The sequence below is a fragment of the Dipodomys spectabilis genome, unplaced genomic scaffold, assembly GCF_019054845.1.
Source record: "Dipodomys spectabilis isolate Male_0828 unplaced genomic scaffold, ASM1905484v1 ptg000174l, whole genome shotgun sequence".
Classification (NCBI taxonomy): domain Eukaryota; kingdom Metazoa; phylum Chordata; class Mammalia; order Rodentia; family Heteromyidae; genus Dipodomys; species Dipodomys spectabilis.
Genome location: NW_024870851.1, coordinates 4,378,489 through 4,450,577, shown reverse-complemented (window position 1 = coordinate 4,450,577; position 72,089 = coordinate 4,378,489). Strand labels below are relative to the sequence as shown.

At 36.5% G+C, this 72,089-nt stretch overlaps 1 protein-coding gene across 5 annotated transcripts; it reads left to right on the top strand.

The window, feature by feature from the left end:
- Positions 1–16,514: 16,514 nt before the first annotated feature.
- On the top strand, positions 16,515–70,988 carry Dync1i2 (dynein cytoplasmic 1 intermediate chain 2). Of its 5 annotated transcripts, none has more exons than XM_042694059.1 (17): positions 16,515–16,617; positions 19,065–19,181; positions 23,747–23,864; positions 36,514–36,604; positions 41,600–41,659; positions 43,715–43,830; positions 53,741–53,836; positions 54,048–54,210; positions 54,326–54,425; positions 54,887–55,012; positions 55,824–55,970; positions 56,349–56,462; positions 56,763–56,896; positions 57,674–57,818; positions 65,285–65,425; positions 67,883–68,008; positions 70,348–70,988. In XM_042694059.1, exons 2-17 carry the CDS (start codon positions 19,074–19,076, stop codon positions 70,459–70,461), a joined length of 1,899 nt encoding a protein of 632 aa, XP_042549993.1. In that variant the 5' UTR covers positions 16,515–16,617; positions 19,065–19,073; the 3' UTR covers positions 70,462–70,988. The 5 variants fall into 5 exon arrangements, with proteins under 5 accessions (XP_042549993.1, XP_042549994.1, XP_042549997.1 ...); XM_042694060.1 differs by lacking the exon at positions 16,515–16,617 and adding an exon at positions 16,652–16,873 and having other exon boundaries at positions 70,351–70,988; XM_042694058.1 differs by lacking the exon at positions 16,515–16,617 and adding an exon at positions 16,656–16,873.
- The last annotated feature ends 1,101 nt before the right edge of the window (positions 70,989–72,089 follow it).

Genomic DNA, 72,089 nt, shown 5'->3' with positions numbered 1-72,089 from the left:
CTCCAAGTTAATTGCTTTTTTTTTTTTTTTAATTTTATTTTATTTTATTTGAGAACATACTGTACAGAGGGGTTACAATTACATGGGCAGGATAATGCATACATTTCTTACCAAGCATTGCAGCCTCCTCCTTTGTTTATCCTTCACCTCCCTTCCCAGCCTCTCCCCTCCCCCCCACCCAATCCTTCCCCCCCTCCCCCCCCCCCCACACCGACATTGTAAAGCTCGTTTTTGACATGACAATTTGTACTTCTCATTGTTGCAACAGGTCCACCTGAATCCTTAAACGACTTGTTTGTCCCCATCTCCTCCACAAGTTATACTGACATCAAATATAGTGAAAGCGGGGGTTACACTGTGGGGGAGGGACATACAAAGCAACAAAGAAATAATCTTATAAATGCGTTAGAAACACATGCATGAAAGAAAAAAAACATTAAAATACATATTTAAGGGTTCGTTTTCCTAACATCACATTATCTGACCTTTTCCGCTTGACTCATACATATACTAGATATTGCAAATAAGGGAAACCATGGGACCTATGTTTCTTTGGGCCTGGCTTACTTCACTTAATATAATTTTTTCCAAGCCTTTCCATTTCCTAACAAATGGGGAAATGTCATTCTTTCTGATGGAGGCATAGAATTCCATTGTGTATATATACCACATTTTCTTGATCCATTCATCTACTGAGGGGCATCTGGGTTGGTTCCATATCTTAGCTATGGTAAATAATGCTGCTATAAACATAGTTGTGCTGGTAGCTTTAGTGTGGTCTTGTTTGTAAACATTTGGGTAAATGCCCAAAAGTGGGATTGCTGGGTCAAGTCTTTTGAGGAACCTCCATACTGCTTTCCAAAGTGGTTGAACAAGTTTACATTCCCACCAACAGTGAAGTAAGGTTCCTTTCTGTCAACATCCCCTCCAGCATCTGTTGTTGTTAGAGTTCTTGATTTTTGCCGTTCTAACTGGAGTGAGGTGATATCTCAATGTTGTTTTGATTTGCATTTCTTTTATGGCTAGGGATGTTGAACATTTCTTCATGTGCGCAAAAACGCTCCTCAACGGAAAGAACACTGCTGGAGGAATATCAATACCAAATTTCAAACTCTACTATAAAGCCATAGTAATCAAAACAGCTTGGTATTGGCATAAGAACAGACCTCAGGACCAATGGAATAGAATTGAAAACCCAGAAATGAACCTACAGACCTATAGCCATCTAATCTTCCATAAGGGAGCTAAAAACAATAGAATGGAAGACAGACAGCCTCTTCAGTAAATGGTGCTGGCAAAACTGGTTAACTACATGTAGAAAACTAAAGCTAGATCCTTATATATCACCCTGCACCAGAATCAACTCCAAATGGATCAAAGACCTTGAACTCAAAGCAGACACTCTGAAAACATTACAGGATGGAATAGGAGAAACCCTGGGTCTCCTTGGCTCAGGCCGAAATTTTCTGAATAGAGACCGGGAAACACAACAAATCAAAGAAAGGTTGGACAAATGGGATTGCATAAGGTTGCAGAGCTTCTGCAGGGCAAATGACATAGCTAGCAAGATCAATAGAAAGCCCATGGATTGGGAGAAGATCTTTACTAGCCATACAACGGACAGGGGTCTCATATCTAAAATATACTTGGAACTCAAGTTAATTGCTTCAGCAACATTCCTATGGCATTCTCAGTCTCCCATCTGGCATGGCTTTTCTAAGATTCTTAGATGCTACAAAATGGCTTGTGTTGTCCTCCCAGACTCCATGCCTTCTTTCTTAGCTACGCTTGTGTTTTCGCAAAGCAAAAAAAAAAAAAAAGGTATCTTTTTCTTTGTCTTTGTCTTCTATTTTCTTGTGTGTATGTGTGTGTGTGGGTGGGGGGCGGTGTTTAAATTCAGGGCCTCTTGCTCTTGATATTCCTTGACAGTTAGAGCTCTGCCAGTTGAGGCACACTTCTAGTTCAGGCTTTTTGCTGGTGAATTGGAGATGATTCACTCAGATTTGTCTGCCTGGGCTGATTTCAAACCTCAATCCTCAGATCTTAGCCTCCTAGTGGATAGGATTATAGATATGAACCACTGATGCCCAGCTCTTTTCTTTTTTAATATTATAAACTTGAACAAGCAATGTACTACTTGTTTTTTTAGTGATGTATTTTGTTGATGTGAATTTAAATGTAGCTTGCATGCCATCCAAAAGTCAAAGATGATCAGTATACCTCAGACCCTTGAGAACTTCCATTCTATTAGCTCAAGAATAAACCAAAGGAGGGGCTGGGAAGATGGCTCACTGGTAGAACGCTTGCCTTGCATGCATGAGGCCCTGGGTTCAATTCCTCAGCACCACATAAGCAAAAAGAAAAAAGCCGGAAGTGGCACTGTGGCTCAGGTGGTAGAGCGCTAGCCTTGAGCTGAAGAGCTGAGGGACAGCGCCCAGGCCCAGAGTTCAGGCCTCACGACCGGACCCCCCTCCCCTCCCCAAAAAAAGAAGAAACCAAAGGTGGTGTAAACCTGTAATCCCAGCACTCAGGTGGCTAAGGCAGGATGACTGTGAGTTGAAGCCAGCTTGGCTTATGTAGTGCGTTTCGGACCATTCTGGACTACATAGCAAGACCCTGTTTCTAGAAATACGAAACCAAACAACCAACCCAAACTACAAATTTGACCTATTCTCCTTACTAGCCGAAATACAGAGGAAAGTAAAGACATACATGAACTTTACGGTGTATAAGACCATTTTTTAAAATTATGCAACAAATGTGGAAGTGGGAGGCAGATGTTAGTTTCAGAGTGCAATGTAAAAAATACTCCACTGCAAGTCTTTAGCTCCCATTTTCTGCATGGGGTGTAGAAAATGTTTCTCTCTGTTTCTCCCTACTTTAACTCTGTTATAGTAAAATAAATCTTTGCTTAAAAAAAAAAAAAAGACTTCACTGGCCATGGCTGATGTAGAAGGTGGCCATGAAACAGGGCATGTGATCAGTTCCTGGAATCTGAGAAAGCGAGAGGACAGATTCTTCTCTATAGCTTTCAGAGAGGAGTTGTTAGTTTGATTTTAGCAGTGAGATGGTTCAGATGTCTGGACAACAAAAATAAAATGTATTGTTCATGTTGTTCCAGGCTACCAAGTGTGTGGCAATTGTTCACAATAGCACTAATACAAGGATATAAAAAGAATATACATACAGAACTAGCAGTTTTATCAAATATGAACATATAATTATTATGTGTGCCAGTTGGGCAGTTTAGATCAAAAAAATTTTTAAAGCTAAAGGAATGTTAGTGACTAACATTCATTGGCTAAGTGCAAGTGCCATGGAAGACCTTAAATTTGACATCTCAGGGGATTAATTCCAGTGCTCTGAAAACTGACTAGGAAAAAAAAAAGGAAAATAAAGAAATACATCTGTCTTTTTAGAAGAGACTCACATACTCATCAGGTATAAATTTAAGTGGAATTTGGGTGGTGATGCTCTGTTCTACCTGGTTAGCAGAATAGTCCATTTAAAATTAGCGACCATTCTAAAAAGTATGGCCAGGGGTTCTTCCTGACACAGCGCGCCTCACAATTTAGGATTGAAGCAACAGATATAACTTTACCACTTCTGCTAGCCATTAATATCCCCCACCCCCAAGCACAAACTATACTACACTGCGCTGGACAATCTCCTGAAGTTCTTTCTAGGGAGATGTTTGTATTTGAGAGAATCTAACATAATCAGCATAACTTTACCTGGCTAAGTTTTAAGTATGTGATCATATGGATGCTCTCTTAGTTATGGAAGCATTTCATCTGAAACTTACACAACTACAGAGTAGTAGCCAGTAGAGTCAGTAGTCTTATTTCCTCTCATCATCTGAAGTTTGGATTTTATAAATCTGAAAATTAGTGGTTAATTTGGGCACAAAACATACAACACAGAACAGGACTTTACATTGATCTCTCTCTCTCTCTTTGGTAAGACTAACCCTTTAAACCAGGATCAGACTCTTCCAAAACTGAGTAGGTCAAATTCTCCTAAAACAATTCACTTCAAGACCAATACATCAATGCACACTGTGCACTGTTTTCATATTCAACAAATATATCTTTCCCTCTCCTTTTGCCTTTCTTGCATACAGTGTTTTCAGTTGTCTTGCCTGTAGTCTTTGCAGCCATATAATCCTTGCCCTGGAAACCTGAGCTATTAGTAGTGATTGGAATTCCAAAGCAAATGGGTGAAGGAATGATTCTAAGGGCCTGACTATTTTAGGAATATTTCTTAGAAAGGAAGGAAGAAAGAAAGAAAGAAAGAAGGAAGGAAGGAAGGAAAGAAGGAAGGAAGGAAGGAAGGAAGGAAGGAAGGAAGGAAGGAAGGAAGGAAGGAAGGAAGGAAGGAAGGAAGGAAGGGGAAGAGAAAGGAAAGTTCTTCCCTTCTCTCTGTGGAAAGTTGTATGTTTTCACTCTCTATTCTCCAGGACTATTGGGTATTTTCAGCACTAAAGGTGTTACTACAATATCAAGAATACAGGAAATTTGGCCAGGAGTCGTGGTGCACACCTGTAATTCCAGCTATTCAGATGGTGGAAGAAAGAGGACTATAATTCAAGGCCTGATCAGGCAAAGTTAGTGAGATCCTATCTCAAAAACAAGCCTAGAGATGGGCATCAGTAGCTCATGCCTATAATCCTAGCTGCTCAGGAGGCAGAAATTCAGAGAATGGCAGTTCAAAGCCAGTCCAGGCAGAAAAGTCTGTAAGATTACACCTCTAAAATAACCAGCAAAAAAAGCCTTTCTAGCCTTGCTCCAATCATAGAGCACCAGCTAAGAAAGTAAGCCCAGTGAGCTCTAGGCTCTGTGTTCAAATCCCAGTAGCAAGGGGGAAAAAAAGCCATGTGTGGTGGTGTTGCAAGCCAGTGGTACTCACCAGGCAGAAGCAGGAGAAGCATGCTAGGCTGTATTGGCAAAAATGTAAAAATCTTATATGCAAAACAAATTCAAAAGCATAAGGATTTGATGCCTGGCTCAAGTGAATGCTTGCCTAGCGGGTAAGAGGTCCTGAATTCAATGCCCTGTACCACACAAAAAATAAATAAATAAAAGGGACTTTTTTGGGGTGCTGTGGTGTTGAGTGGGGATCAAATCCAAGGCTTTGCGCCTGCTGGAACAGCACTCTACCACTGAGCTGCATCCTCACTTAAGACTATGGAAAGTTTTTTAAACAACACTATAAGTTTTGAATAACTCCCTTGGCAAATCAATGCATTCCTTGTCTGGCTTCTCACTGATTATAATTAACGAAAGAAAGAAAAAAAAAATGAAACTTCTGGCCTGGCTTCTTTTTCTCCTTCACCATTTAAAATGGATACCATGCAGTTAATGCAACCTTTTTTAACATGTCCTAGACATGAAAAAAAAAAAAAAGGAACAAAAGAAGAAAAAAAAAAGAAAGAAATTAGAGAAACGTAGAGGTAAGAAAATGTGCATTAAAGGACCAAGGATCAAGGTAGTGACTCTTTCTCTCCCTCCCTCCCTTTGAGAGTACCCATACTGTTAAGAGTATGTCCCTGCTTTTCTATTTGTCTGTCTGCTTTCTGTCTGCTTGTCTGCTTGTCTGCTTGCTTACTTACTCAATAAAGCTCTGTCAAGTTTTCTTACAAAAATAAAAATAAAGGCTCAAGGTAGGAAGGAGAGAAAAGGAGCCTCAAAGACCCATATATTATTAGACTAAGGAAGTTATATAAGAAGTCAGGAAGCAAGGAATAGGGGAGGAGGCTCTAGAATTTTTGTCTCAGGAAGTTTAAAATTGTTAACTTCTTAGCAAGTGAGTTAAATATTTAATTATTTAATCACAACTGTTAGATAGCACATATAATACCAAGTTTTAAGATAACAAAAACCAGCCCAGGGAACATTGTAAAAGGAAGTAACACACACATACACATACACACACACGTACACACACATATATGTATATATTCAGACATATACACAGACAACACTTCAAAAGCTCAAAATCTGCCCTGATCAAGATTTCTATATTCATTTATCACTGGATAAATTACTAAACAAACCACAGTTATTCCATTATGCAAATCTGGGCATGTTGTTAATCAACAGTTCTGTATAATTAGAAGCTCATTTCCATGTTAATGTAGGAAGTCTTAGCCACCGGGAAATTTGCCTAAAGTCAGTAAGGTCAAATGTTGAATAAATATTTACTCAAAGAGGAATATGATAGGTCAATGCTTCTAACCTGAAAAAAAAATCAATCAATCTGTGTCTGATTTGGACTTTAAATAAGGTTTGTGGTTAACTTACTCATCTACCAATCAGTCATTGTTTCATACCTGACATTCCAAACACAAAATATTGAATATTCAGGAGTAACTCTAAAAATAATACAAGACTTTACAACAAGAAACTAAATCAACAATGCCAGAAACTCTTGGGGAGAATGCGAATTGTCCTGCCACATCTGGGGAGGTATATACTGCTTTAATAGGGTACTCATAATTCCCATTATAGCTAATGGGAGTTGCCTGTGTGTATCAAGGGGAGTGCAAGCTCACTGTCTCTATCAGAAAAATGATTCCTTTTGTGTTGATCTCCTAGCTGTGTTTTCATTCTGCCTTTTAAAACCATTACACCTAGCAGAGTTTTGAGTGCATTACAGGTAACTTTAGGAAGCCATCATTATCTTCTCTCTCTTAACCACATAATAGGGGGGAGAAAAGTGAGAATACAGTATATACACCACGCTGAGTAGAAGAAACTTGCCTTGAATTTTTGAGCCCCTCAGCCTATTTTCTGTAATGCTCAGTGGTGAATCACTCTTAAGTGCTCCATCATTCACTAGGATATGTGCTTCATGCCAAAGGTTACCAGATTACGAAAGTATCCTCAGCTTAGAAAGGACTTCTAATTCACCATCACCTTATTTTGACACGAGGAGAGAAAATATGTGCATCAAGGCAAGTAGAGGAAGTAATGGGGGAAAAAACCTGTATTAAGTTAACAATGCAGCAAACACTCTAAAGGAAAAAAATACAGACTAGAACAATGATAAGGATAATAGAAAGGTAATGCAGTTGAATTATGAGAGACTTGCTGGTCAGCTCATGAACATTCCCCTGAGTGAAGATAGTTTCTTGAAGAGCTTCCCTTAGGCATGAGTAGAGATGGGAAAGTTAAAATTGTTCCCAACTGGGAGAGAGTGTGGGAAGGGATGACTTTGTCCAATAAGAAATGTACTTATTACCTGACTTACATAACTGTAACCCTTCTGTACATTACCTTTATAACAACAATAAAATAAATAAAATAAAATAAATCGTTCCCAAAGTTGGGAGCAGATATTTTCTTGTGCTAAGTTCTAAAATGGACAAATATCTTTCCTGAAGGTGGAGTGGAAATATTTAGGAAAAATTAAAAATGCATGTGGCTTGAAAGGAGTTGTTAACATACAAAAGATGAGCCCTCTCCAAATCCCAGAGGAAAAGTGGAAAAAGAGTGGAAAAAATAATAATAGACATGTAATACTCATGAAAACACAGGTCCTAGGAAATATGTTCTTTGCTTAGTGAGGTCATAAGAAATATATATATATATATATATATATATATATATAAAACAAAATTTTATATACTTCATTTTGGAAAAGTTTTAACCAATCAAGTGGCATTACAGACAAATAATAAAGTATAATTGCTTTAAAAAAATCCTACAGGAAGTGGCGCTGTAGCTCAAGTGGTAGAGCGCTCGCCTTGAGCTGAAGAGCTGAGGGACAGCGCCCAGGCCCAGAGTTCAAGCCCCACGACCGACCAAAAAAAAAAAAAAAAAAAAAAAAAAATCCTACAAACCTCATGCATTGCTTTGAGGCTATAGAATTCTTTTCCATAATAACATAATTTCATTACAAACTGTACAATTACAATGAAATTTTATTACAAACTATACAGTGAGTGTTTGTATCAAAAGGCCATTAGCAATTGGTTACAAGTGCATTAGGTGATGATTTGGGAAAGCCTTAATGGTGTTCGTTGACTATTTTGAGATGACTGAGTCATTGGGTAACAGAATACATTTCTAACCTTTCAAATTTTTAGTCTTCCAACTTGGTCATGTGCTCTATCTTTTGAGCTGTGTGTGTGTGCCTGAGTGTGTACATTATGTATGCATATTTGCTTATTTAAGTGCCCTGGTTTAATAGTCACTTTTTTAAAGTATGTGGCTGCATATAATAGTGGGGAATGGTGACACATTCCTGTAATCCAAGCACTTGGGAAGCTGAGGTAGGAGTCTCTGGAGTTCAAGGCCAGCCCAGGCTACATAGCAAGTTCTAGGCCAACAAGCTACATATTGAGAGTTTATTTCAAAAAAATAAATAAAGAGTCTTAGCATATAATGTATAGAGAATAAAGAGGACCCACATTAAGAGTATCTAGTGAGTAATCCTGCTGTATTTGTTCACCCTCCATTTCTGTGCCCCATTTTACTCTCCCAACAACAAATAAATGTACAAACAAGACAAAAAGAAAAAAGACCAACAGAGAAAAAAAAAACCTCTTGTTTCTATTTCCTGCAGTTCATTTCAATAAATATTTTATAGGATCAGAGTTTTTACTTTATCATGGTGCAAAAGCAATGCGTATGCACTAGAAACTGTATTTGAATTTTGAATATTGGTCTTTTTCAAGGCTAGTAATATGCAGTATGATGATCTCTTGTGATGCCAGGCAGTGGCAGCAAGCTGTAGCTCCCAGTCAGCTACCAAGTCCCAAGGGTTTATAGTACTGGTACTCTGAAGTGTACTCTGTTGGTAATCTATAATGTTTGCTAGGGTAGGTATCCTTAATGAATTTTTCATTTAAGATATTTTAACTTTAGAGTGCATTTGTGGTGATGCAACCCTTGTGTAAAGTGAGGATCATCTAGTAAATAAGATCCTGAAGCATATTGATATATTCCTTTTACAAACTTTTCCATGAATCAACATATTAAATTTAAGTGTAAATCCAGATATAGATTTGTTAATCCAATGCAATTGGATCCATTCACTTTTTTTTTTTTTTTTGGCCAGTCCTGGAACTTGAACTCAGGGCCTGGGCACTGTCCCTGAGCTTCTTTCACTCAAGGCAGTCTACCACTTGAACCACAGCACCACTTCTGGCCTTTTCTGTTTATGTGGTACTGAGGAATCGAACCCAGGGCTTTATGCATGCGAGGCAAGCACTCTACCACTAAGTCACATTCCCAGCCTAGATCCATTCACTTTTTACTTTATTATCTTTAAGTTGTTATATAAAGGGTTTAAATTCAACATGTCAATTTATAAGTACTATGTATCTTAATCAATATCACCCCTGCCATCATTCTCTGCCCCCTAGATTGTGTGTATCTATATGTGCTTTCTTCTATAAAACATTTTTGGAAGCCAGACACCAATGGCTGACATCTATAATCCTAGCTACTGAAGAGGCTGAGATTTTAGGATCATGGTTCTATGCTAGTCCAGGTAGGAAAGTCCATGAGACCTTTATCTCCAATTAAGCACCAGAAAACCAGAAGTGGCACTATGGCTCAAAGTGATAGAGTGCTAGCTTTGAGCAAAAAAGCTCAGGGACAGTGCCCATGCCCTGAGCTCAAGCCTCACGACCAAAAACAATTTTTTTTGGAAATTTTAGAATGTAACCCCTCCCAACAAAACCTTTCAACACTAATGCATTCTATAGCTGATCCTTGATTCTGCTATAGTGGTTTGAACTGGGTAAAAGCTAGAACCTAAGATGTTTCAGCCAGTACAGTTGTTGCTGGTTTTTTGGTTTTTTTTCTGTACCCAAATTTGAACTCAGGGTCTCAAGCTTGCTGATCAGGTACTTTATCACTGAGTCATACTTTTAGCCATTACAGTCCTTCTAATCAATTGTGATGATGATTGTTTTTTTATGTTGTAGGTCTTGAACTCTGTGCCTGGGCACCTTCCCCAGCTCTTCAGCTTAAGGCTAGTGCTCTCTCACTGGAGCCACAGTGCCACTTGCAGTTTTCTGGTGGTTAATTGGAGATAAGAGCCTGCTGGGGCTGGCTTTAGACCCATGATCCTCAGATCTCAGCCTTCTGAGTAGCTAGGAGTGAGCCACTGGCACCCAGCAGTAATGAGTTTTTTAAGTGCTAAAAATGAAATAGAACATTGTCAGACACTGTGACTAACAGTGGCAATCTCAGCTACTTGGGAGATTAAAATTGGAAGAACTGAAGTTCAAGGTCATCCTAGATAAGAAAAACAGTTTGAGAGATCACATCTCAACCATTAAAAAGCTGGTTGAGTAGTGCATGCTTGTCAGCCTAGCTATATAGGAAACATAAATAGGAGGATTGAAGTTTAGGCTAGCCTGGGCATGAACACAATCTTATTGAGAAATTAAAGCAAAAAGAGCTAACTAAGGGTATGGCTTAAGTGCTACAGCACTTGAGTAGCAAGCATAAGGCCAATAATCTCAATCTCTAATACTACCAAAACCAAACAGGTGGCTTTTAAAAGTCACATATTTATATCTTAAAATTTTAAATGGATAAAAGAGAAAGTCTTTTTCTTACTTTGAGACTTTTAGACACCTAAATCTCTTCTCTATTCATTATTTCTCACTTTGTGCAACCCTGCAAAAAGAATACACAAATGTATATGGTTCTTCCTCTTACACAAAAATAATCATTCTAAGTTATCAGTATTTACACATCATTGACCATTATCACATAATCAACTATACTAGGCTAATCGTAATGGCTTTGTAGCACTGAAGTTCATAGAAGAACTATACCTCTACCTTTATTAATCAGAATTTAGAATTTGAAAAACAGACATCTGTCTTGCCAGTGATTTTTAAAATTATAATGAGATAGAAAATTCAGGACATAAAGAATCAGCATCTAGTCAAAGGTTCCATGTGGGACCCTTAGAGCCCCTGTGAGGCTGCAGGATATTTTACTGGTATTTGAATGATATCTGTGGAAAACTCTGGTTATGTGGTTGTTTACACAGGATTTTGAGTGTCTGACCTTTCACAGTAATCTTAGCAAAAACTAAGAGAAATTCCTGTATGTACTTACCTTAGTACTTCTTAATTTCTCATCTACCTTTTGGAATATGTCCTTACTTTTCCTGTAACTCCTTTGAGAGAGCTCTGAGCCAATCAGAAGCTATCAAAACAGAGGTTGGGGAAAGACATCTCTGGTTAAACTGTCTCTGTAGTTATTAGACTCATTCCTTACCACATGGGTAAAATAAAGGAACAATCACTGTATGGGCAACTCTTCATCTGTAACCCTGGAATCTGTTGGTCAGAACTGGCAGTTCCATATACCCATTACTTTCTATTAAGTGAAAACAGCCCTCTTCTCAGGATTTCCCCCACAACCGAAAACAATTCTTTTTTGGAAATTTTAGAATGTAATCCTCTCAACAAAGCCTTTCAACACTAATGCATCCTGTTTTTACACTTAAATTTAACATGTTGATTCATGGAAAAGTTTGTAAAAGGAATATATCAATATGCTTCAGGATCTTATTTACTAGATGATCCTCACTTTACACAGGGGTTACATCACCACAAATGCACTCTAAAGTTAAAATATCTTAAGTGAAAAATTCATTAAGGATACCTACCCTAGCAAACATTATAGATTACCAACAGAGTACACTTCAGAGTACCAGTACTATAAACCCTTGGGACTTGGTGGCTGACTGGGAGCTACAGCTTGCTGCCACTGCCTGGCATCACAAGAGATCATCATACTGCATATTGCTAGCCTTGAAAAAGATCAATAAATATTTCCCTTACACAGCCCTCTTCTCTAGGACTTGCATCATGACTGAGAATACACAGATGCCAAATCTATGAACCAAATTACATCCATAGTTCCCCTCCCTTTTCAGATCCCTGCCTAAAGGCAAGATTCTAGAGTCTCTGGAACCCAAAGCTGACATAGTTTCCCCTGGCAAAGAAGATTACTGGGGGGTCTTCAAGAACTCATGCTGCATAGAAAAACCTAGGCTACTCATCAAATGAAAGGATTGGGGCTACTTTGGTCTTTTAATAAAGCAGTGCTTATAAGACTGAAAGCTTTCCTTCCTAAGATCAGGAACAAATGGGAATTCCGTTAAATGAGAATTCACTGCTTCTATTCAATATTGAACTGGAACTTCTAGGCAAGAAACAGAAAGAAAAGTCATCCAAATTAGAAAAGAAGTGAAGCTATTTCTGTTATAAGTGACATGATCATATATATATATATATATATATATATATATATATATATATACATACATACATATATCAAATCCTAAAGAATGATCATATATATACATGATATGTATAAAACAATCCTAAAGAATTATCATATGTATGTATGTATGTATGTATACATATGAAATCCTGAAGAATGCACACAAGAAAAGCTGTTGAACCTAAGCCAGATTCAATGGCACAAATCTGTCATCCTAGCACTTAGGATAGTGAGGCAAGAGAATCACTTCTATCTAGGAGTTTAGGACTAGCCTGAGAAACATAGTAGGACTCTATCTCTTGAAGAAACAGAAACAGAAAGGAAAGAAACCCAAGAATGCAAGCAGAAAAAAACTGTTATAACTTATATCTAAATAAATAAAAAGACATTCTGTGTTCATAGATTGCAAGTCTTAATATTGTTGAGCTGTCAAGACACCCCAATGCAATCTATAGATTGAATACCACCAAAATCCCAATCATCTTTATTTTGGCAGAAACAGAAAACTTGCCAATTGTATGGAATCTCAAAAGGCCCTAAATTGCCAAAACAACCTGCAGAAACAATGAAGTTGTAAGTCCTGATGTAAAACATATTGTAAACCATAGCAATCAGCACATTTCCATTACTCCAGAACATTTTTGCAACCATCATCAGTCAGTTCTTCTCCCCATTGTAGTCCTAGGTAACTAATGATTCCCTGTCTGTCATTATTGTTCTGCCTTGTCTAGAATTTTATATTAACCTAGTTATATAGTGTGTTGTCATCTGTGCCTGGTTTCTTTCACCAGTATGATGTTTCCAAGATTTATTTATATCATTGCATACATTTGTAGTTAATCTCTTGTCAATAGTATTCTATTACATAGATACATTACAATCTGATCAATTCTCTAGTTGATGGAAATTTGGATTACTTCCAAGATCTATTTGTTTCTGTTGGGCATAACAGTTTAATTCTGCTGTGTCCCGGCTGTGTCCAGGTCTAGATTCTTTTTAATTTATCCGATTTGCAAACTAACTGGAATTCTTGAATCTGTGAACTGGTGATTTTCACTAGTTGTGGACAAATATCTTTTCAGATGTTGCCTCTGTTCCTTTCTTTGTTCCTTTCCAGAACTTCTAATGCTTGTTAGATGATCTTTTATCCTGTATTTCTCTATAGCTTTCTTTCATTTTATCCTTTTGCCTTTCTATCCTGCATTCCAGATATATTTTTAGGTGATTTCGTTTTCTGAAACAATACCTTACTATATTTCCCAGGCTGGCCTCAAATTTACAATCTAACCTCTGTCTCCCAAGTGCCAACATACCCAACTAGATAATTTCTTTATATAATTTTTCAATAGAAAACTTTGTCTTCTGGGCCTGGTTCTAATATTTCTAAATCCTTTAGTAGGTATATAAATGAAAGATCACATTCCATATATACATTGAAAAGATAGTAATCAAGAAAATAAAGAATTAAATATATTCCATCCTCTTATCTTGAGAAAAATCATGTTATAATTTAGATACCTAGAGCTCTGCTCTATAATAGAGAGGCACATTGACAGCTAATTACTAACTGCTACCTCCAGGCTTCTCTTTCTATACCACACTGGAAGAGGCATTGAGCATAGATAGTCATCTAATCCAAATTCCACTCCAGCTCTCATAAGAGCAATTTCTTGACTATACCCATGAGGGCATAGACAACTTTCAGGATAATTGTAGAGAACAAGTCTATGCAAGGAACTATAGGCATATTTTGGGCTATATGAGCTGGGAACTTCAGGGTTTTCTGATGCCAGGATTGTGATCTAGAAGGAGGGTTTACAGAGTGCATATAACCAACTGTTTTAGCTATGCAAACTCAGTGACTAGATGAGGGCCAGAGCAGACTTCAAAGTCCAGCACCAGAAATTGAGTCCCTCTTGCTGGGCATAAGAGTTATATTACTTTCTTTAGCATGTTATCTGTTGTTTGTAATTTCATTTATGATATTAATTTCCAGAAGTTGGTTCTTTTTCAAATCCAATGCTCCCTTTATTTCTATCAACAAGTTAGTCCTATTTATATTTCTGATAATTTCCAAACTCAAATCTGTACTTTAACCATAGTTTTTCTTTGACAATGCCTTCCTGAATCTTTCTTGCCTGGTTTTAACTTCAACTCAACTTTCCAGAACTTAAGACTCAGCTCAGGGGTTACCTCTTACTGAAAGTTTTCCTTTCCGAGGTGTTTCTGTTGCTTCCTTACTTAATCTTACCATAATACTTAAACTGAGAACCCTGCCTTTGTCCCTTTTGGAAGCTCTTAGATACAACCTGTACCACCATTCTTGGCACATGGTGAGCAACTAATAATTTGTGTGTGTGTTCGTGTGTGGGGGTGCATGTGCGTGCGTGTGCGTGTGCTTTTGCTTCGGACCTGGGTAACTCCGGCCTGCACTCTGACCCTGACCTTTTGTGCTCAAAGCTAGCTTTCTACCACTTGAGCCACAGCTCCACTTCTGGCTTTTTGGTAGAAATGAGAGTTTCATGAACTTTCCTACCTGGGCCAGGATTCTCAGTCCTCAGACTCCTAAATAGCGAGGATTACAGGTGTGAGCCACCAGCACCCAGTGTTCACAACCTTTCAAGTGAATAAAATCTAATGATCAGGAAATAAGGAAACCAAATGTGTACAGTTATAAAGCTCTGTGAAACTGAGTTATGGAGGGAAGTCTTAACATTGGAAGTTGTCTTTCTCAAATGTAATTTTGTAATAACCCGTGGGGCCCGACCGTCTGCGTGGCCCCTGGTCCGGCCTGCTGGAGGGAGTGGGCATCAAGAGGAGAGCCTCACCGCTCCACTGACTGGCGTCACCGCCCCACGGGGCGCCGCCGGAGGGGCGTGCCGCTGAAAGGGGCGGGGCATGCTGCTGGAGGGGTGGAGCGCCGAGCCCCACATGGTGAGCTGTCAGGAAGTGATTGGACAGTGGGCAGCTTGGGGGAGGAGCATAAATGGCAGTTGGAAAACCGTTAGAAGGACCGTTAGGAATAAGCTAGGAATTAGCGCGGAGGAAGGGGAGGAGTTGGAGTGGAGGAGAGACGGCAGGAGGGGACAGCTGGCGGGAGCAGGGCAGGCCTGTGGAGGCCAGGGCAGGCCTCGGGAGGTCATTTGGAGCCTCCTATGGCTCGGAGGTGTGGCGGTGGAGGCTGTCTGGGTGCTGGGATCTAGCCGGGACGCTTGCTGTGTAGGTAGTGTGAATGGACCTCTCTGGTCCACCCGTCACTGCCTGCCCGGGGCTGTCTCCTCTCCCAGGCCACAAGTACTTCTGAGGCATGCAGTTGACAGGCGGGCGAGAAGGAGAAGGGAGAGACGGCAACGTGTAGCTCCTCAGTATTCCAGGCTGGCGACACAAAATAATGCTTGGAGTCATTCAAGAAGCTTCCAACCATGTGTATCAAGCCATGTGCCTCAAGAACTTGCTTTCTTCACATACTAAAATCTGACAAGTGTAGAAATGTTTTTTTCCTTCCTCCCTTCCTTCTCTCTCTCCCTCCTCTTCTTGTCTCTTTTCTTTGTGCCACTCCTGGGCTTGATCTCAGGGCCTGGGCTCTACCCCTTGAGCTACAGCTCCATTTCTGGCTTTTTGGTAGTTAATTGGAGATGAGAGTCTCACAGATTTTCTGGCTTCCACCTGTGACCCTCAGATCTCAGCCTCCTGAGTAGCGAGGATGACAGGCGTGATACACGACACCCAGCTAAGTGTGGAAATCATTCTTTGTTCAATTCCAACAGTAGTAAAATGGCTCTTACCCAAACTCTTGAGAGAAGTCTGAACTGCCACATACTGCAACAACACAACTAGAGAAGATTTACCACAGCAACTAGCATGTTTTTATTTAGAGTTTGCTTCTGATGCCTCAATAAGCACCCCCCCCCAAAAAAAAGTGTTCTAATCACACAGATTTCAGGTTCGTCACAGAAAATCATTCTCCTTAAAATGCAGCCAATGTGAGGTCAAACGTTGTGAAATACAACCACATACAATGTGAACACTGTCCAATGGAAAGAATACAATGAAGAGGACGGCTGGAAGCTTCTCGTTGAACTCTTGAAGGCCTCATGATGGTAACGCTAAGGACGAGAATACACTACATATCCCAGCATACCTTGCGAAAAGCAATGACTCCCCCCCCCCAAACTCCCAGAGTGCGCTGCTGCGCGCAGGGATGTTTGCCTGGTTGCTGGGGCTTGTAGTTCTTCCGTGCGAGCTCAGTTTGAAGGGGCGGCTGCGGTACGTGCTGGGCTCAGGCTCGGGGTGTAACGCGTCCTTTTCCCCAGCTGACGGCAGAGACTTGGCGGCACCCTCCACTCCCCAGCAGGTGGGATTTCTGGAGTGTGTTTCCCCCTCCCCTCTACCAACTTCGGCTCCACGAGCCCTTGTTTCTGAGAGCGACCTCGTCGTGGTGAGGTGGTTTGTCCCTCAGCTCTCGCCGTAGCGGCCGCCGCCCATCCCTCTTTGTGTGCTCGGGGAAGCCGCCGAGCCGGTGGTGACCACAGTTGGAGTTGGGGCTCCGGCGGGGTGCGGTTCCGAGAGGCTGCCGGCGTGAGAACACTCCCCACCCAGCCACCTGACAGGTGGGTTGACCGTTCCTTCCCGAGCCGCCGAGGCCTCCGGGCCCGGCGTGGGCCCGCGGGGGGCGCCGGGCCGTCGGCGCTGACAGCCGGCGCGGCGTCGGAAGGAGCGGCCCGGGGAGCTGGCGGGCGCTGGGAGGCCGGGGAAGCCGCGCCAGGGCCGCGGACCCCGGGGGCAGCCGCGCGCCCCCGCCCGGCCCCGCCCCGGCGCCCCGCTCCCCGCTCCCCCGCCCGGCGCCCCGCTCCGGACCGCGCCCTCTCGGCTCCTTCCTGTGGGACGTCCTGTGCCATCTTAGGAATAAAGGTCGTGGCCGCGTCGGTGGGCCGTAGTTCCCTTCGTCCCACGCGAGGAGCTCGTGGCGCAAAATCCAGGAGGGTTTGTCTCCTCCCGCGTTTTATAGAAATAACCACGTCAGTGGCGGAGCGGAGGCCCCGGGTCCCCTTCCTTTTGAAGATGGATGGGAAGGCCACGAACTCCCGACTGTCTGGCATGACCTGCCGAACAGGACAGCTTGCCTAGCCTTGCATAGAGTATGGACGTTCTCCACAATACAGGGTGAAACTTCGTAGAGGTGTCGATCGGCCGGAGTAGGAAACAAGTTCTCATGAAGTTCCTCTCTTTTTTTTTTTTTCCTTCAAATCACTCCTGGTTGAGGGATGTCCTCTGGGAACTCGTTCTGTGCTCTTGGAAAGTCAACTCGCATATCCATCTTTACGGAGTATTGCAGTATCTTTATTTTTTTGTCGGTCGTGGGGCCTGAACTCTGCCCCTCAGCTCTTCAGCTCAAGTCTAGCGCTCTGCCACTTGAGCCGCAGTGCCACTCCCGGCTTTCTCTGCTTATGTGATGCTGAGGAATCGAACCCAGGGCCTCATGCATGCGAGGCAAGCATTCTACCACTGAGCCACCTTCCCAGCCCGAATAATTGTGCTAACACCTTCTAAATACAGTTTTCCAGAAACTATTCTTCCAGTTTTCTTGAACTAAAGCACTTAATATTTAAAACGTTGACAGAGATTGATCACTCCATATTAAACCAGTAATGTAGTGGTTACAAATTTCAGGCTCCTAGTTTGTTCATCCCCTAAATTATTTTTCCAGTTGGCCGGGCGCCCGTGCTTCACGCCTGTACTCCTGGCCACACCGGAGACTGACATCTGAGGGTAGCAGTTCAAAGCTAGCCTGTTCAGAAAAGTGCCTGTGAGACTCATATCTTCAATTAACCACTGAAAACCGGAAGTGGAGCTGTGGCGCAAACTGGTAGAGTGTTAGCTCCGAGAAAAAGAGCTCAGGGACAGTGCCCAGGCCCCTGAGTTCAAGTCTCACCCCCCCCCCCCCCACAAAACTTCTAGTTTATTAGTGCTTCCTACAATAGAAGATGAAATTGTGCTTATGTAGTTGTCTTTCCGAAGTTCTTGTTTGTAACGCTGTCTACCTTTCCCATGATTCCATTTAGCCAGTATCATTTTAATTTTAATATCATTTTGGTAGATACTGTGAAAGAAACTAAAATATAGTCCCTAATTTCAAATAAATTATAATCGAATATGTAAATATTTCAGGTGCATTTACAAATAATTGTACTAAAAGTGCAATAAAAAGCCAAGATGTTATTGTAGAAAAATACAAGTCACTCCACTTGATTATTAATGATGATAGTTTCTCTTTTGCTTCTCTTTAATATTAACATGGCCATGGCACTTTCAGAGTTTATAGGAATTTTTTTTTTGCTGGTTTCTAGGACTGAATGCAAAACTCTGTTAATGAGTTTTGATCTGTATTGCATCGCTTCAGACTTAAGCTTTGTAATTTCCAGCCATGTCTTGTGTTTAAACACTAGTTTTGGCCTTCATCTCCAGTGCCTTAATATATTGTCATAGATAAACATGCAGAATCAGAAAACTTGACAAAATGGATGGGGTTGGGATAGATGGGCCAGGAAGGGTATGATGGAAAGGGTAACACTGATTAAAATGCTTTGTGCATCAGCTAGCATTGAAGTACCTGGGCCTCTTCTTTTTTAAATTTTTCTTGGTACTGGAATTGAACTCAAGGCTCACTCTTGCTAAGTAATTGCTCTGCCACTTGAGCCACTTCTCTAATCCCTACATAGTTGTTTTATTGAAGTACTAACTTTTTTAAGTATGCTGCTTTTGCCAATGTAATGATTATTGTAAATGATTATGTTTCTTAAGATCATAAACATGTCGGACAAAAGTGAATTAAAGGCCGAGTTGGAACGGAAGAAGCAGCGATTGGCCCAAATTAGAGAGGAAAAGAAGAGAAAAGAAGAAGAAAGGAAGAAAAAGGAAGTATGTTGATTTTTTAAAAATAAACTCAATATAAAATAAGTGAATTATAATTTTAAGTACTTTTTCCTGTGTGTAATAATTTCAAAATAGTTAAAAATACGGTGCTGGTTACTGCAAATATTACACTATAAATGAATCTTTAAAGAAATGAAATATGTAAGAATGGCAAGTGTAAAATCTGATTTTTTTTCTTATTAAGTGAAACTTTCATATAGATTGCTTCATTTCTAATATTTGATTTATAGAACTTTGGTTTAACATAAGTAAATTAAATCTATTTTCTATACCAAAGTAAAGGATATAATATAGCTCATAAAACAGAATGTATGAGTTGGGCAAGGGTGGCTCACACCTGTAATCCTAGTTCAGATCTCAGGAGGCTGAGACCTGAAGATCGAAGTTCAAAGCCAGCCCGGGCAGGAAAGTCCGTGAGACTCTTATCTCCAATAAACCACTATAAAACTTGAAGTGGTGCTGTGGCTCAAGTGGTAGAGCACCTGTCTTAAGCTGAAGAGCACAAGGACAGCGCCCAAGCCCAGAGTTTAAGCCCGATGACTGACCAAAAAAAAAAAAAAATAGGATGTATGACTTAATTTGGACTCTGTGTTTATTTATCTGAATAGTCTATTAGTCTGATCTGCCAATTTGTCAGAATGGATAATATTAATGACAAACTGAACTATATAATAATCTATTTGATTAGAGGATCTGTATTTACCTCTTTTATTATGAATCACTGACATATTTACAAATTGAGTAGGTTTGACACTCTCATAAAAGTGAACGAGGTACTTCTGTATTTGGACTTTTGCTATCACACGTCATCCTGTATAATATATATACATTGGCCCAATGCTGGATATTTTTTACTTGTATTGAAATAAAATTATTCCTATGGAAATTTTAAACATATTTGTTATATTTTTGCCATAGATATATTTCAAATGGCTAATATAAGATAGTTTGTCCTAAATGTGTCTTTTAGTTCCCTATCTGTGAATTATAGCCTAAATTATAACTAAGACTATTAGAACTAAGACCTAAGAGAAAAATCAGAAAAATCAAGGTCATAATTTATGTATATCACTGCTATGATGCTGAGAAGACTTATAATTAAAGACCTTGCTTTTTATAATATTATGAGCCTTTCTGTGATTACAAGAGTGTTAAAGCTTTGCATTAGGTATTTAACTAAAAGGTGATTGGTAGGAACATGATTCAGATTGGCAAAGCTGTTCCAAATAGTACCTATAACCTCAACAATGCAGCAACTGGCCCAAATTAGAGTGGAAAAGAAGAGAAAAGAAGAAAGGAAGAAAAAGGAAATATATTGATTTAAAAAGTAAACTCTGGGGCTGGGAAGGTGGCTCAGTGGTAGAGCGCTTGCCTTGCATGCATGAGGCCCTGGGTTCGATCCTCAGCACCACATAAGCAAAAAGAAAAATTGTGGCTCAAGTGGTAGAGTGCTAGCCTTGAGCTGAAGAGCTGAGGGACAGCGCCCAGGCCCAAATTTCAGGCCCCACAATCAGGCCCCCCCCCCCCAAAAAAAAAAAAAAAAGTATATCAAATAAGTAAATTTCTATTTTAAGTCCTTTACCTGTGTGTAATAATTTCAAAATAATTAAATATTTGATTTTTCTGTTATACAGGATAATGTGTGATAAATACAAATTCTTTCCCTTTCCTTTTCCCCTTTCACTTTTCCCTTTTGTTCTTTCCTCTCGTTCCCCTTCCCTTTCCCTTTCCTCTTCCCCTTTTGACAGTATTGGGGTTTGAACTCAGAGCCTTGATTTCTCACTGGGCTTTCTTGCTCATAGCCTGTACTCTATTTGAACCATTATTCCAGACTGGCTTCACTGATAAGAGATGGAATCTGGCAAACTTTTCTGCCTTCTGAGTAGCTACAATTACAGATGTAAGCTGCTGGTGCCTGGTTTGATTTTTGTTTTCTAAGTATGGCCATAAAATAACCTCTCAACGATATCGTTTGAGTGACTTATGTCTAACTTAAAGTTTATAAACCACTATAAAGGATAATTCAACGATACTAAATTGTAGCTCTACAACTGGGCACTGGTAGCTCACTCACTCTGTAATCCTAGCTACTCAGGAAGCTGAGATAAAGATTGCAGTTTAAAGATAGCCTGGGCAGGAAAGTTGGTGAATTTCTTAAGGTTAATTAACCACCAAAAATCCAGAAGTGGAGCTGAGGCTCAAGTAGTAGAGAAAGCAAAAGCCTCAAACAAAAAGCTCAGGGACAGTACCCAGTCCCTGAGTTCAAGTTCCAGGACCAGCAAAAGTAAAATAAACTACTATATCATGTATACAGTGAAGTCAGCTTGGTAACATAGCTGTTTACTATCTTTTTTTTTTTTTTGTCAGTCATGGGGTTTGAACTCTGGACTTCGGCACTATCCCTACGCTTTTCAGCTCAAGGCGAGCGCTCTGTCACTTGAGCCACAGCACCATTTCTGGGTTTCTAGTGGAAATAAGAGTTTATTGGAGATAAGAGTCTCACGGACTTTCCTGCCCAGGCTGGCTTTGAACCGTGATCCTCAGATCTCAGCCTCCTGAATATTAGGATTACAGGTGTGAACCACCAGCACCCGGCCTGTTTGCTTGTTGAAATTTTCTATGAATTTAAGTTACAGTGATATTGTGGATTAGTACAGCTAACCAAATTCATCCATTATATGAGTATTTAATTGTCTAGTTGACATCACTGGAGATAAATATATGTATCTGTTCCTTGAAAGATCAAACTTACTTGAGATGTTTTGAAAAATCTGAGTGGTAAGGTTTATCCAGGTTAGCTAAAGTCTTTGCTGTAAATGGCTAAAATAAAAGTGGGCAAAATTTTTCATAACAAAAATGTTTTGTACTATGCAAAAGTTTTAGTTTTAACCAATCTCAGCCTTCCATTTTGTTGGTAAAATAAGACCTGAAAGCTGAGTATAGTAAAATGTGCTTATAATCCCAGCTGCTGTGGAGGATGAGGCTGGAAGTTCTCTCTCTCTCTTTTTTTTCCCCCCTGGTCTTTTTATTTTTTGTGGCTAGTTGAAGAATAGAGTCTCATGGACTTTTCTGTTTGTGCTGGCTTCAAACTCTGATCCTCAGATCTCAGCCTTCTGAGAAGCTAGGATCACAGGCATGAGCCACGTGGCACCCAGGTTGGGGGGGGGGGTGTGGTCTCTTAAACTCAGAAAATTGACACAAGCCTGGGCAACATAGCAAGATCTTGTCTCTTTTTTTTTGAGGGGGGGGTCTGGTCGTGGGGCCTGAACTCTGGGCTTAGGCGCTATCCCTCAGCTCTTCAGCTCAAGGCTAGTGCTCTACCACTTGAGCCACAGCGCCACTTTCGGCTTTTTTCTTTTTGCTTATGAGTTGCGAGGAATCGAACCCAGAGCCTCATGCATGCAAGGCAAGTGCTCTACCACTGAGCCACCTTCCCAGCCCCAAGATCTTTTCTCTTAAGTTAAAAAAATTAAATACAATATGACCATACTTACTGGGTTTTTGTTTGCTTTTGTGCTGGTACTAGGGCTTAAATTTAGGACTTTGTGTTCTTGCTTGGCTTTTCCATTCAAGGATAGTGTACTATCAGTTGAGCCATGCATCCATTTCTGGTTTTTTTTTGCTCACTAACTGGAGATAAGAGTTTCTGGGGTTGTCTGCCAGGGCTAGCTTCAAACCACGATTCCCAGATCTCAGCCTCCAGAATGTTAGTATTATCCTGTGCCTGCCTGCCTCTGCATGGTCCCTTGGGATGGTAATGAAGGCTTCTTACACTGAGTAGTTAGTATTACATGTAGGAGCTACCAGAGCCTAAGACCTGTACTTTTAAACAATTGAAATAAAAATCTTAATCTAGAAGAATTTCTAATAAACATTCTCTTTTTTTTTGGGTCCGGTCATGGGTCCTGAACTCTGGGCCTGGGCACTGTCTCTCAGCTCTTCAGCTCAAGGCTAGCGCTCTACCACTTGAGCCACAGCGCCACTTCTGACTTTTTTCTTTTTGCTTATGTGGTGCTGAGGAATTGAACCCAGGGCCTCAGGCATGCAAGGCAAGCGCTCTACCACTGAGCCACCTTCCCAGCCCCCTGATAAACATTCTGTATATAAAGTTGTACAAATTCAGTGAAGATTTTACATAGGAGCTTTTTTTCAACAAATCAAATTGTCCATTTAAGTGTTGTGACATTGATAGCTAAGCATTTTTATTGTAAAGAATAAAGGATTTTGTAATCTTTTCACACGTTTTATCTAAGCTTTTGTCCACTGAAGGTGGATAGGCTTTCTACTGTCCTGTCAGTGGTCATTAATTTAAAATTTCAATTCTCTTCAGAGAATTAAAACTTAACTTATAAATTTACCTGTCTGGAAAACTTGTGGAAAACTCCTTCATTATACATAAACATGACTAATAAGAATAACTTACACTTAGTCTGTGTTAAAAACTAATTTTGCCCCCTAAAAGTATACCATATTATTTAAAAAATATATTTTTGCAAATAGAAATGTTTTATATCATATGTAAACTTGAGGTTTTATCTCAAAATTTTTAGACTGATGAGAAGAAGGAAGCTGTTGCTCCTGTGCAAGAAGAATCAGATCTTGAAAAAAAGAGAAGAGAAGCTGAAGCATTGCTTCAAAGCATGGGGCTAACGCCAGAATCCCCCATTGGTAAGAGTATATCCGTTTATGAGAGATAGGCATATATTCTGTTCAAATCAGATATAGCTGAGGTGAGTGAGTTGACTTGATAGATTTTTGTATATTTCTTTGTGTTTTAAGAATTATTTATTTGTAATTGTCTTTGCAGATGTGCTAGAATTATTTTATTAGTTTACGAGTTGCATGATTAAGTATATTCCCTAACATATTAAACCACCAGCTGACTTTTGTTATTAAACCAATAATTTCTTTTAACAAATATTTATTGAGTAAGTTTTGTGTGCTATGCTGTGTTTAAGCTCAAAGATATTTTCTGATCTTAGTTGCACATACGTTTCGTGGGGTAAAGAGAGATGTAACATATCAAAGTCCTATCATCAGAGCTCGAAAGTGAAGGAATAAGAGGAGAAACTTAAAGTGTTCTACTATCAGTACTAGTAAGGGAGCTAATATTGGTAGCTATTATTCTCTTTTTGAGGCATTTACTTCAATTGCTGTACTAGACCAAGTGGCTGACATACAAGAGATACTAAAGTCAGTCTAGTTATATATCAAAAAGCGTTTAATACTTACTTAAATAAACTAGATCTGTATTGGATGCAGTTAATGTAGTATATATTTTAGTTTAACACAACCACTGTCTTTTAAAGATATACATTTTTGGGGTTAATTTGTAGGCTAATTCATTTAGTCTGGGAGACATGCACCAAGGATAGTAATATTATATGTCTGTTGTGTAGCTACCACATAGCTGTTGGTATTTTAGATATTTCTAAAAGTTATCCAGAGGAAAAAGCAGATTATTCTTTTAGTCTGCTTGGTTATTACTTTTTTTGTTTCTTTTTTTTTTTTTCTGTTGTGGGGCTTGAACTCTGGGCCCAGGCACTATCCCTCAGTTCTTCAGCTCAAGGCTAACACTCTACCTCTTGAGCCACGGTGCCACTTCGGTTTTCTGGTGGTCTATTGGAGATAAGAGTCTCATGGACTTTCCTGCCTGGGCTGGCTTTGGACTATGATCCTCAAATCTCAGCTTTGTGAGTAGCTAGTTATAGGCGTGAGCCACTGATGCCTGGTTGTTGTTACTTCTTCTCACTTGCATTGCTTTTTTTTATTGAACACTGAAGTACCTTAGTTTTTTATTTATTTATTTTTTACTGTCCTAGTATGGGGCTTGAACTCAGGGCCTAAGCACTGCCCTTGTTAAACCATTTTTGCTCAAGACTAGTATTTCTGCATTTAAGTCACAGCTCCACTTCAGGATTTTTGGTGATTAATTAGAGATAAGAGTCATGGACTTTTCTGTCCAAGCTGGCTTTAGACTGTGATCCTCAGAGCTTAGCCTCTTGAGTTGCTAGGATTCCAGGTGTTAGCCACTGGTGCCTGGCTGTTCATATTTCTTAATTCATAGCCCACCTCCATTTTTGATTCTTCCAAGATCATTCTTTAGGGATTTGTATGTATATGTTTTGCCCTCTTTCCCCATCTCCAGTTCCATTCATACATCAATGCATATAGCACCCACTCTTGTATTTTTTCGGTCCTGCGGCTTGAACTCTAGGCCTGGGGGCTGTTCCTCAGTTTTTTAGCTCAAGGCTAGCACTCTACCACTTGAGCCTCAGTGCCACTTCCGGCCTTTTCTGTTTATGTGGTGCTGAGGAATCGAACCCAGGGCCTCATGCATGAGAGGCAAGCACTCTACCACTGAGCTGCCTTCCCAACTCACACTCTTGTATTTTTGACATACATAGGTTTTTGGGTTCTGACTTCCAAATGTTTACATTTCTCAGGGTTTTACATTTTATGAATGCACACTTTTGATATCGGTAAGTGGCATTGTGCTCGTATCTCATTCTGTTTATTCCATGGTACAGTAATTTGTGACTGAGTATTCCCTCAAATACTATATTTTTCTTTTGCATTCCCCCAGTACTGTGCACTAAGACTGCTTCTGTCCTTTTGTTATATTTTTATAAGCAACACTGTACATAGTATGTTTTTTCTGTTTGAGAATTGTAAGAATTTCTCTGGGACCAATACCCAAGAGTTAACTTGCTGCTGTGTCTTTTTGTATAGGCTTACTGAGATTCTACATACCACTCTCAAGCCTGGCTACAGAAGTTTACCTTCCCACTACCAGTGCAGGAAAATTAGCATTTTACCTTATGCACATCATTACTGAATATTAACCAGCTTTCTCATTTTTGCCAACTTCATGTGTATAAATTGATCTATAATGTTTTAATATACACTTGTCTGATTACAAAAAAGTTTGCTGTCTTTTCATATACCAATTTAATCATTCAAGTTTTCTTTTCTGGAATTGTATAATTTATTATTTTTACCTATTCTTTATTGGGGTTATTTATCTTCTGATGTATTGACTTCATATTTTAGTGTTTTTAAAAAAACCACACCTTCTCCAAATCTATTACCTGTTATCTCTGGTTTTAGTTTCCTTTATTGAACAAGATGTTTCATTGGTATGGTCAAATCTACCAATTCACACCATTTGTTTGTTTCTTTCGGTATTTTTCCCTTTTGTGAAAAAGAAGTATTCCTACATTGAGGATATAAATGTATTCTATATTATTTTTTCTATTAGTTTTGTAGGTTTGCCCTTTACATTTAGATAATTGGGTTGTATTTTTAGAAACTTATTTTTCTAAATCCATATAACTTAGGTAAATTTCTCAATTCCATTTATTAAATAGTCTATTCCTCCACTGATACCTCATATCAATTTTGACCTACGTTAAGTTACTTATATATTTATGGGTATTTCTTTTTAGATTTTTTCTTTTACTGGTTGTTAGCCAGGCACTGATGACTCACACCTGTTGTAATCCTAGCTAATCAGGAGACTAAGATTTAGTGTCATGGTTCAAAGCCAGTCTGGGCAGGAAAGTCCATGGAACTCTTTAATTAACCACCAAAAAGTTAGAAGTGGAGCTATGGCTCAAGTGGTAGAGTGCAAGTCTTGAACAACCACCACACACAAAAAAAGCTCAGCAACAGCCCCAGAGCCACAAGTTCAAACTCTAGGACTAGCAAACATACACAAAATGTTTGTTTCCTTTCCAAATCTTACTGTACTCTACCATGCATTTAGTTACATGTTTTTATTCTTTCTACATCTGAAACATTCTTTACACATATATTTCTTTTTGCCTTCTAATACATCCTTGTTGAAGACTGTAGGTCATTTGGTTTGTAGAATGTCCTATCTCCTGTATTTGTCCATTTTCTCACATTTAACGTTTATTCCTTTATCCTTTATATTTTCTCTGAACTAGAAATTTGATTTAAAAACAAACATTTGATTGACTGGGCATGGTAGTACATGCTTGTGATCACAGCACTAGCTAAGACAGGAGGATTACAAGCTTGAGGCTAGCCTGAACTACAATAGTGAAACCCTGTTTTTAAAAAATGTTGATTCACTTTAAACTGAACATCTTTGGCAAGATTTTATTTCATAAGTCATTAGGTCATGATGTATAGTTTTTGTTTTTGTTGGTTGTGGGGGCTTGAACTCTGGGCCTGGGTACTGTCCATGAGCTCTTCAGCTCAAGGCTAGTGCTCTACCACTTGAGCCACAGTGCCACTTCTGGTTTTCTGGTGGTTAATTGGAGATAAGAGAGTCTCACAGACTTTCCTACCCAGGCTGGCCTTGAACCATGATCCTCAGATCTCAGCTTCCTGAGTATCTAGGATTATAGGCATGAGCCACTGGCATCCGGCTCATGATGTATAGTTTATATTGCAGCACAACAGTAACATATTGTCTGATTTTTGAGCTATATAATTAATGCTAAGATTGTTTGGTTGTGATTATGACAGTTAGATTTCTTCATCACTGTGATTAGTAAGAAATATCTGAAGTTGATTTTTTTTTTTTTGGGTCCGGTTTTGTGGAGCGTGAACTCTGGACCTGGGCGCTGTCCCTCAGCTCTTCAGCTCAAGGCTAGCGCTCTACCACTTGAGCCACAGCGCCACTTCCGGCTTTTTTCTTTTTGCTTATGTGGTGCTGAGGAATCGAACCCAGGGCCTCATGCATGCAAGGCAAGCACTCTACCACTGAGCCACCTTCCCAGCCCTGAAGTTGATATTTTGATACCATATGAAATACTTTTGTCCATCAGCTTTTGAGCCTAGTACTATTAAAACTCATTGATGATCCTTTTCTAAGTCAGATTATTTAATTAAGAGTTGTAAAACTGGTATTGGAATTCTACCATTTTTTCTGTACTTAATGGCTGAAGTTCTTACATAAAAGAAAGTTTGCCCTCAATAACTAGGTCTATGTAGTTAAGTTACCCTAAATAGGTCATCTATTAGAAAGCAGACTTTTATTTCAACAGAAGTACTACTAGACACAGCTGAAATTTTGCATGTACTTTAAGTTAGTTTAGTATTTATAGTTTATATTACAAATATTTAAAATATAAATATAAGTTAAATTTGCTACTTTTGTATACTATCCATGTTCATTGGTCATCATGGATATAGTTTTAAAATAAATGGACAGTTTTTCCTTTTGCTGTTTTCTAGAATAATTTGTAGAAGCTGTTACTTGTTCCTTAAAAAATTGGTAGAAGTCAACCATACAACTGCCTTAACTATAACTTTTCCCAAGGGACAGAGAACAGGAATTAGTGTTTCATTTTTGTTGTTATAGTTTACTTAAGGTTTCTGTTTCTGTTTCTTCTTTTATCAGTCTTCTCCAAAATACTGAAAAAATTAATGAAGCAAAAAACATGAATTCTTCCTCACATTTTCTTCTAGTCAAGAATTTGGAAGTGGCTTAGCTAAGCTGAGTGGTTTTTCTAGCTCAGAGTCTTTCATAGTCTTGAAGTTGGAAGGCTTATATTGTGATATTTCCACACTGCACAATCTAGTTTTGAATGGGTTTCATACCTTTTATTTCCCCTCCTGTCTCCTATTGGTCCCCCCAAAGAGTTCCTTTTTTACAATCCTGAAGTTTTAGTGTTAAAGAAAGGATTTATGTGTTACTATATTGAGCACAATATTTATTGAGCCTTGTTCTTTGGGAGGTTATGCTCTTGTAGTAAAGACAAATTAGCATCAATATGGAAAGAGACCAAGAGGCATCACTTCAGATAGATTATAGGAAAAGGTCTGTGCAAATGGGCTTTGAGACCAGAAAGACTGCAAGGAGCCAGCCATGTTAATTTTGAAAGTAACAGCATTCCAGGTAGAGGAAATAGCAAGTGCAAAGTTCCTGAGGACTAGACTCTAGTTAGGTTAGGCTGGTGTGATTGTACTGAAATGAGCAAGAGGGAGGAAAAGGCCAGATTATATGAGACCTCAAGTTTATAATAGTGTTTTCATGTTCATAATAGTCTCCTAGGTGGCTTATTAAGTCAAGCCATTATAAAGCTTAAATACTAGCTTATGTAATCATAACTGACACCAGTTTTCAGTTGTCAGTTGTAATCCTTTTTAGGTAATACTAATTTTCTTTTTTTTTTTCTTTTTTGTGTGTGCTAATACCTGGGGCTTGAACTTAGGGCCTGGATGCTGTTCCTGAGCTTTTTGTTGTTCCAAGCTAATACTTTACCATTTGAGCTACATTTTTATTTCTGGCTTTGGTGGGGATAAGAGTCTCACTGACTTTCCTACCTGGGCTGGCTTTGAACCTCAATACTTGGATCTCATTCTCTTGAGTAGGTAGGATTATAGGCATGAGCCCGTGGTGCCTGATTTTTAAGAGAGATTTTTAAGACTCTGAGGAGATTTGACAAGGGTTAAAGTAACTATAACCACTAGCCAGTAGCAAATTGATTGCATTTTACTGAAGTAAGACTAGAAATAAGTGATTTTTACATGATGTAACTACTGTAGTAGTATTAGTACTATGTTTTTGTATTTATGTAACATATACATAATGAGACTAAATTTTAGAAGAATACAACACAGATTATTCTTTTATTTTTATTTATGTTGCTTTTTTGTATATGAATGGAGAAATATGAGAAAGGAGAATAAAGAAAATGTTGCGAAGTTTCAGTATTGATTTTAAATAAAGCCATTGAGAGGCAATGTAGAAAATAGCTATTTTTTATATAAAATATGTTTTGGAATCTTAGTTATTGAAGGAGTTTTACTGAAAGAGTAGTTACTGAAAGATTTTTAAGTTTTTGTATATTTGGATTAATTACTAAAGGCATAATAATTTTACACCATTTTATGAATTTGCTAAATTCATTTCATAATCCTTAAAATATACCTACAGCTCCAGTTATTATATCCAGTTTATAATTTGACTTGAAGAATACAAGATAAAGGATATAACACAAAGATATAAAAAAAACAAGATAAAAGACAAGATAAAGAACACAAGATATTATGTTTATTGTATTTATTATTTATTGCCAGTTCTAGGGCTTGAACTCAGGGCCTGGGCACTGTCCCTGAACTTTTTGTTTACTCAGGGTTAGTGCTCTCCCATTTGAACCAGAGCACCACTTGTGGCTTTTTCTGTTCATGTGGTACTTCATGCATGTGAGGCAAGCACTCTGTCAGTAAGCCACATTCCCAGACTCTCAGCTCTTTCTTTAAAAAAAAAAAACCCACAGTAAAAAATTATTTTGTATCATGACCTAGAATACTTGGATTTTTTTCACTATAGAAATATCCTTGAGCTGGGCGCTGGTGGCTCACGCCTGTAATCCTAGCTACTCAGGAGGCTGAGATCTGAGGATTGCGGTTCAAAGCCAGCCCGGGCAGGAGAGACCGTGAGACTCCTATCTCCAATAAACCACCAGAAAACCGGAAGTGGCGCTGTAGCTCAAGTGGTAGAGTGCTCGCCTTGAGCTGAAGAGCTGAGGGACAGCGCCCAGGCCCAGAGATCAAGCCTCACGACCGACAAAACAAAAAAAAAGGAAATATCCTTGAATATTTATTAAATGGTTTTCAAAATTTTGGAAATAGAAAATATTCCTAGAATGATGGACAGGACTTTAAAACAAAACTTTATCTGTTGATGTCTTCATATGAAGTTTACACCTTTTTATTCTACTAAAACATTTTTTTTTTCTGTCAGTGGGTCGTGGGGCCTGAACTCTTGGCACTGTCCCTCAGCTCTTCAGGTAAATGCTAGCGCCCTACCACTTGACCCACAGCGCCACTTCTAGCTTTTTTCTGTTTTTTTGGTGTTGGGGAATCAAACCCAAGGCCTCATGCATGAGAGGCAAGTACTCTACCTCTGAGCCAACTTCCCAGATCCTAAAACAATTTTTTTAAGACAGCATTATCTTTGCTGTTTTCTGGTAAATTCTTATTTTTAGGTTATTTGCTTGTTTTTTATGTTGTCTTTTGCTCTTTTGAGGGGGAGTCTGAGATACATGTGAGTGGAATAGCAGATATTATTCATTAGTTTGTACTCTTAGCCTGTATCAACCAATGGAGCATAATAAACATTAATTACTAAGTTTTTAGTCTATTTTATTCTATTTTGGTCTATTTTGTTACTTTCTTTCAACTTTTGAGTATTTTTAAATCACATTTGTAGATTGAATACTTTCTATTATTGCCAGGTCAGCTTTTTCAAGTGTACCTTAATTTTTTTTTTTTTTGGAGGGGGTTAGAACACAGGGATCAGTCTTGGGGCTTGAACTCAGGGCCTGGGCAATGTCCCTGAAGTTGTTTGGCTCAAGACTAGCACTCCACCACTGGAGCCACAGCTCTACTTTCAGCTTTTTGGTGGTTAATTAAACATAAAAGTCTCACAGACTTTCCTGCCCCAGCTAGCTTCAAACTGAGATCCTTGTATCTCAGTCTGCTGAGTAGTTAAGATTTCAGACATGAGCCACCACCTCCTGGCAAGTAAGTATAGCTTAATTTTTACAAACTGTTCTATGACAGGAGTATTTGCTGTTTATGATATTTTAATTCTATATATTTTTTTCTTTTTCAAAATTTAATCCTCTGAAATCTAGTAAAGAGAATATTTAACATTTAATCTTTATTATCAGAAGAAAGAACACGGGAAATGGAGAAATAAATATTTCCAATGGTTAATATTTAAAGCAATATCTTTCAGAAGGACAAAAAAATAACTTAAATATTTAAATATTAATGTTCAGTCTAAGAGCACATGTATCCACAAGGGGGCATAATGGTAATGCCAGATCTCAGAACTTTGGGTTATCTGTGACGCTTATTCCTTCCCATTACACTACATTCAAGTTCGTGGGCTCTCTCTGTCCTTCTGCTAAAAGCCCCTACTTACCAAAGACTTAGCTTCTACAAATAATTGAACAGTGTAAGCTCTTTTCCGCTTAAGGCTTCTGTGTAGACTCAGACTTAGGGCTGATTCTGAATTGAACTTCATTCTCAGGACCTTTACACTTTAAAAATATTCTAGATGTTTCAAGGATATAAAACTTGAAAAGCAAAGATGTTAGCTGACAGGAAAAGCTTTCTTCATTAGCTTTCTGTCCTAGTGAGTTAAGAGTTTCAGCCTTTCAGTATTATTTCTGTGAAAGGGAAAGCTTTTTTGGTATATATTTCCTTTTTAAAGTTTATACAGTTCTTCCTTGGTTTTCAAATAAAGGAGTAGGCAGTATCTTTGCTATAAATTTCTAAGAGGCATACATTCATTAATACACTCAAATTACTTATGTGCTTTTATTTTGTACAATTTAAAGCCTATTTTAGACTTTTTAACCTAGAATCATGGAGTAAACATAATATGATGAAGTCACTGTTCTTATTAAACTAATCATATTTCAAATACTTGGCTAATGCTAGTTATTACTAGCCAATTTCAAATACTTGGCTAATGCTAGTTATTACTAGCCTGTATTATTTTCAAAGCTGAATGAACTCATAAGCTATCCTTTAATACTAATTCCAGAAATGGGTCTTTTCTTACGTTTTAGAGCCTATAAGTTAAGGTTATATTCCCTTTTTGAATATATGCTTTATTGTCAGGGTTTGTTGAATTTAGAATATAGTGGCTTTCATTGCCTTATTGAATAATTACTGTATTCTTTGATTTTTTTTTTCAGAGAACTAATTTGGGTTAAAATGTGGGAATTGCCAAATAATATCTACGTTTCCTGTTACTCCCATTAACATTCTTCCATTACAATGATAGTAATTGTAATTTTCTGTATTTGTCACTTCTGTGATATAACCATATTATTGCAAAATGAAATTAGTAGCAAGATAATAGCTAAGAGGTTTTTTGTTTTTGTTTTTGGGGTTTTTTTTTTTTGCTGTTGTTGGTGGTGGTGCTTGTGGGGCTTAAACTCTGGGTCTGGGCGCTGTCCCTGAGCTCTTCAGCTCAATGCTAGTGCTCTACCACTTGAGTCACAGCGCTACTTCTGGTTTTTTGGTGGTAATTGGAGATAAGAGTCTCATAGACTTTCTTGCCTGGGCTGGGTTTGAACCTCGGTCCTCAGCTCTCAGCCTCCTGAGTAGCTAGGATAACAGGTGTGAGCCACCACCACTTGGCTGCTAAGTGTTTTTAATGAGTCCTTTCCATCAACACAAAGAATATAGTTTTGGAATCAAATTTTTTTTATCTAATTGCTTTTTGTTGTTTTATATTGGGATTTGAACTTTGGGCTTTGTACTTGCTAGCCATAACGCTACAACTTGAGCCAACTCCCCCTCCCCCCAGTCGTTTTTGCTTCCATTATTTTTTAAATAAGATCTCTCTCTTTTGTGTGTGTGTGTGTGTGTGTGTGTGTGTGTGTGTGTGTGTGTGTGTGTGTGTGTGTGTGTGTTTAGGCAGTCTGGACTATGATTCTCCTACTTGGGATTATAGGTGCATACTGCCATATAGGTGCATACTACCCAGCTTTTTATTTTGTGAACTTCGTGTCCCAGCTAGCCTCAAAAATCTCCTCAACCGCCTCTGAGTAGCTAAGATTATAGGCATGAGCCATCATGTCTAGCTTAGTTGCTAAGAAACTGTGATAGTTTGGTAGCACAATGCTCTTAATAAGTTTTTTTTTTTGTTTGTTTGTCGTGGGGCTTGCACTCTGGGCTTGGGCACTGTCCTTGTGCTCTTCAGCTCAAGGCGAGCACTTTACCCCTTAAGCCACAGCACCACTTCCCTTTTTTTTTGGGGGGGGGTGTCTGGTCCTGGGGCCTGAACTCTGGGCCTAGATGCTGTCCTTCAGCTCTTCAGCTCAAGGCTAGCGCTCTACCATTTGAGCCACAGCGCCACTTCCAGCTTTTTTCTTTTTTGCTTATGTGGTGCTGAGGAATCGAACCCAGGGCCTCATGCATGCAAGGCAAGCGCTCTACCACTGAGCCACCTTCCCAGCACTGATAACTTTTTTTTACTGAAGTTTTTATTTCAAAACTGGATGGGTTAAATTATCTGTTTATGTTTATATAATTATTTAGTTTGTTCCTTTAAAGAATTTTCATCAACATTTTAAAATACATCTTAACCAAGTAAAATATTGCTGAACTTACTGAGTGTAATCATTGATAGCTGAAATCACCAAAAAGAGGAAAAAACATATTAAATTGGACAAAGACCCTATGGTTCATCACAAATAAGTATGTTAATAGGATTTCCTAAATTTGACCAATCTTTCCAAATTATACAGTATATTATGTATACTTAAAATTATTTTCTCAAGTATTAAGTATATATTTAAAAGAATATAACATTTTTTCTTTGAAAATCTTTAATATGAAAGTATTGTAGAGCCTCACTATAATTTAAACATGTATTTGTGTTTATAATAGGTAAGCATCTATTACTCTTTATTCCTGTATTAGTTGGGACTTGAACTAGGGGAAGACTCAATGAGACTCTGGGAAGACTCAATGGGAAATGTAACCTGTCAGAAGTTAGGGGACAATAATATTCTTTTACTTTATATTTAGGTCATTTTGAGCTACTTAGAATTACACATCTTCTAGTTCAATGTAAAATACATATGAAACTATAAAGCTTTCTGTGGTTGACATTATAATTGATATATTTGATCATAAAATTAGAACACTGATTTTCTTTTGGCCTTTGAAATTTAAGCAAGAACTAACTCCTATATCTCAGGAAACAAACATTCTAGTGATATTTTTCTTCCTTTAATCATATTGGTTACCAATAGGATATGCTATTTAGAAAAAAAAAAAAAAGCCTAGCATCAGTGGCTGACGCCTGTAATCCTTCTGAGGATCACAGTTCAAAGCCAGCCCAGGCAGGAAAGTCTGTTAGACTCCAATTAACCACCAGAAAACTGGAAGTGGTGCTGTGGCTCAAGTGGTAGAGCACTCACCTTGAGCTGAAGAGCTCAGGAACAGCACCCAGGACCAGAGTTCAAGCCCTATGACCAACACACACAAAAAATAAATAGAAAAGAAAACAGAAAAATCAGTTTTGTATCTGTTTAGGATATAATTCATCATAATGTGTATGTTTTGTTAGATGATAAACCAGTTGTTTTTACTACACATGTACATATTTAATCCCTTCAATAGTTTTAAGGGTTCAATGAATGTGATTTTTCCAAGAACATAGATTTTTATTAAATAAATATTTCTTTAGTTCCATAACTAGGAACTTACCTTTTCTTCAGTAGACTATTAAGAGAAGGGCTTTCGGCTCAAAATCACTTAATATATAGTACAGTAAACATTATTTTGAAAGATACTTGGGGTTGGAGACATTTATGGTAAAATTTAGCCAGGAGATGGCAGTGATGATCCTTTTATACTTCCTATAACAGTAATGAAAAAAGTTTTCCAAATGTCATAGCATGATATGTGCATGTTAAACTGCTGTTAAATAGTGTTAAAAGTTGATAATTTAGTAGAAAGCATTTGCTATTTGTTTTATATACTATGAAAATGTATTATTCTATAAGAAGGGATTAAGAATATTTTGGGTGTCTGTATCCTTTGTCTGTACACTTCAGTTTTTTCTGAATACTGGGGTAAGGAAGTTACCATAAGTCTTGCCTTGTTTAATTTGCATGCATCACTTTATGTTATGCATCATGTTTCGAAGGCATGCTATTTTATGGCCTGTTTTATTTTATGGCATTTTTCACCCGATTTGCTGCAAACTAATGGACCTTTTAAAGGAACTATTCCTTTGCTGTAGTTATTTCTCTAAATTGTCCTTTTTTCAGTGTTGGGAGAGGAATAAAATAATTACAAATGTTAATTTTTTAAAAGTTAGACAAAAAGCAGTATTTTAAATCTTGGAAAATCAACATAAATTGTTTAATGGAGTGGCATTTAAGGTTTTAATTTTGGCAGCAATTTTAAGTAAAATAGTAATATTTATAATCTAGTAATCTTAAAAGTGAGAAGTTGGAAAGAGGAGAAGGAATGCTTTCCTTTGAAAATTAGTGGCCACATTTCATGATGGGTGAGATGAAGATGCATCCTTCATAGTCTTGTCTTGTTTTCTTTTTTAAATATAAAGCCCAAATGCATTTTGCCAGAGAAATTGCATGAATCTTTAGCATGCATTGTTAACTTTGTCTTTTCCCTTTTCTTTCTACTGTTCTTTTCATTCATATATTTTCATTTTTTGGTTTGTCATTGTTTTTTCCTTTTCTGTTAATTACTTCATGTTAAATTATTTTTGAAACGTCATAAGCTGAGCAACCTCTCCGTGTAGTAACAGCGGATACCTGTCTATTTCACTATTTAGTCCCTCCTCCTATGTCTCCATCCTCCAAATCCGTGAGCACACCAAGTGAAGCTGGGAGCCAAGACTCTGGAGATGGCGCCGTGGGATCTAGGTATGGTAATTTTCTTACAATATTTTAATGGTAGAATATACTCAGTGTCTGAAAACTGTCACTGCTTTATAAAGATTCTAGCTGCATTGATTTTAATATCTAAATGGCATAGAAATTATCTGTTGTAAATTAGGGAAATTTTTAAAAATAATATTTTAATTGTCACACTTTAAAAGCAGTTAAGTGATTTGTGATAATTATTTTACAAGTAGAGATTTTAATGCATTTATATGTTTTCTGTTTAAGCAAATATGATATTGGTTTTTATGTGAATGTTTTGATTATAGTACAAAACATTTTGTTGAGTTTAATTCTTCATTCAATAATTGAAAACTCTAGACAGTTCAGTTTAAGCAGCCTTATTCCATCCCAATAAGCAATTAAATTCTGCTAATTAAGATATAAAATATCAAGAATAAGAAGTAATTTCAAAGGAAATATTAAAAGTACTTTACTTCTGAGTTTTGCTGAACTTTTTTATCTTCCCAGGGAAACTTTATTTCATGTTTGTTTTAAGATTCTGCAAACATATTGAGACTTGCTTTTCAAAAGTTTATTAAGATTTCACTTTTCTTCCAAAGATCATGTTACCACTTATTCCTCTATTTCTATAAAAGCAGGCATACACACATATACACAAATACTAACTATACCTAACAGTGTATTTTTTACTTCTTATGACAATTGAAATGAGGGTAAATACAGCTAGTTAAAATAAACAGATGATTGAAAACCAGGAAGTTAAATATCCTCCCCAGGAAATCTCTTTTAAGACAGCACCTCTGATTAAAAATACAGACTAGTAATGAGTATCTAGAAGAGAAAACATGAAGAAATGTAAGACAGTTGGCTGAACCATAAAGTCAAAACTTGTAATCAGTTTTTAAGCAAATAGGTTTTCATTAGCAATGGAAAGAAACATGAAACTTGCCAATTTGAATTTTGAGATGTGCTTTGCAAAAATGGCAAATCTAGCAGTACTGTTTTTGGAGGTAAATAGTAATGAATACTTTCATTTGAAAAAAATTAAAACTTTCTAGTTAGAAATATTATGGAATTATCTTATAAGGTAGTAACATAATGTATAATACTAGAATATGTAACTTAATATATGGAATGTTATATATTATGAAGACTAATTCAATTTTAGGGTTAAAATTATTCATTTCATACCTTTTCTTATACAATATACTCGTATTCCTTTAAATATCTCATAAGCTAATGATTCTTTCTTTCTTTTTTTTTTTTTTTTTGCCAGTCGTGAGGCCTGAATTCTGGGCCTGGGCGCTGTCCCTCAGCTCTTCAGCTCAAGGTTAGCGCTCTACACTTGAGCCACAGTGCCACTTCTGACTTTAATGCTTATGTGGTGCTGAGGAATCAAACCCAGGGCCTCATGCATGCAAGGCAAGCACTCTATCACTGAGCCACCTTCCCAGTCCCACTAATGATACTTTCAAGCGAAGGTTTTTAGTTTCTTCACAACAAATGAGAGTTTGTTATAGTCATTTCCCAAGTTTAGTTATTTTCCAGGATTAAAAATTACTGTATTTATTAAATTTCTTTGTTATTATGCATTATTTTTATGTAGATACGCTGTACTTTATGAACTACTTGTTCCTGATTTTCAGTAGAAATACAGAGATTATTTTAATGCACTGCTAAGTTTATTTTCAAAAAGTTTAGCATCTTAGGGCTGGGAAGGGGGCTCAGTGGTAGAGTGCTTGCCTTGCATGCATGAGGCTCTGGGTTCGATTCCTCAGCACCACATAAGCAGAAAAAGCCAGTAGTGGTGCTGTGGCTCAAGTGGTAGAGTGCTAGCCTTGAGCTGGAGAGCTGAGGGATAGCACCTAGGCCCAGAGTTCAGGCCCCAAGACCGACCAAAAAAAAAAAGTTTAGCATCTTATTAAGTAATATTAATTAGAAATGTATCCTTCTGAGTCTCATGGACAACCCCTAGAGGCTTTTAGAAACCTTTTTGCATATTGTAAATTGGACAGGAAATATATTGGTAAGAAAATTCTTTTTTGTGTATAGAACAAATTGCCAGATTTGTGTTAAATACTATAGATTACCCAGAAAAAAAGAAACATTCCTGACACTTTCATAGAGTGTGCAGACTAGTGTTTATATGAGTCATTTAGAGAAACAAACACAAACAAAACACTAATGTTTTAGTTTAATGTTTAATGTAATGATGGTTAGCAGAGCATTCTTTGGAGACCATTTAGAGATAGTCTTCATTCATTGAAAAGCTGTAACTTAAGTTTGATGTATAGATACTAAGCTTTATATCTTCAGAGGAATTCTTATTAGAGAAAATTATAAAATTAGTTTTTTCTAGATGTAGCAGGAGAGAAAATAACCTTATGAATGAGATACCCTTACATCTTTTCAATCTTAATATATATTGTCTTCTTTGAGTGCACTGACTCTTTTTGAAATATTAATTTTCAGTGACTACTTTCATTTTACATATACATAATAACAAAACTATGAATTTCATTAAGACATCTCCGTAGTACATAATGGAGAAATAATTGATGTTGTAGATGGTGATATTGATAGTGAAATAATGCATTTCTAAAAACATGTCATTTAAATGCTCAGGTGTTTAATTAATACTCAGGTCTGGGAATGAGCCAGAATGAACCCAGATTGAGCAAGAATAATACTAATGAAAGAATAAATGGAAGGAAAATATCACAGAACAGTGATGAGAATGAATAAGATGTATTGTACATTCAGCTCCATTCATTGGCCAAAAAGGTCTAAGATTAGTACATATAAAGAATAGGAAAAGGTAGATTTGACATTACAAAATAAACAATCTTAATCTGTTTTAACCACTGTTTCTAAATGCCAAAATTCTTTTGGGGCTGATGGCACTCTATGCATAAATATAAAAGACCAGTGAAAAGAGGCATTTCTCTTTGCAGATTAGGAGACTACATTTCTTTACATTTCTAGTTCACTTTCTTAATCACTTCTGTTAGCTCTGAAATTTAGATTGAGTAATTCATGATTCTTTTTTTTCCCCATCTTTGGCCAACTTATTTCTGTAGCTTTTGGATTATATTTGAATAGTACATTAGTTGTCTGAAGATACCTTTAATACATCTAACCATGTATGTTGCATACTGTGTTTTTAGTGCTGGCTATATTCTGAAGTAAAGTTGTACTTGATTTTAGGCTAAAATGACATCCTGAGAAAGGAGCTTTATGTTACTGATAAAAAACAACAACAACAAAAAAAAACAACTATAGAGTCCCTACCAGGCAGTGATGGCTCACACTGTAATCCTAGCACCTCAGAAGCTAGGGATCATGAGGATTGTTGTTCAAAACCTGTCTGGGCAGGAAAATCTATGAGACTCTTGTCTCCAATTAACCACCAAAAAGCCAGAAGTGGAGCTAGCTGTGGCTCAGGTGGTAGAGTGCTAGCTTTGTGCCAGCTCGAGCTTGAGCTAGAGCTCAGGGACATGACCCAATCCCCAATACTGAAGCACAAACAAATCAAAAACAAAACACTGGAGTTCTTGTTTAATGTAAAGGCTGTTAGCAGAACATTCTTTGGAGACTGTATCATAAAACTGCTTTTAGTTTACCAAAGCTTAGTTTTTGCTGCTCATTGCTTAGTACAATGCAGGTCTTCACTGTAGCCTCTTTTTTTTTGGTCAGTCATGGGACTTGAATTCTCGACCTGTGCACTGTCCCTCAGCTCTTCAGCTCCAGGCATGCACTCTACCACTTGAGCCACAGCACCACTTTCGGTTTTCTGGTGGTTTACTGTAGAAAAAGAGTTTCACGGATTTTTCCTGCCCAGGCTGGCTTTGAACCGCGATGCTTAGATCTCAGCCTCTTGAGTAACTAGGATTACAGGCATGAACCCCTGATGCCCAGCTACACTGTGCCCTCCTTTTATTGCATGCATACTACCCTATTTAAATTCCAAGATCTTTCCTCACATTTTTACAATGAAGGGTTCCTCTTTTGTTTCATCTAATTTTTAATTGATAAATTGTATAGGCCAGTAAAGTAAAGCAATCATTTGCTGTATTAAAATGTTGTAGCCACTAAAACTATGCATTATAACTTACATAAGAAAAATATATTTAACAGTAATGATAGTACTAAACACCATATTATAAGTAGGAACTATGAGCATTATTCAGTATTGCTAACCTGCAAGGATGCCAAGTATGATAAAGTACCTTTTGTTCTAGTTATAACCAAATTTAGCTTTAAGTAGATAATATACCATATAAGGTATTTACCAATTGTGTAATATTCAACATTACAGAATATTTATTTAGAACTGATATTCCCCAAAAGTTGAATATATAATATTCTTCCTAGGGAAAGAATTTTTTTTTTTTTTTTTGAGGCAGAAATCTTTGTTTTCTAATGCAGATGACATGTAAGTCCAAGGGAGTGCTTAACCCATAAATTATAGCTGGGTCACATTTTGGAAATTTTAACTATTTTGTATACTAATGGGGATAGTATTTGGTTTTCTTACCAAAAAGCTTACGTGGTAACTCATTTCCTTACCAATGTGACAATTTCCTGCACACGTATGATGTTTTGGGCACACTTAGAAATATGTTTAGTAAGATGATTTTACTAATTTTTTTTTACAATTGGGAATCTTAAACTTTAGTTTATGGCCCAGCTTCTTATTGTCTATAAATAATGTCTTGTTTTAGTTGTCGGGTTAGCTGTTCTTGTCCATTGTTACTTAATATCAATTTCCCATAACATGAAAGTACTTGTAGCTAATCTAGGTTATATACCTGTATCTTTAAACACATTCTTATTGCATGCACATTGAATGATACTTTGTATGTGGGTTTTGTCTTTTTAAGAAACTAACCTGAATGTGTATTTTTAAAATTGTGAACAGTACTTTAGCTTCAGCTATTCACAGAATGTATTTGCTTGACTAACTTATGGCCTTTTCTACTAATGCTTCATGGTTGTCCTACAACCATTTAGGACGCTGCATTGGGATACAGATCCATCAGTTCTTCAGCTTCACTCAGATTCCGATTTGGGGTATTGAATAGATTTATTACCTTCCCTCTTTCATAATTAATTTGATTCTTTGTGAAACTGTCCTAATTTTAATTTGCCTAAGTTTCTAATATTATATCATTAGGACAAGAGTTAAATTTTACTGTGACATCTCATTTAGCCTATATTATTTGAGGAAGAAATAATTCTATACATATAGTTTTCTAGATACTATAGTCTACCAGTTTAAATGTCCAAATTCGTATTATTTATATATTTTCATTTAAAAGTTTTCTAAAATGCACTAAAAACTCACCCTACTTTTTCTAATAACTATTCTACATGTAATTGAACCTTTTTGAATAACTTGATGCAAGTATTCTTTTTCTTTATTAAAATTTAATGATTTTTCTAAAGTTTTGAGAGGATATATGTTTGTCTCTACACTATAGTCCCCGATTGCTACTTATATCCTCCCTCCCTTTTCCTCCCACCCTTTCTCTTTTTCTTCTTCTTTCTCTCCTGCCCTCCCTCCCTCTCTCCCTGACCCATTTATTCTAGGCTCCAATGCAAATTCTAAATGTTTGCTGCTGTCATTGTACCTGACTCAAATAGCTCTTTTCCCCTGGTAATTTACAGTTCTAAAACATGTGACCATAATTTGAAAATTGTAACTATAGGCAGAATAAATAGCCTTGAATTGAAGCATATAAGAAAAATATGTGAGCTTCTTGCACATTAATCAGAAGACCTCTCTATTAGCTATCTGAGGCTTCTCCCTCTTCCTTCTGATTGCTTCTTTATTTTCAGTAAAAGTAGCTTTTGGATACCTTCACACCCTTTTTCTCCTACAAAATCTTGAACATGTTGTTCTAATATTGTGGAGTTTTGACTTTTAGATTCTATATGCATTAGTAACTTACTCCAAATACTATTGGCTTAGCTTGAACATTTTTTCCGGATATCTTTTAACTGGTTTTCTTTTTATATGATTTGTCATCTTAAAAATCAAATTATGAAATTCAGAATAATAAATTTCAACCTTTATTTCTTTAAACCCACTAAAAATTTCCCATTTAATTATTGGGTGATTTTTTTTTTTAAGGCCGAGATAGTCCTAAGTAGAAAACACATTAAAAATTGATGTCCACCCCCCATGTAAGCTCTTAGAGCAGATTAGTATTAAAATATGTTAACTTTATAACACTTTTTTTTATAAGATTTGATTTATTAAGTAAAAGTTGTTAGATGAAATTACATTACTAGTGACATATGTGTGCTAGGTATCTTTCTTGATATTTGGAAAGCTGTAGTACTGTTTATTGGATATCTGTTAAGATAGACCCATAATTAGAGAACTTCTCAGTTAGTTTTAAAGTATACTTTAGTTTATCATTTAAACATCCAATATAATCACCACGTAAAAATTTCCTCCCAAAGAAGTGACTTTTTTATATTTTAATTATATTCAAAAGGTCTGTTGCTTTCACTTAGGTATAGACTATATAGAAAATTAAAACAATATTGATCATGTAGAGAATAGAAATTGAAAGTTTTAAGTACTTTATTTTAAAATCCAAATTGAAAGGGCAATTTTCAATTTCTGCCAAATATAAAAAGTAAGAGAAAAAAAAAAAGGTTTAACTCAAGTCCTCTAATGATAAATGGAACTACACATGGTCTGAGTGGATCCCTGTAACTGACTCTTCAAAAAAGTCCTGAATCATCCTTAGTAATTCTTAAAATCTCAATCTTACAACCAACCTAGTCAACAGTTCACTCTAAAATTCCTATACTCTTACTCTGTTACTCGCCATACATTTGTTCTAAAAACTGAAATTATTTGCCTTTTGAAAGTAAAAAAGTAAACACCCTAAATGATTCAGAAATAGAATTTTTTGTGCTACCTTATAATTCTTCAGCTAAAACAAAGCCAATTATTTGTTCATCTAAAATTTATTGACTAAAACAGTGATTTAAATTACAATGCTGAGTATACATGAATGTTTAATTATTAATTTTTGAAAATAGTGTGGTTTGATATGCTTAAAATGTATCATTTATTGTATTTAAAAGTTTTGTATTTACTTAATTTAGACGAGGACCTATTAAACTTGGAATGGCCAAAATTACTCAAGTTGACTTTCCTCCTCGAGAAATTGTCACATATACAAAGGAAACTCAGACTCCAGTTATGGCTCAACCCAAAGAAGGTGAATATCGCTGTCCTTATTATGATTATCATTGAGATCTAACATTAATAAGTAGATTCTTTGGCAATTCTTTTCTTTCTCTTTTGTTTTACTTTTGGTGTATTTCCTTTATGAAACTAATGAAGCTTCATGTCTTTTGTCTTTATATGTCTTGGTTTTCTTAGAGTTTTTAACTTTTTCTTTCAGAAGTTAATAGTATATTCTGGTTCTTTTGGGTTACATTTTGTCACAGATACAGACTTCTTTTAGAAGCAGAATTACTTGTTATTGATCATTCCCAAAAGAAATTGTTTACCAAAGGAAGTCACATAAATTACATTGCATAGAGCATATTGTATTCTAATGTCCTGTCATCATTTTTCAAAAGAATAAATAAATATAGACCTAATTCTTTTTTTTTAACCAGGATTGAGGCTTGAATTCAGGACCTTGAGCTTTTGATGGACCTTATTTCTCACAGCTGGTGTTCTACCACTTGAGCCATACCTCCACTTCTAGCTTTTTACTGTTAAGTGGAGATGAGGCTCAAAGATTTGTCTTCTTAGCTTCCTCTGAACCAGGAACCTAGATCTCAGGCTCCTGAGTAGCTAGAATTGCAGGCCTGAGCCACCACTGGTGCCCAGCTTTAGACCTAATTCTCTTTTTGGAGCCAGTCCTGGAGTTTGAACTCAGGGCCTGGGCACTATCTCTGAGCCACAGCTCTACTTTTGGCTTTTTGGTATTTTGTTGGAGATAAGAATCTCAAGAATTCAAGCCCCATGACTGACACACACACAAAAAAGAATCTCAAGGATTTTCCTGCCCAGGCTGGCTTCAAACCATGATCCTTAGATCTCAGCCTCCTGAGTATCTAGTATTACAGGCATGAGCCACCAATGTCCAGCAATATCATATTTTTGAAATGCATTTTGAATGTTTGAACTGTAAGGCATTCTAAAGCTATTTTAATAATACCTGCCATAATGCTACTATAACTTTATTTAAGTGAAAATTTTAATTTTTTAACGTTTTTTCTAATTTTTTTTTTTTTTGGTTGGTCCTGGGGCTTGAACTCTGGGCTTGGGCATTATCCCTCAGCTCTTCAGCTCAAGGCGAGTGCTCTACCTCTTGAGCCACAGAGCCACTTCCGGTTTTCTAGTGGTTTATTGGAGATAAGAGTCTCATGAAGGGGCTGGGAAGGTGGCTCAGTGTAGAGCGCTTGCCTTGCATGCCTGAGGCCCTGGGTTCGATTCCTCAGCACCACATAAGCAAAAAGAAAAAAGCCGGAAGTGGCTCTGTGGCTCAAGTGGTAGAGCGCTAGCCTTGAGCTGAAGAGCTGAGGGATAGCATTCAGGCCTAGATTCAGGCCCCACGACCAGACCCCCCCCCCCCCCCAAAAAAAAAAAAGAGTCTCATGGACTTTCCTTGCCCGGTCTGGCTTTGAACCACGATCCTTAGATCTCAGCCTCCTGAGTAGTTAGGCTTACAGGTGTGAGCCACCGATGCCTGGCTCCTATTTGTTCTAACTATTGAAGTACTATATTTAGAGAATTTAGAAAGTACAAAAAGGATATGAGAGGAAATGTGATACCACTATGCATTACTCACTTTTTTTTTTTTTTTAGTTCAGTTCTTTTTTTGGTCGTGGGTTTGAACTCAGGGTCTGGGTGCTGTCCCTGAAGCTCTTTGTGCTCAAGGCTAGTGTTTTACCACTTTGAGCCACAGCACCATTTCCAGTTTTCTGGTGGTTAATTGAAGATAAGAGTCTCCACTGACTTTGCCCTGGCTGGCTTTGAACTACAATCTTCAGATCTCAGCCTCTTGAGTAGCTAGGATTACAGGCATGAACCACTAGCACCTGCTGCATTATTTTTGCTTTGGGTATCCAATGAATATTTTCCTTCTGAAATTCTGTATTTGTGCGTATACATTCAGATGCTACTTTGTTTCAAATACTACTTGAAATGTGTATTTTGGGAGTAGTACTGGGATTTGAACCTAGGCCTGTATACTTGCTAGGCAGGTGTTCAACTACTTGATCTGTACCCTCCTTTTTTGTTTTTGTTTTAATTATTTTATAAATAGATTCTTGCATTTATGCCTGGGCTGGCCTGAACTGCAGTTCTCCTAGTTACACTTCCACCACATCAGGCTTTTATTGGTTTAGATGGAATCTCTTCCAACTTTTGCCCAGGCTGATCTTAAACCCCAATCCTTAAATCTGCACTTCATAAGTAGTTGGGATTGCAGGTTTGAGACACCATTCCTGGCCTGAAATTTGCATTTTTAATTGCTTATTTTCAAGATACTTGTAAATTTAAAAATGTGGACATGTACTCCTGAATTAATTTGAATGTATAATGGCATAATATCAGACTGCATTTTTAAAAGTATTTTTTCCTATTTTTATTTTACAAGTAATTTTTAAAATAAAAAGATCATAATTTTATTGTGAAGGTGATATACAGAGGGGTTGCAGTTTACATAATAAGTAAGGTAGCGAGTACACGTCTTGTCTAACTTGTTACTCCTTCCCTCACTTTTCACCCTCTTTCCTTACCCCCAAAATTCTCTCTCTCTCTCTCTCTCTCTCTCTCTCACACACACACACACACACACACACACACACACGTTGTGCAGATCATTTGCAACCTATTGTCTTGTGAGTATCAGTCTCATAGGTTTATCTTCTCAGAACAAAGCTTTAAACATCATTATACTTTGGCCTCTTGGCCAAAATTTCCATGAGCATAGAGACTGTACCTTACTATGATGCCCAACCTGAACCATGTCTGGCATTTAGTAAGTACTGAGTAAATATTTGGTAATGGAATTGTTATATAAATTTGTCTGCTTGCAATGTTTATTTTCATGCTTTTACTCTGGAAGCAGCTACTGAAAAAATTGGCTATATTTGAGTATTAATGCTATTATAGGAAATTTGGATACAAAAATGTGATAAGTCCAACACTTGCTTTTCATATAAATATATCCCAAGCATATTTGCTCTTAGGTCTGTAAAACCATCATAGGTTCTCCTTTCTAGCCTTTTAGAGCCCATGTTCGTATCACTTGGTAAATATCAACATGTGCTTTTTTTTTTTTTAACTTTTTCTCTCTATCCTTTTGAAAGTTATGAACCAAATTGGACCTGATGATATCCATTAAATGGACTATTTGAGCTATTACAATGGCAAAGAGTTCTCACTATGTATCAGACCTTGTGTGAAGCATTATATCTCTAATCTTCTTACCAAAAGTCTGAAAGTTAGATATTGGTTCTTATTTACACATGAAGAAGCTGAAGCTAAAAGAAGTAGTTTATCAAGGAACACATAGCTCGCAGAGATGATGCTAAACCAAGTCACTGATTCTGAGGTATACTTTCTCTCTCATACTTCCTTCCATGAGGCAGCAACTTCTGTGCCTTTATGATAGTAACCTACAGAAAGTAGTTTAAGTCACATACAAACTGCCACAGATGTGTAATGAAACAAATTGCATGAGACAATACCTTCTCTTGTTTTTATATTGTTTTCCAAAAATGTTGGCCATACCACAATTTATTGGATTAGACCTGTAGTTTAAAAAACACCTCATTAAGAGTTGGGCACTGGTGGTTTTTGTCTGTAATTCTAGTTACTTAGGAATTCTAGGCAAAGATCTGAGGATCACAGTTTGAAGCCAGCATGGACAGAAAAGTCCATTAGACTTATCTCTGATTTACCACCAAAAGGCCAGAAAGGGAGCTGTGGCTCAAGCACTAGCCTTGAACAAAAAAGCTAAAAGACAGCATCCAGGCCTTGAGTTCAACCTCCCCCTCTTACACCCAGTATGAGCACAAGAGAAACATGAAAAGAAAGGGAGGGAGGTAAAGAGAAAGAAAGCATCTTATACTATGTTATTTTCTTGCTGTATCTTCATCAAAGTGTCATTTTTGTTGTTGGTGGTGGTAGTGGTCCTGGGGCTTGAACTCTGGGGTTGGGCACTGTCCTTGCGCTCTTCAGCTCTACCACTTAAGCCACAGCACCACTTCTGGTTTTCTAGTGGTTTATTGGAGGTAAGAGTCTCACGGACTCTCCTGCCCAGGCTGGCTTTGAACTGCGATTCTCAGATCTCAGCCTCCTGAGTAGCTAGGATTACAGGCGTGAGCCACCAGCGCCTGGCTAAGTTGTTGTAGTTTTAAAGAAGGAAAACCTCTTGGAAATTAAGAACTTATACTATGAACATTTTGTGCTTAACTGAATTTTTCTTTCCCATTGCTTGATTAAAGTGGTTCTTATACTCAGCCTGGCTGATTACCATTTAAGAATTACATAGCAGAGCTGGGAGTATGGTTCCGTGGTAGACCACTTGCCCAGCATGCACACGGCCCTAAGTTCAATCCCTAGACCTTCAAAAGATTTTTTTTAAAAAGTTAATTTTTAAATTATGTGAAAATCAAAAACTCACCATGAGAAAAATATGGGAGAATTTACCTCTAGAGTATAACAGACAGTAAATTTAGATGGGCAGTATAATCAGTGTAGAAGTAAAGTGAGTTACCAAATTGAAGGTAAAAATTGGTCTTTAACTCTTATCTTACTTTTTTTTAATGGCTGACCTATTCTTTTAAAAGATACCTTCACTGACTTTTTTTTCCCTCCATTTGAAGCATTCAAGTTTACTTTGTAAGTTGGTAGTTCTGTTTCTGAACTGAGGTGCTTTGCTGTATTAAAGCACCTACTGTGAATGAAATTGACTAGGACCATGTGACTACACTCAATTTCCTTCTCCACAGGTAAACAGCTTCTGGCAAGAGTGGTGTCCACAGATATATTCTTGGTGGTTAGTTTATTCTCTTCTCTTTTAGAAGTTTTAGCTCTTTTGAAAATGTTGATTTTTTTCGTATATACCTCTTCATTAAGGACTTTTATTGTTGGTACATTTTTGAGAAAATACAAAGAATTTTTTAAAGGAGGAAAAATCTACAGTTTATTTACTCAGCTAGTTTATATCTTTGGAAACTGAAGCCCTTGAGAAGTTAATTGATGAACTGAGGTCCACAGTGGAAGAAATATCAGGGGCTATACTAGCGCTTAACATTTGATTTCTAGTAAAGTGCCATTTTCCTTATTCTATACCATATTCTTATATGTAACTAAGTTTGTAATTTGTTGTTTTTCTGGGCTAGTCCCTAGTCCTCAATACTTGTTGATTACCTTTTTTTTTTTTTCCTTTTTTTAGTAGTACTGGGAATCGAATTTAAAGTCTTATGCTGTAAGACAGGCATTCTACCATTTGAGCCACACCTCTAGCCCCTAGCATTTATAATGCATAGATTATTATATGGAAATAATACTTAATCTTTTATTATATTATCTGAACATCTAGACTATACACTTCCCAAGTGGACCAAATTGGTGACCTTATGCTTAGTGCAATATTACCCTTATCTAATTTTTTTTCTTTTTTCTTTTTTTGATGGTACTAAGGTTTGAACTTAGGGCTCAAGCTTGCTAGGCAAATGCTTTACCACTGGAGCCACATTCCAACCCCATAAAGGGCATTTTTTAAAAAATTCTGAAATAACCAGGTACCAGTGGCTCATACCTGTAATCATAGGTACTCAGGAGACTGAGATCTGGAGGATCAAAGTTTGAAGCCAGCCTGAGCAGAAACATCCTCAGAATTCTATCTCCAGAATAACCAATGTACAACCAGACTGGAGGCATGGCTCAGGTGGTAGACTGTCAGCTGAACAAAAAAAGCACTGAGTTCAAAGCCTTGTGCCAGTCAAAAACAAACAAAAAACAAAAAACTTCAGGAAGGTATTTAAAAATTAGTTTTAACCAGCAGTCTTTGAGAATATAAACTGAACATTATAATATTAGGTATTCTTTAATCGGAACATCTAAAACTATGGCCTTAGAAAAATATAGTATTTGATGAGGTTATAGATATTAAACATGTAGAGAGTCAAATTCAATTTTATATGATATAAACTATCTTTAAAACTTTTATTAAATAGTTCTGCAAAGAAGTTACAATGCCATAATTCACGTTACTATAATTAGTATATCTAATATCCAAAATACTTTCTGATTAGAAAGTCAGCTATGTGCTGTCTCTTATTAAAAATACAAATTAGTAAACTAATATGTGACCTTACATCTTACTCTAGATGTTAAAAAATAGATTCCATAGGTAGAAATGAAGCATTTTCCCAGTGAAGTTTCTCTTAAATATACATTTGATTTTAAGATATAAGGTGAAATTATGAGTGACTTGATTGAAAGAAAATGATTTAAAATGATGTTGATCTAGAAAAAAGATTATTTTGAAAATATTAAAGGAAAGTCATTCCTGTGTCAATCTATATTTTTAAGCATACTGCTTTTTAACTTGTAATATTTTAAAATTACTTTAAGATTTGTTCCTAGGTATACCTTAAGTGTAATATAACATATGTATGAGAATATGTGTTCTGAAGACATCTTCCTTCAGTTTGACAAAAGCCACCCATTTCACAGATGATTTAACTTTGATTAACCTACTCCTTTGTAACAGATTATTCTGATAAGTGGAAATTCACTCCTTGGTGTTATTTCTAGGTGCAGCTTAATTTACAGAACAGCTTTTCTTTCCATTTCACCAAAATACATCACAATTTTGATGTTAACTCAAAGTAAAAATGCAATGGTTCATTAAGCCTAGTTTTAGCATTCATTGACAAGGGATTTGTCATTTCAAAAGTAACTGCTACTTTTCTGCACTCTTTACTGCTCAGTTTTGTAATCTTAGCTTCCCTGTCAGAGAAAGCTTGGAGTTAACCACTTAGCATATTTTAATGAATATTCATCAGTAAATTGATGTGGTATGGAAGTACCACTTTTTCAGTCTTCTATTCTGTCATAGTCCTTTCCAGTTTTAAATATAGCTTCCCATGTAATAGAGACTGGTTTAGAAAATCTTTAGGACTATAATACTGTTTTATTTTTGTCCATATTCATAGTTCTGAAGAAGCTATTGTGTTAGTTTATAATAAGAGAATTGTATTTGTTCCAGAGGAAAGTTCTTTAATCTGATGTTATTAATGTTAGAAATTTTGGACAGTTGATATCTGTACATAATTGCTTAAATCAGTTTTATAATAAAATTAGTACTTTTGTAGTTTTTAATAATGTAGAATTTGTTTTGTGTTCCTGACCATTTATTTAGTTTAATCATTTTTATGAAGCCTAGACTTTCATTATAGTTTTTAAATCCATGTTTAACCCACACAGAAAGGAAGAGCTATACACTGATTTAAAATGAAATTCCAAGAATATGTATTTGAATAATTGATAATTATTAAACTTCAGCTAAAATAATTTATGTAGACACATAAGCATGGTAAGTGCTATATAGCACTCAGATATAGATCTCTTGACTATCATACTTCATCTACATTTTAAATTTTGAAAGGAAAAGTGTCTGTAAACAAGATCTTTTCTGTTAAATATGTAGATTATGAGGTCACTTGGCACTAAAGTACTGACCATATGCATTATGACAGGAATTTGACACCTGTCATTGGAAATAGTACTTAGAAGCTGGATAATACAACAAAGTTGAGGGAGGAGAATAAAATGTGGGTAACAGGCTGTAATTTATAATTCACAGTGCTCAAGAATGACCTGTCCAGGATAACTCAAAGTCTCTACCTTGATTTTAGAATTTACATGCAATGAACCCTATTAGTTAATAAAATCTGAATAAGTTGATAGTAATAGCAGAAAATTAAATATATTTTTTGTATTTTTCTTATACTGAATTTTTAATTGAAACAAAATATCCTGTATTTCCAGAAGTCAGCTTTTTAAATTATATCTAATTAAATTGTTACATTACTGGTAGATGATTTGTGGGAGAGTTTTAATGTTTGAGCAGTACCCGTTATATTGCCACCCCTTATACTGTTTTCAGATTAATAATCTGTTGTATATGAGAATTCATCTAAAAAGGAGTAGTGTCTTTCTGTTTCTCTATGTGATTATTTTGCCCAAAAAAGCTTTCATTTTTTTAAGTAGCACAAAAGCTGTAATTGGCATGCTTTGTAAGGAAGTGTCAATGTGCGAGAGAGTGGCGATCACTAAGAATTCTTTTACGTGTTCTTTCCCCTTTGCACCACCGCCTCCTCAGCAGGGTCACTGAGATCACTAGCTTTTCTTGAAATGGCCATTTTCACTGGCAGGTGCATTATACCCTGTATTTTCAGATTGTTTTTCCATTCTGAATGTTTGGCAGGTTGATTGCTCTGGCTGCATTGACGGAGAAAGGGCTGACAAATGCGGTTGGGCTGGCTGAAAAGACAGTGATTACTGTTTTCCTTTGTGGCTGATTGAGGCCCTTGAAAGGAAAAATTTTAACCTTCACCATTTGGTTCAAAAGTATGAGCATATATTGAAATCATTCGTGCCATTTATCCTAGTTCTGTAAACTTGTCAGAACGTAAAAATCGCTCAATTTCAAGTAATGTAGGATTGGCATACGTCATTATCATTTTGATTAAGTTGGAGGTTGTATCATTGTGTGCATTATTCAGTGTCATTTAAAGCTTTCTTTCCACAGGTACAGTTATATTTTTATTGCTTATACTATAGAGTTAGAAAGATTTTCGTGGCTCTCTAAACCTAACACTGTGTGTGGTTCGGCAGCTGGTGTGGCCTACATGCTGCATTTTGTTTGCAGGGTAAAGGCTTCTCTGTAGGCCTCCTGGAGTGCGGGTAATTGCAGAGGCTCGCCATTGGGGAGAGACACAGGATTGGAAGCAGTCAAGCGGAAGAATGTTATGCCATCCCATTGCCACCTTGTAGCAGAAAGACACAATCCCAGCAGTGCCATCTGCTTGCTCCTATCTAGTCAGCTGGCCTGGCTGCTGGGACCATGACTAGGCAGCTGGTTCCCAGCTTAACCATTCTTTTGTATAGGTTGTATGTATGTGTTTTTTAGATAATTTTGTACATGGGTCAAGGAAATGACTATAGCAAGTAAAGTCCCCTTACTCAATAGACTCTTAGTACTTGAGATGCACTCTGCTGCAGATGCCTGCTGTCATTCCCTTCTAGACAGATAACACATGGTTAGGCAATAAAAATAAGCATTTTCTTCATAAAAGTCTATCGTAGTTTGTAGTAAAAGAGAAAGTAGGCAGATTTATATGTTCTATAACATTTTTAAACAAATGATTTTTAAGTTGCTTCCAGGTTCACAGGTGCAAGAGATTGGGTGATTTTTTTTTTTTTAAGTCTCATTAAACATTGTATATCTCAATATAGTTTCTTAAATTAAAGAAAACATTATTTTAAGTGCTTATTGCCACATCATACAACCATAGATAATGAGACTTGCCATTTAAAATGACAGAATAGAAAATGTGATCTCATAGCTATTATCTTTAAAATCTGCCTCTCAAATAGCAACCTGAGAGTTAATGTAAGCCGTCTTTATGCCATATGAAGACCCATTAGGCACTGATGGTTTCAGATCACAAGTAAGAAGCCAGCTCTGTGGGCTATTTTAGACATTTGATTTTCTTCATTCTACAGCATTAATGTGTCAGCATGCTATATAAAACTATGCAGGAGTTGCATGTTGTTCTGTCTGGAATGATAAATGCTTGCAAGCTTTTAGAGACTTCCATGAGGAATTCATCCTACTTGCATATCTTATGCCTGCTTTTGTAGCTATAGAATTTAGTATGACTGTACCACATAGGTATATGTAAAAACCAAGAATTTGTTCTTAAAGATTATGTTGGTAAAATTCATATTATTTGTACTTGGTCTATCTTAACATAGTGGTTTACTTTTGCTTTTATCTAGATAATCATGATACTTACTGAAATTCTACCTCAAAATGTATCATCTACTTTTATAGAAATAATTTTGTTTTATTCCATTTTTTTCAGATGAAGAGGAAGAAGATGATGTAGTGACTCCTAAACCACCTACTGAACCTGAAGAAGAGAAAACTTTAAAAAAAGATGAAGAAAGTGATAGTAAAGGTATTTTTAAAGTATTAACTTTAAAAGTTTTGCTTCTTCTAAGAGTTTTTTATTTATATATTAAAATAGAATAAATTTTTCTATGGCAAAGAGATGTATCTAGTTTAAAAAAATAGGAAAAAAATAATATGGCATTCCTGATCTGTGATAGTGAAATTGACATGATTTGACTGACCTAAATTATATTTGAAAGCAAAATTTTGTTTTCCAGAGCCTCCTCATGAGCTGACTGAAGAAGAAAAGCAACAAATTTTGCACTCAGAGGAATTTTTAAGCTTTTTTGACCATTCTACAAGAATTGTAGAAAGAGCTCTTTCTGAGCAGATTAACATCTTCTTTGACTATAGTGGAAGAGATTTGGAAGACAAAGAAGGGTACTGTTTAATTGCTAAGATTATAGCTTATACCAGTGTTAAATTATTCTAAGATTGAGTAATATAAGTTATAACAAGATTTTTTTTGTTGGGGGGGGTGATTTTTTTTCTGTAGAGAGATTCAAGCAGGTGCTAAACTATCGTTAAATCGACAATTTTTTGATGAGCGTTGGTCGAAGCATCGAGTTGTTAGTTGTTTGGATTGGTCATCTCAGGTAAAAGATTAAAATTGGCTCCTATTTATACATTTTTAAAGTAATTAGCATGTTTTATTTAGTTATGTTTTAGTTATAGGAACTTTTTGTGATTAAATCATTTAAAATAATAATGGATGATGGAATTAATGTTTATTTTAATGAAGTTTGTCTTGTGTACTTTGAAAGCAATAACTGGAAGCATTATTTATATCTGAAATTCAAGAGTTTATTTATGCCCAAGTTTTATTAATTTCATTCACTTATCAAATACTTTGAATAAATTAAATGTTTTAACCTTAGGACATTTTAAATGACTGTTAGTTCAAAATTGTTCTGATATCGTAAAGCTGTAAAGATAACTACCCAGAACTATGAAATGTTAGGTATATGTACTTTCAGAATAATCTATAATCAAATCATTAGGAACAAAAAAGAGTTCTTATTGATAGCCTTTCTTTCCCCATGATTCTTGTGAGCAGTATCCAGAGTTACTCGTGGCTTCCTATAACAACAATGAAGATGCTCCTCATGAGCCTGATGGTGTGGCCCTTGTCTGGAACATGAAATACAAAAAAACTACTCCAGAGTATGTGTTCCACTGCCAGGTAAGATGATATTTTAACAGTCTTCCCAAGTTTAAGGATTCATTAATGAATTTAGACAAGTGGCTTTTTTCTTTTCTTGTCAACATAATTATTTCATTGGATTGGCATTTACTAAACTCCCTCCATATTTGCAAACAGATGTTAACAGAAAACTGAATACTTTTCAGTTCAACATGATCTGTCTTTTGTAGCTTTTCTGACATCTCTTATAATGTTTAATCACACTGAAAGTCTTTTGCATTTGTGATTTTTCTGTTATTGTGATTGATCATATAAAAGAAATCATTTATAAAATGTCTTTCCTACAGGGAGTTTCTCAGGAACTTACTTGCTGAATATACAATTAGATAGTTGGCCCACTGAATTACTTAGACATGGCCTGAGGAGTTGGAACTAGGTAGTTTTAAGTAGAAACATATGGTTGAAGTAGGAAACAGATGCAGATTTTTAACGTAGATTTAGTAGAAAGTTAGAATTTGCAAGTCTTTTACTTGTGCAAGTTAAAATCTTTTAACAATATCATAATCCTGAATAAACCCTTACCCTAAATTAAAACTAGTATATACTATCAGATTATAGTCAGAAATCAGAAGTATCTTTTAATACTGTAATCTAATGAAATAACTTTTTTTCTCTTTGATAAATTCCTTAAATAAATGTATGTAAACGATATTACATTGACTTCTAAGCAAAAAAGTTGAAACATGTTTTCATATTTCTAAAACAATAAAAATTGTACTGTATATATTTTTATAATGTGTGAGGCTTCTTCCATTTTAATCGTAAATATAAAAATCCTACTTATTTGCAGTCGGCTGTGATGTCTGCTACATTTGCAAAATTTCATCCAAATCTTGTTGTTGGTGGTACATATTCAGGCCAAATTGTGCTTTGGGATAACCGTAGCAATAAAAGAACTCCAGTGCAAAGAACTCCACTGTCGGCTGCTGCACACACGGTAAGTAAATATGGTTATTTCCATTAGACTTCTGTGTTCCTTCTCCATTAACTACTTAGTAGTATCAGAGTGGTTTCAAAATGTACTTTCTTTGATGTATAAGTTCTTTATCATTTAGCAACCAAGAACCAAAGTCTTTTTTCTGTATTTGCTGGCAGGGTGGGGAATAGGGGAAAAGCGAGCTATTTATAGAAAATCATCTATCTTCTGAGACAACATTTCATCAATCAATAGGATAGCAGCAAATTCACATTGAAAATACTCTTGAGTTTTAAGACTTGAATGAAACAGAATACTGTGATTAAATTAAAATTTTTATTTCATTTTTTTCCTGGTAAAATAATCTAATCCTTGGAAAACTTTCTTTAATATCTCTAGCACCCAGTCTATTGTGTAAATGTTGTTGGAACACAAAATGCTCACAATCTGATTAGCATTTCTACTGATGGAAAAATTTGTTCCTGGAGTTTGGACATGCTTTCTCATCCACAGGTTAGTTAAACTTGGAAAACTGAAATTTTGAGATAAATGTTATTTTTTAGTTGAAAATATGTCCTGATGTATGCTTTTCATAACTAGTTTACAATATTATAATAGACAATAAACTTAAATATGAGTCACATATAAGTTGTGTATATTTTGTTTTCAAACATGCTTCATTTAACTGAGCTAAGTTTATGTAAATAGTATATTAAAAGAATAGTTTATAAACCAGTTATAGCTAGAAGCTTTTCTGTGGAAATTTAAAATTGGAGGGTTACAAAATAATTTCCTCATTTATTTTCTATAAAGGATAGCATGGAATTGGTTCATAAACAGTCAAAGGCAGTTGCTGTGACATCTATGTCCTTCCCTGTGGGAGATGTCAACAACTTTGTTGTTGGTAGTGAAGAAGGTTCTGTATACACAGCATGCCGCCATGGCAGGTAAGCCAAAACTGGAATTAACAATTATTTAAAATTCTCCCTTGAATAATCTCATTGGAACAAATTACCCTTAAGTAGAAATCTGGCCTAAAACTACTACTTAGTTGTGACAGATTAAATTCAGACACCTAAAATGAAAAGTTAATTGTTTTAACAAAAAGTATTTTGGATTTTGTATGTAGGGTGAATTGTGTTGTGGGTGTGGGTGTGTATATGCGTATGCTCACAGAAGTTAGTGGTAGGGAGGGACATTCAGCAATCACAAATTCATTATATACATACTACATACTGCCCTTCACATTTGTAAGTACTATTTTCAGCTGTTTTTCTCATTTTGATTTACTTCGACTTTAAGCTTTAATGCAGGCCTGATAATTGTACAGTAATCTCATGTATATATTTTAAAATGAGTAATATTTTTCCTACTGTTCAATCTGTTTTGAAATTGTCTAGCAGTACCTTATCAATTGCTTCCTTTAAATAATGGAATATCTATATTTCATTACTTAAAAGCTCCTGATTTAAAAGTAGCCCAGACTGTGTGTCTTACATGTACCATCCTTTGCCTATTGTACTACTTTAGATATTGGATTTTTTTTTAATACTGTTGTCAGCATGTTTATGGCCCCCAAATGTACTCAATGCTTCAGTGGTGTTATCAAGTCTGACTAGAAAAACATTCAGTATAAGTCAAGGTATAATGTATATCCACAATGAAGTGTGTCTATGTGTGGTCTACTCATCAGAGATTTCCCTATTTTCACTTTTCTGAAATAGCAAAGCTGGAATCAGTGAGATGTTTGAGGGACATCAAGGACCAATCACAGGCATCCATTGTCATGCAGCTGTTGGAGCAGTAGACTTCTCACATCTTTTTGTCACTTCATCTTTTGATTGGACAGTAAAACTTTGGACAACTAAGGTATCTAAATATACGTGTCTGCTCATTTGGTCAGTTTTCTGACACAAGGTGGTGCTCTAATACTGCCTCAGAAAGAAAGCTTTTTAAATAGCTTAGAATCATTTATTAACAGATAAAGACTAGTAAGAAGTTATAGAAAGCATAGGGGATACTGTAGTTTTCCAAAAGTAGTGACAAATATGGTAATTCTACCTGTCTTCCCACCACTTTAGGGTGAGTGGGGGGGGGGGGGGGGCGGAGCCATAGTACCTCACATAGTGTCATCAGCCCAGCATAAGACCCATAAGACCCTTGCATATGTTCTGTGGAGAGCATGCACATGTACAACTGCAGCTCACAGAATAAATTTTTTTAAAAAAACGGGTTTACAATAAGTCTTATGCAACAAGGTTATACGTAATGCATTTGAATTAAGCATTGTAATGACATGAATATGTATTTCTGTATTCTACATTAAGTAGTTTAATTTGTTTTGGCCTTAATAAAACTTCTTGAAATACCTATTTACATGATAAAGTGCTTCCTGATCCTGTAATAATTCCAATAAACATGACTCCAATTTGGTTGAAGCCTTAAGAAACCTAAATTGAGGGGGGCGGGGGAGACTGGGAATGTGGTTTCGTGGTAGAGCACTTGCCTAGCATGCATGAAGCCCTGGGTTCAATTTCTCAGTACCACATAAACAGAAAAAACTGGAAGTTGGCACTGTGGCACAAGTGGTAGAGTGCTAGCCTTGAGCAAAAGAAGTTCAGGGACAGTGCCCTTAGTTCAAGCCCCAGGACTGGCAAAAAAAAGGTAAAAAGAAACCTAAGTGGGGAACATTATCACCTGTAACCGACTTTGTAGTTTCATGTGACCTCATTTTGTATTCGAAATACCTTAATTTTATGCCTAGTTTTTTACAGTATTGTTGCTAATAAATCTTATTCAGCATATCAGAATCTATTTAAGTTAAACATTTTTTTTCTGTCTACCTTATCATAATAGTTGATTTATCCTTCAGTTTGAAAAAAACCTAGTGATCTTAAGAGATGCCATTCACTAATTATAGAGAATTTTTATTTTTGAAAGCTGGCCTCAGAAATCTGAGATTAGCTGGATGAGATGACTTGAGTCTATAAAAATCTCATGTTATTCAGGAGGCATCAATAGAAGGATTGAGGTAAGAGGCCAGATCCAGGCCCCCCCAAAAAGTATGAAATCCTATCCAGAAAAATAAAGCAATAAAAAACAGGGGCGGGGGCGGGAGGGGAGACATGGCTCAGTCAGGGCATGGCTCAAACGGGAAAGTGCCTGCCTAACAAGCATGAGTTCATACCCAAGTACTATAAAGAAAGAAAAAGAGCTGGGGTCAACTCACTGTTCACTGTTGTCCAGTCTTGATATCCTTCCTTACAGACTGATGTGAAATAAATTAGAAAACTACATCTTGAAAACTTCATTTTGCCTTTTAAAATTAAGCATTTTGGACTTTGGCATTAAAAAGTAAAACCTTATAATAAAGGAAACATTTGGAAAAGTGCCTAACACAGTCTCTAGCATGTAATAGACCCATACCAATGTTCAGTTCCTCTTTTTCCTCTTAATGGTGATCTGACAGAACCTAAATGCAAATAAATTGTCTTTCATTCTTGGGTTTTTCTTGAATCTTTTATCTTTTAATGAGGTTTATACAGGTGAAAAAGAGAGAGGAAGAAGACTCTTACAACCATAAGTGAAGAAATGCATCATCTAAAATTCTTTATTGAAAATTGTTAATCTAGCTAGTAAAACAAAGTAAGATGCAGAATTGTAAAGATTAAAAATTATTTTTATACAGGCTTCAGATAGCCACAGAAGTAATGGACTTCTGTGTACTTTAGTGGTCTTATACATAGTCACAGAAGACATTACATCTTTGTCAAGTTTTTGGCCTTCTTTGATAGTTGATTTTTTTTTTAATTTTTTTATTTTAATTTTATTGTCAAGGTGATGTACTGAAGGGTTACAGTTACATAAGTAAGGTAGTGATTACATTTCTTGTCTAACTTGTTATCCCCTCCCTCATTGTATATATGACCATAAAAGATGATGCTAAACAAAATGAACTCCAAGACATAGTTGATTTTTTTTTTAATCAACTTAAAACTTGTAGATTGTTTGATTTTTCACTCTCAGCATTTCAGGTTGCCAGTTTCCTTTTTGGCTTTAAATTTGAGACTTTGTCTTTTTTTTTTTTATAGTAACAAAAGAATGTGAAAATCAAGAGTTAATTTTGCCAAATCAAGAACAAATTTATCTGTGATAGCGGACTGATATTTTCTTTGGAGAACTACATAACTAGTTGATTGACAGTTGATATTTTTGTTCTTTTATTGTCTTGTAATATAAGAGTGGCTTTTGAATAAGAATGATAGGTATGTATACCTGCTTACTAGGTCAGATATTGTTCCTTCTTTATTTATCCAACTGTGGAAAAATGCCTGAACTTCCCCTTCTCCCTGACCAATTCTCTTCCATTCTAGTGGCCACAGGATGGGCCAGCATAGAATAGGATGTATTTATACACACTCATGGACCTTCCAAATTTTTATCCACAGAATTACTCTGGGCAGGATATGTCACTAGTCCATACTGATGCTCCCAAAACCGTTAGTTCCATCTTAAATTTACACTTCCTAATTTGTTGCTAGTATTTATTATTGCAATACTAAATAACTTGATGGAAGATGTGTATAATAATGAGTAGTAGGCAGTGTTAGTGAGTATGAATCATAGCAGTTATTTTAAAATCTCTTTGAAAACATGATTCTGATTCCATTTTAACCTTTGTAATCCTAATAAATCTCAGTTCGGCACTACTTTAAATTTAGTTTAATGTATTGCAGTAGTAAGTCTCTACTCCTTGCCTTGTTAGAAAATTTATAGCATAACCACACCATTCTGGTTTATCAGTCTGTTTTCATTACTTTGTTGAATTCAGCAATATATTTATAATATAGGTGATACTCAAACATAGATTATCTTCCATATATTGGTAAAGTTGAACCAACCAAGACATTGCTTCTAATATATTTGAAAGACATTGTTACTGTTTCAAAATGCAAACTTGAAAACTCAAAAACAGTAGCACTTTGGTGGTTTGGAAAAATAAATCACTACAGAAAGCTTCCTCAGGGTAAACTAAAGATTCTAGAAGAGCTTGATAGGGGTGGAACTGGTAAATTAGCTAAATGTTCTACCACATTTAACAAGAGTTGTTACAGTGGGCAGGGGGTGGGAAGTGGGAGAAAAATGAGAGAGGGGTAACAAGTTCGACAAGAAATACACTCCCTATCTTACTTACGTAACTGTAACCGCTCTGTATATCACCCTCACAATAAAATAAAGAAAAAAGAGCTGTTACAAATTTTAGGTAGAAAATGTTTATTTTTTGCCAGGCACTGTCCTTAGCCTTTTCTGCTCAGGATTGGCACTCTACCAACTGAGCCACAACACAAGAAAATGTTTTAATGGATGCACAGTATATCTTAGTTTCAGAATAAGCATTTGTCTAAGTAACATTTACCGTGAAATGACAAAGCTAAGATTGTTAACAGAGTAATTTCTTAGAAAAAGTAGCTTTCGAATTTCATAAAGTCCATGTGCATATTAAGATTTTTCACAATCTCTGGTGTTTCAAAGCCCAGCCTTATTTTGAGAGCTTACCTGCTTAACTCTCAGAGGGTACTACCATTAAAGTAAGGTTAAAAGATCCTGCAAATGCTTAGGAAAACAACTCTGTACATAAGAGGCAAGTTGAAATTTAAGAATGCTTTGAAATTGTGGCATTTCTTCTGGAAAAGCTGTCCAGTTATCTAAACCCAGGCCCACCTAGCAGCATTTACCTCATAAACTTGCTACTGACCAGTGACTAACCTCCCCTATGCATATTCAGAAACTCAATTCTGGCAGATATTAGAGTTGATTAGACTGCTGAATGGAACTAGCTGGCTCCTAAAACACAGCAATACACTGGAGAATGTTGATTTATTAATTTAGAGCCAGAAACCTAACTGCTAGAAGGCCCAGATACTCCTGCTGGCCTGACCAGCTCATTGTTTTCCTGTAGACAACCCTCATGGGAAGCCAAATTATAATCAGGAGATTGCTTGGTGAGCAAGGAATTAGAACAAAAGAAGTTTTATCATTTAAATATTCAGTGGCATCAAGCTAAGATAACTTGATTCATCCATCTTCAAATAGAGATAGCCTTGCCATGGGGTAGTAATTCTTATGATCCATTGTCTTAGATTGCTTCTCTCCTGGACAATGATAAAATGGGAACTTCCTTCATTTTACTTGTAAGGCTTGCTTTTTTGGATTTCATTGCTTTTAATTGATACATTCCTCAAAAAGTATCTTCAGTAAGGAAGTAAGGGAATCTGCTATTCTTTAATGTTGTCATTACATATCACTCTTACCATCTAATACTTACTATGGAGTAATGTTATTAATTTAGAACTTTCCCAACCTGCAAATATGACCTGTAGGAGATTTCTATTGCTGCTATAAAGAATGATGCATGTTGGCTTAAAAAAACAGAAGAAATTTTTTCTCTCACAGTTTAAGAACGCTAGAATTCCAAAATCATGGTGTTGGAAAGCTGGTTACCTTTGAAAGATTTGAGAGAGACCTATTTTATTTTATTTTATTCTAGCTTTGAGTGATGCCAGCAATCTTTGGTGTTCTTGGCTTGGACTTTTATCACTAATCTCTATTCTCAAATGGCATTCTACTCTGTATCCCATGTCTCTGTATCCCAATTTTTCTCTACTTTTAAGGACATCAATCATACTTGATTTAGAGCCTATCCTAATGCTGTGTGAAATACATCTTAACTTGGACACTCCTGCAGAGGACCTATTTCCAAATAAAGTCATGTCAGTAAATAGACATGAGGTGAAGGGGACATTGTTCAATGTAGTATATATCCAGCTTAGGGGGGGAAAATATGGCTTGTCTTTTGGCCATACACTGATTATTCTCACTACTGGGCTAGAATGAGATGTTGTTTACTCAAAGAAAACTTTTGTTTTTATTTATTCTTTTGGCAAATACATTGTACATATCATTTGTAAGTGACAGTTTTTAGAACTTCAGAAAGACCTATAGACATTATCTAGTTCCATGGTTTTGTTTCGGTTGTACATTAGAATCACATGACTAAAATGTCAGTGCTCCTGGTACCCAAGACCAATTAAATCAGGTTCTCTTAGGGAGAGATCCAGGAAATAGCATATTTTTTAGAAATTCTCTACGTAGTTATAATAATCAGATTATTTGAGATTCACTGATACAAAGGAACTGAACTTAGATGGGGGTAATAACTTCCAAACACTTGAAGCTAGTTGCTGACAGGCCTGAGATGAGAAGCTTAATCCCAGGCCCTTCTGCATCTCTTCTGTGCCTTTGTCATTTAGGTAGCAGTACTCTTCAAAGCAAGAAAAAATATATATTACTTAAGAAAACATTTTATCCTAGCTATTCAGGAGCCTGAGATCTGGAGCACTGAGGTTTGAAGCCAACCAAGTCAAAAAATAGTCCATGAGATTCCATCTTCAAAATAACCAGCAAAAAAAATTGGGCTGGCACAAGTGGCTCATACCGGTGATTTAGCTACTCAGAAGGTTGAACTCTGAGGATCGTGGTTCAAAGTCAACCTACGCTGGAAAATCCATGAGACTCTTTATGACCAATAAACTACTCCGAAAAATTTGGAAGTGGAGCTGTGGCTCAAGTGGCAGAGTGTTTGCCTTGAGCACAAAGAGGCTCAGAGACAATACTCAAGCCCCGAGTTCAAGCCTCAGGACTGGCAAAAAATGGACTAGAAGCATGGCTTAAAAGGTAGAATTCCAGTCAAGCAAACAAGCTGAGCCAAATGTGAGGCCCTTAGTTCAAATGCCAGTACTAACAACAAAATGAAAAGTATATGATCCATTTGGGATTTTAATTTGCAGTGTCATATGTTAAATTAATGTATTATGACATAGTATTTTGATGTTAAATGTGCATGCTTTCTAGAGGAAATATGATTAATCTCAGATAACTAGTATTTGTTAAAATAAACTTGGAAACAATTGTAAAATAGTCACATTGTAAGTTTGGGGATATGTTGCTTTTTTGTTATGGTATTAATATTCATTATGGTATTCTATAAAATGCACCTTCTTTTTAATTTTTAAAATTTCGACCTTTTGCCTTGGCTGGTCCACTAAGTGGATAAAATATTTGATCTAACCATATCCTGAGATATTTAGCAGCTTTTTATTATAAATATAAATTTTTGATCTAGTTTGTATGTTTTTTATTTTATAGAATGAGTGTTACGTGGCATATCTCTGGTTTCTTTTACTTAATATTTTAAAATATACACATTATTTTATTCATAAATGTTCAGTATGTGTCTCTAAAAGAAAGTCTCTTCTTTTTAAAAAAAAAAAATCACCAGAAGGCTGAGATCTGACAATCAAGATTAAACATCAACTTCAGGCAGACAAATCAGTGAGACTCTCACCTTCAACTAGCCAGCAAAAAGACAGCACTGGAGGTGTGGTTCAGTGTAGACCACCAGCCTTGAGTGCAAAAGCCAAGTGAGAGTACAATCCCAAATTCAAGCCCCAGTACCAGCACCAAAAATATAAAAAAATAAAATAAGTGGGGGCAGGGTGAGGAGAGTAACCAGTGGTTACAACTGGTACTTAGTTTCATATTTGTTCGTTCATCTTTTTTGGCAATCTAATTCATTTTATAGAAGGTTTGTTTTTTTTTTTTGTTTTTTGTTTTTTGCCAGTCCTGGGGCTTGAACACAGGGCCTGGGCATTGTCCCTGAGCTGCTTTTTCTCAAGGCTAGCACTCTACCACTTGAGTCACACCACCGCTTCCAGCATTTTCTGTATATATGGTACTGAGGAATTGAACCCAGGGCTTCATGCATGCTAGGCAAGCACTCTACCACTGAGCCACATTCCCAGTCCCTTCAGAAGGTTCTTAAGGATGCATTATTATACTGACAACACTATGTTTGCAAGAGTTGGTTTGATTATCTAAAATCTATAGCTTATATGGATTTAAATACCTTAAAAATATTACTGTTGTCTTCTAGCCAAAAGCATTGCTGTCATATCAGCATTGCTGTCTGATAACAGTCTGATTTTCTTTTCCTTACTTGTGGATTGGTCTAGAATACTCTAGCTGACAAGTCTTTTTTGAAAAAATAGTATGGCATCTACAATTCAAAAAAAAGTACAATCCAGTAATTGATTCTTAGTCTATAATGCCCAAGTAATTTTATACTGAAATTTTAGGAACTTTTTCTAGGTTGAGTTAAATATCATAAAATGTTAGGCCTGTTGAATACATGTCATATTATTTTCACTGATAAGGAGTTTAATGACTTGTGTATATGTCATATTTTGACTTTGCTAAGAATCACCTTTCCCTTTCAGAATAACAAGCCTTTGTATTCATTTGAAGATAATTCAGACTACGTTTATGATGTTATGTGGTCACCCACCCACCCAGCCCTGTTTGCCTGTGTGGATGGCATGGGGAGACTGGATTTGTGGAATCTCAATAATGATACAGAGGTGAGCAAGAAAATAACAAAAATTGCACTGAAAAATAGAAAATTGGAGATTTATTGAATAATTTGTGAAATTCCTTTTATCCCAAGGAATGTAAAAGGGCTCTATGATTGTAGCTTCATCACAAAGAAACCAAATAAGCTTTGTACCTTAAATAACAAACAGCATGCTGTGCAAAAATAAAGGGAGACATAATATTGCCACAAGCCCTAGGGCATTTCCTTTTACTCCTCAAAAGCAGTATCATGTCTCTAATGTCCTGGCAAAGTCTCCTTCACAAGGCAACTGGGATATTTTTTATTCTTTAACCAGAAAGTAGATAGTGTCAGACTGTCAAAGTATGTTAACCTTAATTCAGAATTTCTAAATTATCTTTTAGTCTTGATAAAATTGTGTATTATCCATAACCATTAGTCTTAGTCTTATTTGTTTAAATGAAAAATATATACTTTGATGACTTTCTCTATTAAGGATTAAAATTACTGTATTACTGGTAGTGCAAGTGCATATGAAGCCAACATGGAGCACACACCTGTAATCCCAGCACCTAAGAGGCTTATGCAGAAGGATTGAGAGTGAAGAGGCCAGCCAGTGCTATGTAGTAAGCTTAAGGCCAGCCTGAGATACATAATGAGACTGTCTCCAAAAAACTGAAATCTTGGAATATTGTTCATGGTAGAGTGCTTGCCTAGCATGTGTAAGACCCTAGGTTTAATCCTCAGCACCACAAAAAAGAAAGGAAGAATCAGGTGCCAGTGGCTCATGCCTATAATCCTAGCTACTCAGGAGGCTGAGATCTGAGGGTTGCAGTTTGAAGCCAGCTTGGACAAGAGAATCTATGAGACTCATGTCCCTGATTAACTACCAAAAAGGCAGGAGAAGAGCTGTGGCTCAAGTGATAAAACGCCATACACACACACACACACACACACACACACACACACACACACACACACACACACACACACACACACACACACACACACACACACACACACACACACACACACACACACACACACACACACACACACACACACACACACACACACACACACACACACACACACACACACGGAATGGGTAGAAGGGATGCAGGTAGAAAGGAGGATCAACTTTCCTAATTTTGCTATACATGAAATCAGTTATTAGCAGTGAAATTTAACTATCATAGATTTTTGTTAAACCATGTTTTAAACAGGCTTAAAATGTTCTTAAAATTTTTATACTACTGTTGGTTAGTATAAGTAATGTGAATTTCAGTAGTGGTTGTTGAGGAGAAAAATCACCGTTCCTTTTCTCACATCTCTTCACATTCCTAGTGACATCTTAACAAATTCCTTGAAGTAAAATAGTTGGTTATACAAAGGCAAGGAAGTTATAAATTGGAAATGTAAGAATTTTAACACTTAGGGGCTGGAAGGCAGCTTAGTGGTAGAGCGCTTGCCTTGCATGAATGAGGCCCTAGGTTCAATTCCTCAGCACCACATAAACAGAAAAAGAGTTCAGGCTCCATGACCGACAAAAAGACAAAAAAATAATAATCTTAATACTTATTATCTACTGACTTGATAGTTTGGGGAGGAACATTGAAATACTAGGAGAAAATGTTGAGCCCTTACTAGATATTTGGACTTGGTATACATGTTTTAATTTCCTAGAATAGTATCAGTTTTATTTTCTTAGTTTAGATTTTGGTACCAAAAATTTGTGATAATAAGTATAGATCTTTCCTGTAATTGTTAACTCTAAGAATATATCAAAATATGTTTTTTATATTAATTTAGGGCCAATCATTTGGGAAAGATTAATGTCAGTTGTAATTATTTTGGCTAGGTTGTAAAACTTGACAAGTTTAATTGCGCTTTTTAGTCTGTATCAAACAGTAAATGTTTGGTGCTCCTTGTGTAGCATAGGAAAGCACCAGCAGGCTGGTGCTTCATCCTGCCTCTCTTTGTCCTGTTAATAAGAATTTGGGGCTTTAGAAAAGCTCATCCTAAACCTTCGTATGAACTGTTTCTATGAACTATCAAATACAGGTTTCAAAGCAGTCAATGATACAAAGTATAAAACAATTCCTGTCCCCCATAATTGAACTATGATCTGATTAGAAAGACTTTTGAAATGTTTTCTTTTTAAATGTGTTTTGGCCATATGTTTTCAAGCTTAGGGTTACTTAAAGGAGTTAAATAAAATGAATCCTTTATTTAAGAGAAGATCTTCCAAAATGATCTATCCAGTCATGTGAGTGTTTAAGTACTAAATTTATTTTCCCAAACCATTTTCAAGGATTGGCTATAATGTCATTCACAATATATTGCTGAACAGAAAGAAAGTTGGAATAATTCTTTACTCTCATCTGTTTTATAAAACAGCCAGATTGAAAGAATTACTGTTTTACATGTTTATAGAAATCTTGATGAAACTTTTAACACTGCACTATATTTTAAATGACTTTAGGTACCAACTGCCAGCATTTCTGTGGAGGGTAATCCTGCTCTTAATCGCGTAAGATGGACCCATTCTGGAAGAGAAATTGCCGTGGGTGATTCTGAAGGACAGATTGTTATATATGATGTGGGAGAGGTATGGGATTTGCTGCCTATAAATTTAATACACCTATTTAGTGGCATCATAGTGAAGGTGTCTTGGTGTCTAAAATCTAGTCTTTGTGGTTCTTGAATTGTCTAAACCATATAGTTATATACTTCCATGAAAGTAACTCTTGAGATTAATTTTCTTTCTAATCTTCATGTCCCATATCCCTGTAGAACAGATTTTGAGTGTACCACCTTGTTTTGTTTTGGGTCCGGTCATGGGGCCTGAACTCTGGGCTTGGGTGCTGTCCCTCAGATCTTCTGCTCAAGGCTAGCGCTCTACCACTTGAGCCACAGCACCACTTCCAGCTTTTTTCTTTTTGCTTATGTGGTGCTGAGGAATCAAACCCAGGGCCTCATGTATGCAAGGCAAGCACTCTACCACTGAGCCACCTTCCCAGCCCAGAAGTACCTTGTTTTATGACACATATACTGCTAGAAATCTTCAGGCAGAAAAAGAAATGTGGGGTTATAGATGGGTTTTGATATTTTACAGAATTGATATTTAGGTACTATATTATTCTATATTCATAGATATGTTTGGGCCAGATAGTAGAAAACAAAAGTAGTATCTTTATTTCCTTAGTAGCACATATTAATTGTACAATATGAGGAGTTTAATTGTGATATTTCTATACATGAATATAATACACTTTGATTATATTCACCCCTTTTTATTATTTTTATTCCCTCCCTCACCCCTTTCATTTTTTTCATCAGTTAAAATATAGAGTTTTTCCATGAAGGTTAAAATGTGTTTGTGACTTTAACAAAGTATCACTATCCCACAATACTGTGAAATTTATGTAATCATTTAATCACATTTTTTTTTTAAATTGAAAAAAAAAAAAAAAATAGGGTGGCTCATGCCTGTAATCCTCACTATTCAGGAGGCTAAGATCCGAAGATCACGGTTCAAAGCCAGCCTGGGCAGTAAAGTCTCTGAAACTCTTATCTCCAATAGACCACTAGAAAACCAGAAATGTCACTGTGGCTCAAGCGATAGAGCGTTCACCTTGAGCTGAAGAGCTGAGGGACAGCACGCAGGCCCAGAGTTCAAGCCCCATGACCAACAAAAATAAATAAATAAATAGGAGTTTCATTGTGACTTTTCATATGTACAATGTGTCTTATTCTTCCCACCTTTCCTTTCTTTCGTCCTACTTATTAATTATTCCCATAGTCTCCATTTTATATTCGTGTCCTTTTTTTTTTTTTCAAAAGTAATATGAGAGTTTTCTGATTGCTGTGTGAAATGTGAATGCTAAAACCTGAGTCTTGATGTGAAGCCATTATAATTGTTCCAGTAGGACAAGTTGCCAGTCTGACATCATTAGTGCTCTGCTTGGCTGTCCACGGTGCCCAGCGTTGACTTTTTCCTGTGTAGTCCTAACTATGCCATAGTCATTTTTTCTTCTGCTATATGTTATGATTCCCCAGCCTATCAAGATATCCCATGGCCTGTCATAACTGGATCTGGAGGGAGGTAGATTGAATTATTCTAGAACACCAGTTGAACTAGCTGTACCGATAGAAGTGTTCTGTCTGCACTGACTAATAGGGTAGTTACTTTCTGCATAAAACCATTGAAAAAAATGGTGGCTAGTAAACCGAAAATTCTATTTAATTTCGATTAACTTAGTCACATTTGTCTAGTAGCTGCCCTACTGGATAGAGTAGATTTAGAAGTATGTACATCCATTTGCCACCCTTGAGCAGTTTGTGTCCTATTATAGCAGTGTCGGATGCTGTAATATTAAGGAAAACAAGAAAAAAATGTATCACTGGACTGGCTCTGTGAAACAAAAGCATCACAAACTCCTTTTTTTCCCCTCTTTTGCTTTTGATATAACACTAAATGCTAAGTAGTAGCTTCTGGTGAAGAAATTGCAGTATCAAGAAAGGTTACTTTATGCTCCATAAATAAATAGTTCTGAGAAACTAGCTTTTATGAACCATGTTTCAAGAACTATTTCATACTAAGAATAGTGCAAGAATAAAGTAAAAATGTTAAAAGGAATTCCTCCCAACTAGCAAAATCCTGGAGATGGTGCACTGGAGTTACATTTACAATGCATCATTGTTATTCTCTCTTGCACTGGTGGTGATAATAGCAAAGTCTTCTCTGAGGTTGTCACAACATATTTCACAAACACCAGCTTTTGTTTTGAAATGGTGTAAATCATTGTAATAGTCCCTGTAATTATGGAAAGGCCATTCAGGTCAATTATTACTTTTTTAATGGAAAAATTATTTTTAAACAAACTGAATAATAGTAAGATGATCTGTTCTTTCATTGTACATAAAACATTGTCTTTTCTTCAACAGCAGATTGCTGTTCCCCGCAATGATGAATGGGCACGTTTCGGCCGAACACTTGCAGAAATTAATGCAAACCGAGCAGATGCAGAAGAGGAAGCAGCTACCCGAATACCTGCTTAGTTTGTGGAAGGGAATGAGCATATAGACTTAGTGGATTTGGGGACGATGCTTAAATAGATCCTAAGACTATTTGCATGCCTTTATCTAAATGATAATTAAAAGGAATTTCATGGATTAAACTGTGGACTTAATGCAGTAAGTCAATCTTACAACGTTTCTTTTTTATATCTTGCATTTTGTTTTGTCATTTTTAATACAGTTAACTGATTTTACAGAATGCAGCTTTTTCTGAATTCTAATACACAGGTGTATATTTAGCATTTGTTCTTCTTTTAAATTCTTTCCAACTCACCATACTGTATATAGTTATTTCTAAAGCACAGATTAAATAAGTTCTGCATATTTTACATGATTACATATTCTTGTAACACTAATATGTTCTTCCTGACCATAGTTTGTAGAAACATTGTTCTTAGTCACAGCATGCATACACTTAACTTCCATTCCAGTGTCCTTTTTCTGCTTTATAGTTCCTGTGATACTATCTATAAATAAAAACAAATATATGTTAACTTTTCAAATTTTCATCTTTGCTCCTTGCAATTTGAATTTTTGTTTCTTTTTTTGTCTTTATCCCCTTTTTAAGTTCCTATTTTGAGAGCCTCCTCAGAACCTTAAAGCTTTGTGCCTTAAACAGAGCATTCTGTAGTTCTCTGTAGGCATTGTGAACTGATGCTTGGATCATCCGTCAGTGAAAATTTCCCATAGGTTAGTTTTTACTTCACTGAATTATTTTCTTTCCATCTGTATGTACTTTAAAAATAAATACAATGCTCTTATTTTTTCACTGATTAAGACTATTGTACATACGAGCTCTTCATCAGTTGAACCACCTCCGAAATTTAGTTTCTGGTTGTAATAGCCATGAAGGAAAAGTATTTATATGAGCCAAACTTTGGCACTGATTTAGCCCCACACTTTGAGATCAACAACTTTCTACAAGTCTTAAAAGGTAGGTGACAAAGATCTAAGATTTAGTATTGAAATCAACGTAATTCAGGATTCAAGGAAAAGGATTATGACTGGATCTTGATTTTTATCCATTTTAAGTTACACGTTTCCTTAAACCTGTCCTTAACTTGAACTAGGAAGATTACAAATCAGAATTTGAACATACTTGTTCTTTTGTAATACAGTCTAACAAAGATTTATTGGGAGAGAATTCTAAATAACAACACAATTTTTAACTATAAGTATTCTGTAGTAACAATTGACCATGAATATTAGACTGAAACTCTAGTTCTAGTTCTGGTACCTACAAGAAGAGTAACTCTAACCAAGTCTTCCTCCTTTTATCTAGGAAATAGATTTGGTTATCTCTCAATTTCCTTTCAGATCTAAAATTATTAGTTATAATTATGTGAGACTTCTCCATTCTGGTATTTTAGTTGTCATAAACGGATCAGTCGTATTATATACCAAAGATGGCAGCTCAAGTTACCTCATAGTAGCAAAGTCTATGGGTCAGAAATTCTCTTTTCAGCAGATTACACTTTCTGCATATAGAAAAATCAATGTACTCATTGTGATAGTTGCTCTATTTTTGTCTTGCTTGTAAAATTAACTAGAAAAAAAGAGAGAACATTCATGTTAAATCACAATATTGTTTAAGGTTGGAAATCACAGTA

Excerpts from the sequence above, each read along its gene's own strand:
- Dync1i2 (XM_042694059.1), top strand. The coding sequence starts at position 19,074 with ATGTCGGACAAAAGTGAATTAAAGGCCGAGTTGGAACGGAAGAAGCAG. Across the intron at positions 54,426-54,886 it reads GTTTGGATTGGTCATCTCAG|TATCCAGAGTTACTCGTGGC; the intron begins GTAAAAGATTAA and ends TCTTGTGAGCAG. Across the intron at positions 56,897-57,673 it reads ACAGCATGCCGCCATGGCAG|CAAAGCTGGAATCAGTGAGA; the intron begins GTAAGCCAAAAC and ends TTTCTGAAATAG.